The sequence below is a fragment of the Corvus cornix genome, chromosome 2 (genome assembly GCF_000738735.6).
Source record: "Corvus cornix cornix isolate S_Up_H32 chromosome 2, ASM73873v5, whole genome shotgun sequence".
In the NCBI taxonomy this organism is placed as follows: Eukaryota; Metazoa; Chordata; class Aves; order Passeriformes; family Corvidae; genus Corvus; species Corvus cornix.
The window spans coordinates 116,563,275-116,634,911 of NC_046333.1; the positions used below are offsets into that span (position 1 = coordinate 116,563,275).

The following is a 71,637-nucleotide window of genomic DNA, read 5'->3' on the forward strand; positions in this document are numbered from 1 at the left end:
TCATTACCTCAAAGAATAAACATTTGGCTTAGAAAGATATCTTATAATATAGCTAGAATTTCCTTTAAAATATTATTACAAGAATTAATATTATGATTATAGACAATATTGTTTCCTTTAACTAAAGCTCACTAGAGGTAAGGTAATCAATATTGATGCTATTTTCTTCAATGCAGTTGAATATGTAGCTAAGCTGGTTCTTGTACCAAATATTGCTATGCTGTCAATTCTAAAAATTATATCTGGAGATCTGATTGCCCTTGATGATAGATACACTAACAACTCCACAGCATAACAGTGACCATCACAATCTACCTTGCCAAAACCAATGCAGATTACCCCCTTTAGTCCTTCTGTTGAGTACCTTCTGAGTATTAAGTGAGGACTGTAAAGTAAGGCAAAAAATCCATGGATTTTAATTTTCCAAAGAAATTGCCCTTGTCTTAAACAAAGAGTTTATCATAAAAGTTTGTTATAAAAGTTTCACGTGGACCTTAAACACAGTTATGTAGGGTATTGTTTTTATGTTGTCTTAAAGGTCTTAGTAGCAATCAAAAAATTAGCTTGACCAAGATAAATGTGAATCTATAGTAATTTTGTAGGCTAACAGACTCCAGTCCTGAGAGCACATAACTTCCATTAGTGCCACTCAAACCAGGACAATATTGCAAACTGGGCTATTCAATAGAGAGATAAATGGATGGGTCTATACAAGAATAAGCAGTTTCTGTCCCTCTAGTTTACAATTTGGGTCATAGCATTCACAAGTAACCATGAAGCTCTTTTTAATTATCTGAGCTTACTGAAAAAATAGAGCTGTGCTTCCCAGCCCTTAACAGCAAACCCTTACCAACTGTGTCTCAGTAAATGAGAAGAATCTTCACTTTCCTCTCATGCTTTGATCATTCATAGTTAGAGAACAGGTGCGTTACTAAGATGAACCCTAAGACTGTCTCATATTCGATACCAGCTATTTTGTAAACCTTGTACAATTGTCCCCCTTGTGCTGTTCCTTGCTTCCAGCCACCTACAGCCGTAAATTCCCTAAAAAGAGATGTGAATACTCTAGTCCCACGGAGTGTTACGCTCTCTAATAGCAGGTGCTGACAAAAGAGGTTCCATTTAAACACTGTAGTGGATTACACCACCCCTCTCTTCATGAAAAACTGTTGGAAAATATGCCACAGACTCTAATAATTGTTCATTAAGCTGTCAGCTACTCCTCCTATGTAGCTATCAATTTTGCCTCTCTAGAAGAATTGAGAATAGAAAAAAGGACACAGTGTTAAAGGTAACAACAACATGAAAAAGTGAAGCTGTATTATTGCTGAGCAAATATTTCACAACAAATTATTTACCTAACCCGCTTAACCTCCAATTCTGTTTGTGCAGTATCTGCAAGCAAACAAAAGGCTTTTTCTCAATCAACTATATTTGTTGCTCAAAATTAACCAACCACATTTTGGGCTACATTTTGTTTAACTGCAGATCAAACACAGAAAGTCATTTGCAATTATTCTCTGTTTAATAACCTCCATTTTGTCAGTGTTAGCTAGTCATCACTTATTAAATAAATCGTGTGTCACTGTCTGCTTCCCTATTACACACAACCAAATTTGGTGCAAATATTTGCATGTGGAAATTTCAGAATTGTTTTAATTGCATTTGTGTCATTGTTTTCTCATTAGCAGGGGGTATAATGGAAAATCACTGCAGAAGAGGTTCAAGCATGGCTGGAGAAAAACCCATTTAAAATGTGAAGGAAAACTTGTGGGGAAAAAGCAGCAGTCTAGTTCCACCTTCTATATTATCCTGGCTAAATTTCAAAAGAATATAATAGCAAAACAGTCATCAGGCACCTGTAATTTGATGCACAATATGTTCTAGACATGCAGCAGGACATGCCAGTCCATACTATATTCATGAGCCTTAATGAAGAAAGAGAAAATAATAAACTTACCCATTCACAGAGGGATACCAAAGAAGTTAAGAAATCTGAGCATGATGGGAAAAACTTATTGAGAGTACACTCTGCCTAAAAAAGAACTTATTACTGGACTACTTTTATGGTACATGAACTCAGCCTTAAAAAAATTTCCCATCTTGAGAGCAACGCGTTGCACATAGCCCAAACCTGTGAAACCAACACACTAAGAACCAGGCTACAGGCTGTAAGCATGAATAAAGAGGGTGCCAAAACCAGAAGAAGGGTGAACCTGCATTGCTTTCTAATGTTGGTTGCTTTGGAAGAGGAAGATACCTGAGTTCACACACCAGATGTACACTCAAAATAACTGCCATCCTGCTAGGGGACTTGTCTACTGCATAGTGTACATTATTTATTAAGAATGATTTCTCTCTCTTGAGTAATTATTAAAACTCCAACATTTGCTACCAGAGGCTATACATTTGTCATATTTATATTTATTCATGCTTTACAAGGAAAATATAATATCTTCCATAGCATTTTAGTTCTTTATTGGCAACCGTTATCATAAAACTATTTATAAATCCAAAGTATCTAAAAAGAACATAATCATCACTAAAGTAAAATTAAACAAAACAAAACAGTTAAAATATGTCACAGATTAATTTCTGTGTAGCAGCAAAAGCAAAATGTGTTTAAGTCTGTCTCACAGGAGATGGAATTTTCCTAGAAATCAAGCTGCTGGCATGAGTATGCCTACATGAAGAGGAGCAACTTGTCTTGTTTTTTGCAGTATTGCACGCAAATCTGAGCCATCCTACTTGAAAGGTTTGCAAAATTTATTACCTAAATATACTCAAAAGGTTGGCAATGCTTGAGGTGCTGAATCCAAGTGTAAGAAAAGACTTTTATGGAAAAATCATTCTGGGTGACAGGGAGTGACCTCATCTCACACAGACTCTTCATTTTCCATTCTGCTGGGAACAGATCATCAAGCCAGGCTAACTGAAATAGTCAAAGTATTAGCAGAGCTGAATATCATACCAGTCCTGCTAATGCCTTCCACAGGTCAGCTCTAAACAAAGATGAGTCATGCAACCACATGCATTTATTCTACAGTTCTGCCAAGCCACAGATGCGTTTCTGTGGATGATCCTATGAAATATCCATTTTTATTTCCTTAGTACTTCATTAAACTTGACACATTCTAGGTGATTGTCTTGCACAGAACTTAAATTAACCTTTCTGCAACATGAGAAGGAAATTCAAGGAAAGGAAATGCATATGAAAATGTGATGTAATTCACCCAACAAAGTGTCTGGAGCAGCTGAAATTTGCATTTTGTGATGTAAAACAGGTATAACTTTTCCCTATAGGCAATGGGGATGTTGTCATCAATTCCTTTCACTGAAGTACTGCTGCCTGTATTTGTTGCCCTCCTTCATCTCTCCTACACAGGGTTTATGCAATGATTGCTCAGCATTACAACTCAACCTGTCTGATGGTTAGTGGGAATATGCATACTGTGCAAGTGCTGTGAAGCTTAGATTTACAGATCCTGGTGAGTCAGCTGGCCCTCAGCTGGAGTTGCTGTTGGTTTAACATTATTTAGATGTATGCTTAGCAGCTTCTCCTAATGTTTCTCATAATGTATGTTTTAGCAGTTTCTCATCTGTTTCTCATAATGTGAAATAACGTGTCTGACTAAACTAATAAGGGAATGTGGAGGATGCTTGAACACAATCTGCCAGCCCTAACTCTCCTCCCAAATATCACCATCCTTTCATTCAGCTTCTTTTTGAATGGGTGAAAAAAAAAATTATGAAAATATTAAAAATCAATTAAAAAAATAAACTAAAACATTTGAATGAATGGTGTGTCCAGTGTTCTTCAGTAATGTTGCATATGTCTGGTAACTGGTTATACATTTAGCTGGACTCACCATCTTATGAAATTGCTACATTTAGTGACATCCATTCATTACATCTTCTATTTACAGTTTGTTTTCTCTCTCATACACTGAAATCAAATGTCTGTGCTCTGTAGGAAGCACAGCTAGCACCAAGAGACTACTGCATGGCTACAGACATTTCCTCAAACAGCTGTAATCACACAAGTGGTCTACAGATTGCAAATCCTTTGGTTCATGTAGTTTCTCTCATGTCTGCCTGTCAAACACCAAAGCTCATCTACATTCTCACATGAGTAAACCACTACAGGGAGAGAAAAGGCTGAACACTGGATGACAATACCATCCTTTTGAGTCTATATTTTCTACTCAATTGTGTTACAGTGGTCAAGGCTTGGAAATGGCACTTCATTATTTTCTTAAAGAGATATGGTGGGAGAACAACTTTTACAACATTGTGCTTAAGCATTTTGGTTTCAGCTGCTTGTGTTGCCTGTTCTTTCAACTGTAAGGTGGTCAAATGTTATGTGATAGCGGGTTGTTCAGTTGTGCAATTTTACTCAGTCTTCAGAGACCTCTTCCCCTGGCTACCCAATGGTACAATACTGCCAAATCTCACTCAGTGCTGAAAAACATTGCTGAAGTCTAAATGTGATTGAACACATGCAGTTTGAAAAAACCTCACAATTTGCAGCATTCACGTTCTACTTAAGATAGAAAAACATTGAAAAGACAGAACAAAAGAAAAGGACAAATGACAGAAGTAATTGGGAATAGGATACAATAATTATTTTTATGCTGCAGAAAGGAAAAGAGCAAAGAAAGGAAAGAAAACACCTAACAGGAATAAACGACAACTCTGAATCTTTTGAAGACTGCCCATCACTAACTCAGGACAGATTCATTTTCAATGACCACAACTTCAAACAATGCCAAAAACTTTAAAGCCAGGCAGAGGTAGTCACATAAACTGATACTAACTTTTATTTTTTTCGCATGTCAGAAATGTTAAAGATACAGTTATAAGTGTTCACATAGGGATATGGTTGTAAGTATTCATACTAAGGTTGCATCTTCCTTGTAGTAGTGTGATTCTAGTGCAGTGGAATCTGCATGTGTCACCTCTATTCCTCCAGGCTTTTGTACATCTTGTATAGAAATCTTCACAGAGGTTTTAAGGGTCGTTTTGTAGGGAAGAACCCTAACTCTGGTATCTACCTCAACTTGCGCAAAAATGCCTGAACTGCTGTGTAATATGTCATTTGCCAAGTTTAAAACCCAATGGGAACCAATGTCCCCTCTCTGAAGTAAGGTGGTAACAGGCAAGGTGGTATACAGGCCAAGGATCTGCCAACTGGAATGTTGGTGACAGTCACCACTGTCATCATCATCACCACATTTAAAGTTCACGAAGTCTGAAGAATGATATGTAAAACCAAATCCTGTTCTATTTCTGTATCATTAGTACTACCTTTAAGGAGAGTTCTTAAATGACCAGCACTTACTGTATGATTAAAAATTATTTCCTAATAGATAAAATACAGGGGTTGAATCTGGAAATACAAAGATGAGTTTTGTCCATTGAAGCAATCAAATTTTAAATATCTATAAATACTGACAAGCACTGTGAACACAAACTTTAAAAACTAGATCAAAGTAACAGAAGTGGTGGGGAAAAAATCAGTTTTTCTCTTCCTGCATTGGTCCAATCCTAGAGTTAACAGCCAAGTTGCCTGAATTTCTGAAATACAAGAAATACACAGCTAATGATGTATGCTGGTAAAAATGTGATCATATTCAAATCAGCCTTCAGAGACTCTGTACTAGTTTGAAAACAAACCAGTGGGAGGCACCAAGTCAGAATAACAATTTAATGGGGAAATTAAAGAAAAGGAAAAACAAAAAGAAAACACTGGTTCAAATTGACAGTCAAGATACAACCTGACACCCTGTTAGGCAGGGTGGTGGTAGCAGTCTGGTAGAATGGTGACTGCAGTCCTCTGAAGTGGTGATCCTGTAGAAAAGGGTCTGCTCTTCCTCAGAAAGTCCAGTAGTGGCTGCATACCTCCTGTCCTCTGGAAATCCAGTGGAAGAGTTCTCTCTGGTGCTCAGAGTCTCAGATTATATCCACGATGGGATGCTTGGTTCCTCCCCCTGGGTGGAGCATCTCACAATGGGGTAATGAGTCATGAGGCAAAGTGTTGATTAGGCTCATTAACAGAAGATAGTCCAGAGGGAGTTATCTCTGAGTCAGGCGGCAGGACAATGATGGGCCATTAACAGCAAGACAGTCTGGGGGGAGGAGGCAAGGAAACACTGCCCCACCTGATTTCAACAGCTCATGAGGATGGTAATAGAATACACTGCAACCCAGGACAGACTCTTCTAAGAGTTTGTACCTCTGTTCTTGTAGAGTTGTCCTTACTTCAATGTTTGTGGGGCAAAGTTGTAGCTCACAAAGATTACTGGGCCTATGAGACAGGAAAAGTACAGGGAAGAAAGTCTCTGCACTCATTCTTTGAGATGTGCGTGCTGAAAAACATTTTGTCTTCTTAAATTACATACAGCCAACAGCCAAATCCTTGTTGCGTAAGATAAGGCACTAGGGTTTGTGTTGGGTTTTTTTCTGTTCTGTGGCTTTTTTGTTACAATAGGACTAAAAATTTTATTTTTGGAAAGATAAGAATGACTTCCTCACTTTACATAACAAAGATTTTATAGCTAAGTAATTAAATGGTATTTGTCTACAGTGATAGTAATATACTATGGGCCCACAGAATATTATAATTTTGTGGTAATATCGAAACAGATTTCTACCTTGTTAAATGAAACATTTTTACTTTTCAAAACAGAATTTCAGTTTTCAGAATGACTTTCTACTGAAACATTTCAAATTTCCACAGTCCATCAAAATTTGAATTAAAACCAAGTTCTGAAATTATGATCTTCTGGTGGAAGAAAATTTGTTTGGGTTTTTTTTTCTGTGAAAGGGAAAATCCTTAATCACCACAAGCCACTAAGCAGCTGCTTAGTTTATTTTAGGTTGGCAGCTCAAAAAAACATCTGCAGTCCCACTTCTTTCTTACACCAAAGAGGGAGCTGTAAAAGCTCATCATCATGATAAATTTTCTGACCTGATTCTTATCCTGCCTCTGTCACTGACCCTCATGTGATAACCCAGCACTAAAACATGCAATAAACAGGCTGTAGTCCTACAGCAAGAAGTCTGCCAAGGACTGTAGTAAGTGACAATTTGGTGCATAATTTGTATTACAGATTGAGGTACCCTTGTTGTCAGATAGATCTTGTGTGTGCAATTATGTTTGCAGTCTTGCATAATACAGTTTTCCTTGTAATTGTCAGGTTATTAGCACAGTGTTTTAATTTTGCTTTCTCCCAATTATTTGCATGTTTCTTAATTGGAAGTCATTAGCATATGTAAATACTCAATTTCCATGGTGGTTTGCAGCATGAGCTCATTGTGTTAAATTAATTTGCTAGCTAAATAATCCTAAATGTTAAAAGAAAATCAATGTGTACATACAGCGTATGAATATATATCTAAATATACAGGAAAATTGTACACAATATCTTTTGTACATTGTTTAAAATGAGTTAAATAGAACCTGTCTACCTTCAATACTTTCTAAACATATTTACTTTATTACATAATTGACTATTGGAATCCCATTCATACACACAAAGAATAATATCTAAATTGCTTCCTTTTCAACAGAATTAAATTACTTTCATATTGTAACATATATTATTGTTTGGCAGCTGAAGAAGGTACTTAACAAGTCAGCATTTACCAAAGGTTAACACAGATGCCTCCCCTTCAGAATTGAGTGAAAAACTACTGTAAAAACATGAAATCTTGATTGAAATAGGACTTTCTAAAGGAAACCACAACAGAAGGGTTTAGCCTTCTGTTTCTTAGAGCTGATAGATAAGTTTTATGTTCTTTTAATAGAATGTGTGCTTCATTTTGGCCATTCAAAGTAAGAAAAAAACAGCTATATTAGCCAGGTTTTTTTCGTTAAACTTTTTCCTCATCATTGGCACTATATGCAGTAGACTTTCTGCTTACAGGGAGCTTTACATTGACAGGATGTTTTTTAGGGTTCAAGAAAAGTTAGGACTCAAAATGCTCTGTAGGTGCACGACCTTGGAATGTGACACAAGAATGCAGCTGATCTGCAGAATGGGCATGAATATATTAACGGAGATGCTTGAGAAATTCATTGGTTGATTTTGCATAAGGAAATGCTATAAGAGCTGTAGTTTATGAGTCTTCAGATAATGCAAAGGATTAAGACTGTTAACAGAAAAGCGTCACTCACAGGTGTCTACATAGACAAACACTCCAGCATATCAAGGGACATGTGACAGCATTCTTACTAAAGTAAAATAGTTTCCCATGAGGTAGGGAAGTTTTTGAGGAGAGGAGAGGAGAGGAGAGGAATTAAGATATTTACTCTGTTGTTATTAATCCATTTGGCTTTGTGAAAGAAACTTCTTTCTGAAGTGACTTTCCTCTAATCCTACCCTCAGAAATTGCTTAGCTCTATTGGTGATTTAGAGGTAGTCTATCTGTAATTTGTATACTCTGATGAATCTCAACCGCTTTTGGCTGAGGTTTTCATCCATCAAAATTTGTTTAGCTGGAATGGAAACTGACCACATCATTTTTTTTCCGTATAAAACAGTGGTAGTATGATTGCATTTACAGCTCGTTCAGATTCCCACATGCTCTTTGAGGAGAGCAAGACAGGCTATTGTATCCTGTCATACACCTCTCTAACATGCTGGGGAATGGTACCCACTGGTTTAATACATGAGGTTTATTTCATGTTACACTTTCTGTAGGAAGTACACCTATGCCATAACTATTTAAAGAGCCATGGTATTTAAAGGTCTACCTCATAAAACTTCCCCATATATTTTGCATTAACCTTTAAAGATCTCCCCCTACCCACCTCAGATATTCATCCTTGTTGCAGCCTAGTTATCTGCCAGATCTAGTCAGACAAAAGTTTTTTTACAATTCTCCTAATAGACTCGAAGAAAAATAAAACAATCCAAAAAGTAAAAGAAGATAATTTTCAATTATTTCCTTAAAAAGCTATCCAGCATCAGGATGGTGCTGGCATGCAAAAAACAAAATTCAAAGCAACTGTTTTATAATAAATAGCATGGGAAATTTGCCACATTGTGATATTTCAAGGTATAGAACCTCTAGTCCCTATTTGCCATCATTCCAGAAATAAGGCCCTGGAAAGATTTTTTTTATCTATTTATTTATTTTTAGACAGATAAATGGGACATTGTTCTATTTATTCTTCAGAAAGTGAATTAAGCATTTCCACAGCTTTTTCTTTCATTTGTTTCTTTGCTGTTTCACTGGGTTACATTTATTAACTTATGCGTTTCCCTCTTGTACATTCAACTACCTCAATCTGAGAAGATAAGGTTTTAAAGATTCTTCAAAGCTTTTTATTCTTGGCCTTCTCTCCACTGTAGCACGCCTTTCTAACCTAACTAGTAACAGTACTCAACTACCAGTTCTGTAGTCCTCTGATGTCAAATTACTGTTTTATTTCTCTTTGCCAAATCCTGTCTCTAGTCATTCACTGGAGAGCCTCCTTGGCTGTCTCCCCAGGCTTTCAAACTGAATATCCCAACACTATCTAAAACAGACTATATTAAAATGAAATTACTTCCCTCGCTTCACCAAAACTTAGCCTGCCCTTTCCCTTTTCTCCTATTTCAAATGCATTTATGATCTTGCTGCTCATTCAGCTTCACAAATAATTTTGTGCTTGATACTTCTTTCATGCTTAGTTTCAAGCCTCAGTTTTCTTCTCTCCAGTATCTCAAAAATCTGTTTTATCTTGTTGCTTGAATGTAGAGTTGGAGTCTTTGTCCAGAATTCGCATTGATCAAGATAAGAAACCACTGATCTCTCTTTCTTTATCTTGTAGCCTACATTCCGCTTAAGAAAGGATTTTCTCAGCTTTATTAAGGTAAGGAAAGGCTTCTTAAGGCATCCTTACCAACAGGACAGATTCTACCACTTCCGTCTCTGGATTTCTGGACCTTTTAATCAACCTTTCTCCTCTATCCCATCAACATTTCTCCTCTTCATTTTACCACTGAAACCCACTATATCACTCCTTCATATTACTTTCTTGCCTTTTCATTTCCCCATGTCCTAATAACATCCATTTCTGCATAGATTGAGTAGTCACACTTCGATCTTTGCACAACTCTCTTAAAGGTGTTCCAAAGTAGGGATACATGAATTATCCTCTATCTTAGCTTTCAGGGTGGGCCTGATTTGCTATTTTTTATTTATATTGAAAATTTTTTGAAATAATCAACATAATCAACATACTCTATGTGTTTAAAAGCATTTAAGATACTGTTATTGCTTGACAAACAGTTAATTATTATTTGCATTTTATTTCAGAAGCATCGTAATAGCTTAGTATAGTTTAAAATGATGGGTGAAGAATTGAATATGTAGCAACAAAATTTTAAAATTAGAAGATAAATAAGACTGTCCATTATCATCTAGATAAGCCATAAAACAGTAATCACACAATGACATAGACATTCTATAGGAATGAAAAAAGTTAATTTTCAGTTGCTATCAACATTGTCTCACACTTACACAATGCACTTCAAAATCTGTAGAACTATTTTCATTTTTAAGGGGAGTTTTCCTTTTATTCCTCGATATAGTTGCATTTTGAAGATGATTTTTCTTGCATCTGCTATCCATCTTTCTTTTGATCATTACAAAAGTGTGACCTTGATCGAAATGTAGAGATTGGGCAATTGTTCCAGGAATGCATAGCTTAAACAGTTAACATTATATTCATCTCTGTAAAAAATCCCAACTCTTTCATGCAAGTGAGGTTGCATAAGCCAAGAAATACATATCCTTACTACTTTCACTTTTATGATTTTGGAAACCATTAAATAGGAAAAAAAAAAATTGAAATGCAGCCAAGTAGTCAAGAAAAGAGGACTCTGTGTCTTTAAGCTGGGGAGAAAAATAAAACCCAATCATTCCAAATGTATTGCTTTAGTCATCTGGTTTCATTCTATTAATGACCTTTAACATCTGCAAAAATATTGTGAGAAGCTAATTTTGTTTGTACTGAGGTGGTGCAGAACAGTTTCTGGCTGTCAGTCTAGGATGTGTTATAAAATAAAATTGTCTTTCTGGGAGTCTGACAAAAACCTACTGTACAGATTCAGTTTATTTACAACAGTATGAAATGAAAAGAAAACAGAATTTTACAACAAGCCAATATTCAGAAAATGAATACTACTTATACATTTATATATATTTTAGCAATAAGTTTTCAAGATATCCACTGAGATTAAGGGATCTATTTTGCATTTTGTGGTATTCCACAAAAATTTTAACCAGGGCAAAATATTTCTCTGCAAATGCTCTTCTCTAGAATTGTAATAAACTATTACCCTGATTTTAAACAGAGCCCTCCTTAAAACCCAGAGTTAGCTCAGCACAATAGGCCTTTAATTAAACAGAAGGCCTTGCGGAGAAAAAACATCTGTCTCATGTCTTTGTATCATAGTCATAAAAAAAGGTGCAGCGTGGTAGAAGGGAAGTAGTGTGAGACTGTTCCGGCAGACAGGGAGCATTTATCTCCTCTCTCTCCTTCTAGTCCAGATAAGACTCAGGGAGGAGACAGGGGAGGGGTTGAAGAAAAATCAAAAATATCTTTGTATTGTTCTCTACCCTAAAAGGGCAAATTGCAACAGGTATCACTGCAGAGAAAGGGCTGGAGATTTGTTGGTGCCTACTCACTCCCCCACAAACACACCCCCCCACTGCCTTATCCCACCAGTGAGGTTGGGGTCTCCCAGGCAGGCTCAGGTCCTGTCCCCATTCAGTCTGCTGAAAGAGAAACATAAGTACTTGGTTGAGTGCAGTAAACTACATTTTTGCTGGCCTGGAAGCGAAACACAAACTCACCCATAGGAAAACTCCTTTTATCCACTGGAAAAAAAGAGTTAAATCTAGTGACTTCAGGGTGAAAAGAGTGGTATCCCAGCAACAGTCTTTAAGTCTACCCCTCATCAAATATTTTATCTGAGTTAATACGGTAAAAACACAATTTTTATTTGTTAAGGGATGGATATTCATTAAGAAAGACATTCAGATGACTACAACACTCTTTTTTTCTTACTGTTTAAAGATGACCATAAAGTGACAGGTTGGGGACAATCCCAGGCATGAACGAAATCATTGAGAGCCACCTTGTAGGGAAGGTTTTGGGCGTTCTTGTGGATGAAAAGCTGGACATGAGCCAACAGTGGGTGTTCACAGCTGAGAAAGTCAATTGTATCTTGGGCTGCATCAAAAGAAGTGTGGCCAGCATGTCAAAGGGAAGGGATTCTGCCCCTCTACACTGTCCTTGTGAGACCCCACATGGAGTGCTGCATCTAGCTCTGGGGTTCTCAGAACATTAAAGACGTGGATCTGCTGGAGCAGGTCCAGAGCAGGGCCGCAAATATGATCGGGGGCTGTAGAACCTCTCCTACAAAGACAGTCTGAGAGAACTGGGATTGTTCAGCATGGAGAAAAGATGGCTCTGGGGAGACCTCACCGGACCTTCCAGCACCTTAAGGGGGCTTATAAAAAGGAAGGAGATGTACTTTTTAAACAGTCCAATAGTGAAAAGACAAGGGGCGGTGGCTTTAAACGGAAAGAGGGAATGTTTAGAATAGATGTTAGAAAAAATTCTTTAGTCAGACACCCTTCCCAGGAAGTGTTGGAGGCCAGGTTGGATGTGGCCCTGGGCAACTTTATCTAGTGAGTGACAATGCTGCCCATGGCAGGGGGATTGGTATAAGATGATCTTTAAGCTTTCTTCCAACACAAACTATTTAATGACATCTTGATGCATTATTTTCTGTAGGGCTGACTACAGTCTGAGGACATCTATGAAAAATATATAACACCTTTGCCTTCAGATCAGCCCAGTTCTGCTCATATTTCCTTAAATTATCCAGAACTAAACAACAAATTTTCTTCTCAATTCATAGTTTCACCAGAATACTAAATATCAATAAAGGCAAAGAGGCATAGTAAATTGCATGACTTGGTAAATAGCAATGGCATAGCAAAGTAATGCCATGATGATTTTTTGCCTTTTTTTTAATACCCTTTTTATACCTTTTTATAACTTTTGTATTCTTAGTATTTTTTAGCCTACATTCTTGGACTTTTGTTAAGCTAAGAGACTAAACATCTTAGAAGCTTCGTAGTTAGGGACCAGAATGCCCCAGACACCAGGGTCCTCTCCAGAACACATTTTATAAACTAAGATAGAACCATCCAGGGGAAGGCTCCTTGGGGAGGGGGGCTCACTCGAGCCTCTCATTGGGGAATCTTTGATAGATATGCTGATTAGTAAGACCTATAATGTTATACCCATACTATCGTGGGCGTGTACTGCGGTGTGCATTGGGGTGCATTCGACCTGGACATAGTGCACCTAAGGATCCTTACAATAAATATATAGGTAAAATCGTTTTTTCCCTTCCAATTGTGTTTGATTCTTAAGACGAGGAAAAGGCATCACAGCATAAAACCAAAACCAGCACTCTGCAAGGTCTGTTTTTCACCTGAATTTTATTCATCATCTGAATTTCATGTTAAATATTAAGTCAAAAATAAATTATGCATTTCTCAGTGCCTAATCTGGGGATTCATGCCTAAAACTATGTTGATGCTTTCCTTACACATGACTTTGGTGAAACCTTCACTAGAATCCTGTGTTGTCCACAAGTTTTGGAGAACACTGAAAAGCTTGGTGAGAAAGCAGAAAATAACTGCAAAAAATATTTGATGCCTAGATAAATTGTGTTGTAGCCAATGTTTTTAAAAGTCTGATTTTAAAAAAATAGTAATAATGTGTTGCGGTGTTCAGTTTCCTGTGTTGGTTTAGCAAGCCGCAACCTTCCCAGAGAGCCCTGCAGGACTGCCTCAAGGAGACCGACTGTTCCGCTCTCCTGTAGCCTTTTCGGGCAGCCTCGCGTTCCTGCTCCAGCTAGCTGGGCTCTACAACACAGTGACAATAAAGGAGGCAGAAAGGTCCCTGCATAGCGACCTCAAAGGAACTTCTCTTTTACATGATGACACGCCAGTTCCCAGAGGCAGAGAGACCACATGGTCAGGGAGCCTGGAATTTTCTCAGGGCGCAGGGGCGGTACATGGGCGGAGTTGGGGTACTGGAACCAATAGGGAGAACCCAAGGGTGTGGCCAGGACTAAGGGCAGGGAAGCAGGGACCATGTGGGAAAGGCAGACAATTTAGTAAGAAAAGCAGTGGGGAAGTACAGCACTACAATGATGTGACCAAAATTTCCTGACAAAGAAATTAATGTTGGTCATTTTTCCAAAATGTACTGTATATAGATGCTTGGACCAAGAGAAATGGTAAAGTCACTATTTATTATGTCATCTACCCATCATCACAGAATTCTGAACAGGCTATTTTTAAACTATAGCTTCACCAAAAACATTCATATATGGCTTATTTCTTTATGACTATATCTGCAGCTTTATATGGCCTCTACATTATTTTTTGAAGAGGAATTAAGTATGGTGTTTTGTTTACTTTGTAAAAGATTGCTTTCTGTGCAGTACTAGTTGAGGTATCTTATTTTTCACCTTCCTAGATCAAAATGTCACTAATCTTTGGTATAGCAAAACCCTTTGACACAGTAACACTTCGAATAAATGGAAGATAAGGCTCATGTCTACTAACTAGAGAAGCAGATGCTTTCAATATCCTTGTGTTACCCTGGCATGGTTTTTCTAGGATATTGAATATAGCGGCTTTTCTAATTAGTACACTGAGTTGATTATGTAAATTACATGCATCTCATCTTGTTTAAAACAAGTTGAACAGACACACATAATCAAGAACTTCAGGGAAAATCATGCTGATCCAAAAGGATAAGGTGGCTAGCATATAGAACCTAACACATAGTTTTGCTGTCTAAAGCAACAAAAGCACAAAACACTGTAGGACATAATGTTTACAAAACCCACTAGAGGTTAAAGATGGAAACCTGGAGTTAAGAAAATCAAACATAAATGTTTCTGATGCAGTTCTCAAAATATATATGGTAAACAAAAGAGACTAAAATTGGAAATACGTGGACCAAAATTATTATATCAGAAATAAATCATAATTAATTGGGAAAATAAAGACAAAGTAGTCTATTTTATTCATTGCATTTTGTTTTGTCAATAATGCCTAGGGAAAGTGTGAAGTAAGTGAATTCTAGCATCCTTCCCATAGATGTTAAACTGCACCATGGAACTTCATTCCTGTGTCATACTGTTTTACACAGTAACTCTGTCCATCCTGAGCTACAGAGAACCATCCAGATAGCAGCAACACCTCTCTTGGTGACTTTAGTCCCGAAGAAACTACAACACAGAACTGGTTCTCAGTTGTGGGGTTTTTTGTCTGCTGTTTAGCGCAAGTCTGACTTAGTGATCTAATATGCCAGTAGCATGCAGAATATGACTATGAATATGAATAAAATGACACAGTAACAATGAGGTGTGGATTTTGCTAGGTATAAGAGCAGTTAGCAAGAACCTATGCTATTCTGATTATATTTTCAGGAGGTTAAGATTGAAAGGTTAAACTGAGAACCAGAAGCCAATATTCTCTTTACAGTATTGGTTATTCTCTTATACACATTTTGCATGTTATTCTCACACTGCTTTCAGGATTCTAACATCAATAAAGTAGACAAAGCCTAAATGCATTTCTCTTTGCCATGAACCATCTGAAATTCTGTCAGTCAAAGGATTTTTCCTTCAAATATTCTCTGGTTTTGAAGGAAATGTGAATAAGGAATTATTAAAAGGCTTAATTACTATGTTAAGTTACAAATACTTTGTCTTCTGTTCCTTCATTTGTATAATATTTAACTTTGCTTAAAATGCTTGTAATGGTAATATTATGTCATGGAACTAAAGAGTTCCTTCAAGTCCTCTGTAAGTAAAATTTCAACCTTATTCGATTATTTAGTATTCATTCTGTAAACATCTTTGAAGCCTCTTTATTCTATCAAAATAAATACAACAAAACATTGTAAGAACGATACAGAAATCTCATGTACTTCTTGTATGTTTCAGCCTTGATATTTGCTCCTTCCACCTTGCTTTAGCATAGACATAAACATGTTCTGTTTATGAAAAAGTTGTGGCTGCCAAAATTACTTTTTTTCCCCCAGAAATTATTTTCCAGTTGAAAAACATGCTTTTTATTTTATAGTATTCTAGTCCGGTATCATTTCCTGAATAACTTTATGTTATCTGAGCAATTAGCAAGAAACTGTTCTATAGCATCTATCAGTCTGCCAAATATGTACTTGCTTTGCACATTCTCTCAGTGATTATCTCTAGTAGCTTCCTTTTTGAAGATTCCTTCACAGACTTCTTGACAGAGCTCCCAGGACTTCAAAAAACATATTAATGAGTCAGTGTGTAGGCTGAGAAAGACAGTACAACTACTCTTTCTTCATGTAACCTTGCTGGTGGTTTTGGCAGCTCAGATCCATCCAGTTGCAGACAATCATACTGAAACACTAAATGATGGGAGAGAAAAGACTACAAAAGATAACCCACGGACAAAGGTCAGTGGGGTTGCCTTTTTAGTCATTTCCTTTACTTTGGAAGCAACACACCTACAGAAGCCGGGTTAATACACAGATGCTGCTTGCAAGGCCTATCAAAAAGCAAAGCTTTGTGGTGATTGCTTGTAACTTGCTTCTCTAAGTGTTAAACAAAGATCATTCTTTACATAAATTATGCATCACCTGCTTCAATAATATTAGTTTAAAATCAAAGATAAACATATAAAAAAACGAGTGAATGCATTCTAAATATAACAAAAATATAGGATCAAATATCACACTATCTGAATGCTCAAGGAAGAAAACCTTTTCAAATGCATACAGTTAGTCTGTGATCTATATCTATGCTCGTAGCCATTAATGTGACTTTATGGACTTAGTCAATTATTTAATCCCTGGTATTTTGTATACTTGTGCTGAATAAGATCACATTCTTAATAAAGAGCTAGGCTGAATGATGAGGCAGGAATCAAAATTTCTATTCCATTGTGACCTGTCATCTCATCTTTCTAGGCATGTCTCCAGGGAGGCAGCATGAAATGTATAAACACCTATAATCAATCAAAAATGACTGCCATATGGCCCTTAATGTCCTTAACCCCATCACTTAGAACCACACCAAGATTTGTCCTTGTTCAACCTGGCTGCTCTGTAGCCTGTAGGCAGAGATGTCTCATCCTTTGTACCAGTCATCTCCCCCCAGTGACCCAGGAAGGCCCCACAGCAGCAGCAGTCCTGCAGCTCTGGCTGCCAGCCTGGTGCAGTTTATGATCCCTGCACAGAGCTTCACTCCCTCTTGGGTCTTGGTTGTGGAGAACATTCCCATGTCTGAGGGTCCACTGTCACCATGAACCATCTCAAAATGTACTGATCCACTGCATGGGAGGCATGGGAAATTCTCCAGAATATCCAGAGGATCTTCTGCCCCAGATTTTTTTTCACTTCCATTGGAGAAAAAGGTTTCTCAGCAAAAATGAGGAATAGTTAGAGGAACCGACAAGGAAAAGTAGACCAATTTTTTTTAAAAATAAATAAAACAGAAAGCTTACTCTTGTCTTCTGTGAAAAGGAAGGCATGAAGCTTTTCACAGAGCTGAAAACAGAAAAAGAGAACACATATTGATATTAAATAAATTCACTTGTGATCTGTGTTGGCCCTTCAGCCCTGTTTTTCAGAGACACCTTTTTATCAAAGTTGCAGCTTGAGTAAAGCCTTAGCACCTGGTGTATATGGAGAGGGAAATATGGAGGGTGACAGGTCCACTGCACCAGGGGGGGTTTACACCTTTCTCAGAGTCACTGGGGGTGGGCCCCTGACAGACATAGAATACAGAATGGAGGGTACCTGTCTAGTTAGGCTTTGCAAATGTCAACTGAATCAACTCTCACCCACTCATGACTAAACCAGTTGCCAACTTTAAGATGAGGAGAGAGTTTTCCCACAGACTCAGATGGAAGTGACCATAGGGTTTATCTACAAGGGGTGCTCCTAGGATTCTTACGGAAATTTAGCTAAAGAAAATTCTCCTTGTGGGGACATGTAGCACATATTCCCTTCTGCTTTCTTCTGGAGACGGAGCAATAGTTCCAACTTTAAGTTTTCAGTTGTTTTTAAAGTTGTTATAGTGTAGTTATAAAATGGTTTGCAAATGTTCCTATGGATTCTTTTTGACTATGTGTTTGCCACCCATCCAGGATCTCCCAAAGGTTCTCTGAAGCTAACAGATCAATCCTAATTTCTTGAGGGAGTACAAAAGTTCAATCCATGCGGTATGACCTTTTGGGAGGGAAAAAGCAACACTTAGATGTGCAGATATGCAGTCCATATAGGTAGTAACATTTTTTGGTATATTAATATTTTTAGGAAGAAAGGCTTTTCTTTCAGTCTGGTACAGTAACTAACATTTTCAGGAAGATCCAGTAGGAGTTGGAGACTTTTTCTTTTTGGGCAGTCATCCAATCTTCAGGCCAAAAGAATAGAATTTGTTATACTCACAGGCAAATCTCTCAGGAAACCTGATGTTTAGATGTCAGTTGCCGTGGGTTTTCTTCCAGTGCACCTTGTATGGGATGGAGACATTCAAGATAAGTGGAAAGATGAAATGGACCAACTCCACAATGCCAATGACTTTTTATAATAAAAACTAGGAAATGAGTGGAAAAAATCTATTAGAACCTGACACAAAACTCAAATTTTATGCTCTTTGTCAACTTCCAAGGGGGAGAGGTGGGAAAGAGATGAAACTTTTACTCAGTAGTCTGAGAACAGCTGAGTCTGCCCACACGACCTCTGTAACCCCATGTAACCTTTCACAGAGGAGCTCTTTCTTCCAGTCCCATCTCCACCTTGTAGAGAATATCACTGTAAATCCACTTAGCTCAATACAAGCCTCATACATTTTTCAGCTACAATTCCAAAGAAGCATATGAGATTTCATGACTTGCTGTTGTCTGTCATAGGAATAGGATGCTGCAGGTCATAGACCATGATGCAAGAGGACAATTCTGCCCATCTAGGCCAAGAAATCCTGGCCACTGTTAAAATGCCCAAATAATCTACTGTCATAATTTATTTACTATTCTATTCCTTACTATAAGGAATAGAAACTTACAAGGGAAAATTTGTAACAAATGTTGAGATTTATCGCGGATCCCCTTCACTGATAAATCATCCAAAATTTAAAAAAATAATTAGCTGAGGCCTGTAATTAGTCAGAACATCTCTCATGGCAGCTGGAGTAGCATGCAAAATGGGTAAGTGAAAGTATCCTCCTGCTGAACAGTATTTGGAAAGGTAAAACTTATGGGTTTTAACTACAGAGATGTGTGAAGAGCAGGACAGGATAGGCAGGAAGATTGTCCATGTTCTATTGATAATGTATGCCATAAGAAGGATTTTTCTGCAGGGTCATTTAAAACTATATCTAGTTTGCCTATGAGGATGTTTCCTAGAGAGCCAATGAAAAATGTTTATAAATCAATGGAAGAACTGTCATGAGCTTCATAAATAAGAGGTCCAACTCGGAGGGCCATAATGCAATCTATAGCAATACTTGGAATGTAAAAAAGGGAAGACACTTGGGTACACTGCCAGTTGATGGTACTCAGTTCAAACAGAAATGTAGACCCTGAGCTGAGCAAAACTTTGATCACTGATCTTAAGGACCAAACTCTTGTAAGGGTAGTCAGAGCTGTTTCCCAGGAGCTGAGCTCTCTTCTGTTTGAACAGTGTGACATCATGATAACCTTTTATAAATTCTATTCCCAGTCTCCTATCAATATTTTTTCTAAAGAAAGCTACTTCTACTTTTCCCACACCAAATGAAAAATAAAAATATAATTTATTGTAATTTTCACTTTATCACATGTGCTTTATTTCCAACAGGCAACTGAGTGTTCAACATTTTAACATTGATAATTTCTGACATTTTAATTATCCATGTTATTAGTTCTAATTGTAATGCTTTGATGATGAGTATTTATTATATACAAAGTCATGCTGCTTCATTAGGGACAGGAAAGGAAGAGCCATCTTAGAAAAATCTAGTTGTTAACACACTTTCTGAGAAATTTTGTTCAATTCCCAGTAGCAAAACAGTGAAATAAGGGATTTGAGGGATGTATATTGGACATTTCCTCCTTCTGTGTGTTCTTCAAAGGTAAAGACACCTTTCCTGTCATCAGCATGATGAGCATAGCTCTGAGTGGCAGGAATGTAGTGGATTTTATAGCCAGAAATATTGGTGCCTGTGGACTTCTGATGAGAATAGATTAGACTTACTGGTAGTGAGATGTCTAAGCACCTTGATGGATTTAGTCCTTGATCATGGAGATAATGTTTTCCTGGCCCAATGCGGCGTCATGCAAGGATATCCAAATGAACTCTGAGGCAGATTAGGAACAAGGAGCAGAACCGCACCCTTAATATGGTACTCCTTTTTCTCCTCCAGGTATGAATCTGCACATAGTAGTGTTAGTCTAATAACTGTAATAAGCTGCTCAACAAGATCCTAAATCTACAGCAGATTCATCGTAAAGCTGTGAAATTTGGGGCGTATGGAAAAAGTACAAATGGTTTACAATCAATTCTCCATGAACAAGAATAAATTCTGTACCAGTGTAGGCAGATGCACCCCTGAGGAAGGATGTGGGAAATACCCTTCTGTAGTATGAAGAAACACTTTTCTTTCCAAATGTCAGTTGTTTATTTTGCGTGTGCAAAGTCAAAAAAAGCTGGGCACGTAAGTCACTGGGTAAAGTGCAAGCAAGGTACTGAAATAATCGTGGGAGTGTTTAGGTGTCTTCAAAATTCGACTCCACACTACGAATACAATACATGAAAATACATGGCTCTAATTTATTAAAATCATGTGCCCATAAAGTGGAAGCTGCTTCCATGTTCAGTAGAGTCCTTGGGACTGCACCCAAGGTGGACTCTAGCAGGACATGGGCTCAGACTGAGACAGATAGTATTTCTTTACAGCAACCCATTTCTTAAGCCATCTTGCTTTTCTCAAATGTTGTTACATCTTTGTTGTTATATTTTTCTACAGTATGTGCCAGTGTAAGGCCAACAGTGCTTTTCCAAATGCTACAAGTAGTGGATTTCTCCCTTTATTTCAGGAATATGTTTCATCAGCTCTAGTTCCACTATCCAGTTTGTAACTAATATGATTTTTCAAACCACAGGATTTTTCCAGATAAGAACCAGATGAAGGTGGACATCCTGTAAATTTTAGTTATTATACAGGTTTTTCCTATGTTCTCTAATATTTCATATTCTGAAAATAGTCTGATAGTCTAGCACTAAAGAAATTAATAACTTGCACTTCTATTATGCTGCCTCTGAGGCTATCTCAAAATCAATATCAAATCAACACATACAACTTAATATTAGAAACAAAATACTGCTTTTCTATGAGTTTGGAAACTCAACAGCAGGAAAACAAGGTAGGTAAGTTTGCTCCTAATTTAGGTATTGCAAATATACAAAACATATTGATTAACTAGTTAATCTAATTTATGCACTTCAAAGCAAAGATGAAACCTACATAGAAAAGAATCGAGTAACTTTCTGTTGAAGACCTACGTCAGGACAAAAAGGTCCTGGAATAAACCCCAGTCAACCCAACTGCCAGTTGGGTAGTTTAAATTAGAAGACATTTCCCTTGGATGTGCAGTGAGCACAAACAGACTTGGGTATTTTGATGTGTGAGGCGATAGTTTAACCTGGATTTGAGTTTCCAGTAAATGTAATAGGCCAAGAGGTTTCACATCCAGCACTCCATTTGACCTATCTTTGATGGCAGCCAAAAGTGATGGTTGTAAAAGGACCTGTATGATAGAAATTCACAGTGCTATTCAAATCTCCCGTGGACGAATATCTTCTTCACAGCTATGACAGGTGGTGTCGGTAGTCTTTACAGATGCATCAAAGACTTAATGATATGGAAGTTACACCATTGTGGTGTTCTGATGCGCTGGCTAATGAGAAATCTCTGTTGGAGCTTGAAACTAAGTGAGTCTTTAACAGGCAAAGCAACAAAAACAGAGCTTGAAAGGCAGAGTGAAAGAAACATGTCTGCTCTCCTTTTTTTGCTAATGAAAGCTCTGACGCACTAGCAAGACTGTGCCAGTAAAGCACTGCATAGAGTGTCACCTCAGACAGCACTGAAAACTGGATCTCTTTACAGTTAATCTTTTCTCTAGGGTGGAGACATAATAAATTTTGAGTAGTCCTTGGATAGTTTGTACTCTGAAGCTCACTCCAAACCATTTTCAGATGCCGATTTGGATCATCACAATGGAACATCTCTGTTAGAAATTACGTAATGAAAATGCCATGAAAATGAAGGCTTCTTACATATAAGAAAATGAAAAGTTAAAATATAAGGATTTCCAAAATATGATTAATTTTTAAAATCATTTATATTTGTCTAGATAAGAATTTTAGGAGCAAATATTTAAATCAATATTTTTTCAAAATGCTTGATGTTTCACTTTTTTCTTTAAAAATTAATTGCAGTGTAGTATTAAGCTAGTAACAGCATAAGTGCACAACTGTGAATTTGTTTTTTGAATTTCTGCGTGTTTGGTTTATAAGTATTCTGTTTTGGAATAAAACCAGAAAAAGTTGTTCTTGGAAATGCTAAAGCAGTCTATTCCATCAACACAGAAAGCTGAACTAAGACTTAAAATCTTTGGTTTCTGTTCATTTAACAAATGAACTCTTAAATTTAGGAGGCGTAGAGTTATGTCTCATCTCAAGGAGCAATGTTTCACACATTTTTCCTTATTTTTAACATCTTCTTCTTTGTATCTATAAAATATTGCTACTTATAGTTCTCTAATTAGTCCAGTGAAGTTTAATAGCATATAGAATCATAGAATCATGGAATCGATAAGGTTGGAAAAGATTTCTAAGATCATCCAGTTCAACCACCATGTTCACCACTAAAGCATGTCCCCCCATACACGTTTTCTGAACACCTAACCTTTGTGTGGATATTTCTTATAAATATATATAGATATATACATCTTTGAGAAACCTTATGTTCTGCAAGTACTGAAGGATTTTAAAGAATTGGCTGCAGAACCTTTTATGTAAAAGACTACTGATACCAGTCTGTATCCAGTAAAGAATGCCTCAGCTCAAAATTATGATCTGAAAAAAACCTCTGTAAGCTACCACCTGATATCAGGGGTGCCTGATCTTTCTCTTCAGCTTAAATTTCCCTTGAAACCAGGCCATCAGGCCTGCCTTACACTGAATAGTTCTACATCTAGCATGCTCTTGTTTTAGAAACTGGAGATTTCTCTAAGTCTCCTGAAAGTCTTCACTCAAGAAGTACTTTGAGATAAGGACAGATAAGCCCAAAACATGATTTCCTGGTCAGTTTTGCTTTTGGTACTTCCCATAGCACAGGACCCACTTAAATTTCAGCCTTTCAGCCTTGTTTAGTGTGGCTTACATCTGAATTCTCCACTTGGAGCACACTCTAAGTCTACCCCACCACTCACCCAGGGTAAAACTATGCCCTTCTACCATGATTCAATATTCCAACAGATCTCTCAGCTATGAACAGATACTTTTTTCAGTGTGTATGTGTGCACTACAAGATATAGAAGAGAGCATTTCTTCTAAGGTCGACCCTTACAGAAAAAGCCCTGCTCATACTGCAACAAGTTTGTGATTTAACATATTATAGATCCATCTTCCTCAGGAGCAGGGTTCCCTTGAAATTATAGATCCAGAGCTATTCGGACACTATGAATGACACCAGCTAAAAACACAGTCATGATGTGTCAAAAGCCAACTCACAGTGCTGCTGTAGCTAAAAAAGGGCTTCAAATGAAATAGAACTTGTGTTATTGTGAATGGGATTCCTTGGAGCTTATTCTTGCACAGTATTAACTCTTAAATGCTTGTTTTTCCTGATAGCTGCAACACTGAGGAATCTTTCTGCTGATATGGAGCATTGTTGGGTCCTATTACTATTAAAATAGTATTGAAATGAAACTGTTGATAACATAAAGCCTTAAATATGAAACCAATACAGGGTGACCTAAAACCAGGATGACTCCATTGTGTTGCTGAAAACCATATTCCAGCAAGGCCCATCACATGTTTGTCATGGGCATGAAGAAGATAATAACAATTTAATATCTAGAATTGTGGTACTGATCATAGAATGGTAGAAAGGCCTGGGCTGAAAGGTACCTTAATGGTTGTACAGTTCCAACCCCCAGCCATGGACAGGGACACCTTTCACTGGACCAGGTTGCTCAGAGTCCATCCAACCTGGTCTTGAGCACTGCTGGAGATGGGTCACCCACAATTTCTCTGGAAAACTTGTGCCAGTGCCTCCCCACCTTCACAGTAAAGATTTTCTTCCTAGTAACTAATCCAAACCCACTCTCTTTCAGTTTCCATTCCAGCTTGTCTTGTAAATACCCTTGTAAACAGTCTCTCTTCATCTTTCTTGGAGACTCCCTTCAGGAACTGGAAGGTCCCCATTAAGTCACCCTGCAGCCTTCTATTCTCCAGCCTGAACAATCCCAGCTTTCTCAGCCTTTCCTTGTAGAAGAGGTGCTCCATCCCTCCAATCAAATTTGTGGCCTCCTCTGGCCTTGCTCCAACAGATCAATGTCCTTCCTGTGCTGGAGCCCCGAAAGCTGAATGTTATAAAAAATTATTGCACTGCTTTAAGGAAAGAAAATAATTAGTTCATCATGATCCTGTCTCTTCCACTGAAGAGAACAACACCCCGGAAGATCCTGAAGTCTGGCTACCCAAAATATAAAATTACATATCTCTGAGATGACGACATTAGAAGAGGACATGCTGATATTAAACCAATGGGTCACAGGTCTGTAAGCACTTTGCTACTTTCCAGAGGGTGATTTACCACCGAGTTCAGTAACAAATAGATGGCTGGAAAATGGCCTGTGCTTGGTTACATATACATAAAAGCTCATTGCCTACCAGGAGCTTCATCATAACGTCAAATGGCATTATAGCTCTGATGATTATGCTTCTTGCCCTACCTTGCCTTTTGTATCAACAAAACCAATTGATATATCAAGGCCACCTTATGCAACCTGTCTTTAAAAAAGTCAAAGATTAAAAAACAAAGGCTAATCCTGGACCAAAGAGCAACAAATAAAATTTAAAATAAAAAAAGCTAGAGCAAAAACTTAATGGATGTGTGGAGAAGTTTTAGTTAATACTTTTAGAATACTTTATAAACAATATTGTAAAGTTTCTAATTTTGGGGAAAGAAAATGCAAAATCTAGTCATTGACAAGCACAGAAGCTATAAAGAGTATTTCATTCTGCTAGACAAGTCTGAGCACAATTTTAGGTGAGGGTTAGTGTAAGAAAAAAAAGGTTTAAGTTTAGATCTAATTGTTACAGAGGTTGATTGGAAAATCAAGTTTCCATGGTGGGAGTCTTTGTACTAAATCTGATTCACACTAAGAATTAGATAATGGAAGAAGGCTTCTGCACTGAAGATGTATTTACTGCCCATATTTTCAGGTGTATTAGGACTTCTTCGCAACTTTCTATCTGAGGCTTGTGTTAGAATTTTCCGTAGCAGGTTAATGTAAAATTAACTTGTTTCCTGTATTATCACCATCTTCTGATAATTTTTCTTGAATTTGACTTTGCTGTTAATTTTGATAATAATAAAAATGCAAGATTTCCCCTCTACCACAAAATTTGTCTTATAGTCTTTTTCCCACGTCCACCTGTGCTCTGACCCCAAGTTACACCTTTGTCCAGGAAACAAATCTTTATCCTGGCTGGATTTAACAAAATGTTTTCAACACGATGACTCAACAGAAACTGCCTTATTCATACATATTTTATACTCTGGATAGAAGGATAACACAACAAAGCAGCTCAGCTTCTATAAAAAGAGTTTGAGGACCTAATTTTCCTGTTTGATAGTCCAGTTTTATGCCAGTAGAATTTCAGTAGCGAACAACATGAGTGACACCATGATGAATCAGTCTCTGAGATTATACATTCTGTGTGCAGATGCACTGCCTAGGAGCTCTTCTATTTTCAAAACTTTTTATAATCAGGTTACCTAAGACTGTAAGACACAACATTTGTAATATTTCCAGTAGCCTACACATGCACAAATAGAGACAAAAAAAAGCTATAAAGCACCAATAGCACTGATGCACTGCCTCAACCTTTTGAATATGTCATGTTTTGCTTAGTGGCTCTATTTTCCACAGGGTCTTAAACTATATAAAACAAGTAAGCATCCAGTATAATCAGAGAACTAGATCTTAAATTAATGGGAATTATCTGTAAGAAGCAATGTAGATATTTTTTCCTCCTTGTTCAGCTGAAGGATAGCTTAAGCATTTAGCAAAAAAAAAAAAAAATTATAAGCTATCTTTCATCCCAATCCTGATGATAATGGGGCAGAAGAGGGTAGATAACATGCTTAGCTTTGCAAGAAGAAGAAACAGTCCCCTTTTTTTTAAAGATATTAATTTCACTCTTCCATTTACAAATATTTCATAGTAGAAACACTCACCATTATGCAAGGATTAGGAGTATTATATGTATACTATGATAAAAAATTAATTATTAAGGAAAGCCTCTCTGCCTGCAGGCAAGAACTGATAGGAATCAGTGGCTGGCTCCTACCTATACCTTTCAGCTGACATTGATATGCTAAGAGCTGGCCTAAATGTTAAATATTTGTCTCTTCGCTCTGTTTTACCTCATTCAACTTGGGTTTTTTTCTTTATTACATGGAAGTCAATGTTTACAGAAGTGGGATTTATTTTTTGTTTGCTTTAATTTGTGGTATTTTCACTTTTTTAAATGGCTGTCAAACACAAGTGACTTACAGAGCAAAGATTGAGGAACAGTGAGCTAGACAAGACTTGGAAGCTAAAGGGAATGAGGCTTTGTTCTCTTTTGAAATGCATAACGAGTGCTGAAATTCTGATATCTCATTCTTGTGAAAAATTGCAATAGTCAACAGAAATGGTACATATATGGTAGACCAATCAAGTGAAGCCAAAAAGTGACAACTTTCTTCCCTGGAGTGAATCAAGGATAACAACTAGAAATTATAACAAGTGTTTGATGCCAGTTGTAGAATTCCAGACATCATCTAGAAAGAAAACCTGACACAGAAAAGCAGGCAGGAGGACAGAAGGAAGGCAAGCATAGCCTAAGCTCTTGTAAAACTGAATTAGCTTGTAGGGGCTTGCAGTCTATCCATCAGCCAAACACTCAATCGTGTATCTGAATAAGGCAAAAATCTGTAGCCAAACATTTCACTGAAATGCCAAAAACCAGCACTTACCTGAAATGTATATGCAGAGGTTTTTGTTTTACTAGTTGCATTCCAGAGCTGCAGTTCAGCTGTTCTTAAGTTTAGTGACTGTATTGCCACAGAGAAGTGGTTATAGGGTAGTAGTTTTGAGGCAATCAGAAGAATGGTACCTCTATGAAGTCTCAAATGTGAAATTTAAGATACAGTGATTTTTACCTGGCCTGAAAGTGACAAGAAATTAAAAATATTTCCAATCAGGATTAAATACATTTAAAAATTATCATATGCTTGCCAACAGATAAATTATCCTGTGGTGAAACACAGAGTTTGTTTAAGAGGTAAACCTTGCTATAGCATCAGAGTGGAAATATGTTACAGACAGCATCTGGTCTTTGAATTGATTCAATCATGGGAGAAAGCCAACTGGTTTTGCAAAAGCAATGACTTATCTGATCTGTGATAGAAAAAATACTGCCACAATATTTAACATGATCTTGCATGAGAAGCCTTTAATTGTAACGTGGTGAAATAATTGCCATTAAACAGAGGCGTTTATGTCACTAGCTAAGGAATTCTGCTATAACTTGTACAAACACAAGCATTTGGGAAACATAGGGTCAAAAACCCCTCTCTGCCTCAATTCTCATTGCAGCCCATTTCTCCCCCTTACTGCTATTAGCCTTTCATAATGTAAAACATTTCATTTCCAACAGATAATACTTTCAGTCGAAAGGTAATTTTTGAAGTCTATTACTTGCATTCTTAGTGAAGAGCACAATGTAGCATTTTGTTCTAATATGCCATTGAAATTGTTTGAGTAGACACACCATGGAATCAAATACAAAATGTCAAAATGGTTTCCATTAACTATGCACATTTGCACTGCTTCAGTTAATGGGCATGTTTTTGTTCTTCTCCTTCATCTTTGCATCTATAAGATGAAATGATTCAGTTAATGTAACTGAAAAGTACATTGAAAAGGTAGAGCAAATTACAAAAGCATCAAACCACAATTCCACCCACGTACTTTATTTTATAATGAAGTTTAATAATGACTAAAATTGCCTTCAGATTTAAACATCAGTCATTTCTGCAATTGTGGTTAATGTGAAAAATCTCACCCACAGTAATGTTTTAGGAAAACATCGTAGAAATGTACATTATATTTTATTCTGAAATGTCATAATGAAATCTTAACTAGATATCACTGAAATATATAGTACATTAAAAGTAATTTGCCACTATGGGCAGGACTGAAACAGGGACTGTGTCCCCATCAGCATGATAACAGGTAGGGAAAGTTCTTTTATATTATAAAAGCTCTATTGTGCTTCAGCATCATTACGGTGAGAGAGTCTTTGATACTATCTTTGATAGTAGGTATCATCTAAAATACTGCTATAATACCTAAATTACTTGTTTTGTACTGATAGTGTCATAAAATAGTGTTTTATGAGAGTGAGCATCGATGAGAATATTATTTCCTCAGAAGTACACAAAATGGATTAATCTTCATTTTGAAACAGAAATAAGATAATTTTGAATGGTTGCCTTTCTTAGCCCTGCCTTGTGAGGCTGCAATATTGCACCAAATCCTTATGCCCTGAGTGGGCCACATGTAGGAACAGGATCCTTGGGAAGCTCACTGGGCTGCTTCCACCACCCAGGAAAGTGTTTCAGCAGCACCAACTGGCTTTGCAATTATAGAGGTTCCTGCTGCAAAGAGCAAAACAGGGGAGGAGAAATGTTCTTACACAGCTCTGTGCCTTGTTCAGATAGGGCTAAGCATTGTCCTTCTCTGGCTGAATGAATTTTTAGACGTTGAAATTTAATTTGGGTCAAAGTTGGATTAACTGCCATGGAAACTGTATTTAAGCCTCTCTTAAAAGGGGGGGGGGGGGAAGAAAGAAAGAAAAAAAGAAACCTTATGCTCTGAATATTCAGGTTCTCTTAGTGAGTGAATGAATGCGCTCTCCCGATAATTAAATTTAAAGCCAGCCCTGCACAGCACCACTCTAAGGAGCTGTGGGTGAGGAGAGGCACCCCGGGCTCGGGGCTGGGAGGGAGAGGTGGCTGTCGGTGTGCCCCTGCCCTGGCAGCTGCCTGCCTCTGTTCTCTCGCCCCTTCCTCACCCACTTACAAGTTAAATCCTACACTTGTTGGGATTTGGGGTTTCCTTCTCGAGGTTAAATTTTCTGGCGGTGGTCACCAGATGGCAGTATGGTATCATCAACCCCTCTCCCCCACGGACCCCTCAAATCACGGAGGAGAAAAAAAGGGTTCAAATGGTCCATGGCATCCTCCATATAAATTTAGATACAGTTAGGCTCACAGCTGAGCAAGAGAAGAGTCAGGCTTTTTCCAAGATTGAGAAAGTGCTGCTTCCACTAAATTTGATGGTCAATGTGCTCCTAAATATCAGAAAGAAACTAAATAATTCATTCTACCTTGATTTATTTAGAGTATATATTACTTCTGCAGAACATAACTTCCTATAGAGCCCTAAACACCTGAATTTTGGATTACCTAAGGAACCAAACACTCGATTATCTTGCCAGCTGTCTGCTCAGACTCAGTCCCAATGCTCTTCAAGTCCGAGTTTCTTATAATGGCCTTTTTTCTTTTCCAGTAAGCTGTATGGTTAACTTCCTCAATAAATTAAAACATACCTAGTTCAGATGCACGTAAACACTGTGTGAGTCATACACAGAGTCTGAGATGATGATGCAGTATCCTCTGGGGCCATGTTGCATTGCAAAATATGTGCTCTTCCCTGTTAGACACATGGACACGACCTGCAGCTAGTTTGTAAACCCTTCCTTCCTGCCTCTGCCTCAGTGCAGTTGCAAAAATCTGTAAGAAAAAAAGCCACCAAGGTTCTTTCTATATGTGACAAACATCAGATTTAAAGCCCTGTGTTTATTCAATTGAGTGTCAGTTTTAATGGAAATGTCTGGGGCTGCAAAAGCAAAGTAAAAAGACAAGCAGTCAGATGGCCTGCAATCCTCCTTATGTGATTCCTCCAACACCATCACTATGGAGATATAAGTAGATCATCTGCTGCCAGCGATATTGGACCATCAATACTGATGTTGATGCTTCTGTTTTGCAGGTCTATGTTTTTTTCCTGGCCAGGCAATGATCGAAAAATTACAAGACCATCATTTCCAACACATCATGCGTTGTATGCTTCCTTAAACCCTGTGGACATAAGTTGTAAAGATGGGTAGGCATTACCTAAATTATCTGCAATACTTTGGTTTGTGAATCCTATCCTTTAAAATATTGTTTTTCCCTCTGCACAGAAGAATGTGACACCATGCTCTCTAATTATCTGGATTAATTCTCCAAGCTATGGCCTAGTTCTATTAAGTCACACCCACAAGGTTTTGTCTGTACACAGGCACAGAAAATAAGACACTGCTAGTTACTCAGTTCTCACTGTATCCTGGAAAAATTCCTTGACACTGCAATATATGGGTCACAGCTATTGTACTCAGGTCACTGGTTTTGTATACTGCTAAATAACTAAAGATACTCTATTCAGGGCTCAGCACCACATGATGAAAACTGGTCTGGGCTGCTATCAGCTCGTCCTGCTCCCCCCCGGGAGTTTGTGTCAGTTAGAAAGGTGTTATCCCATAAAAGAAAAGGAAGTAATTTGTTTTTCTAAGAAGTTAAAAGGTCAAGAGGGAAAATTCAAATGTAAAACCTCTTATCACCATCCCCTTACTAGATGCAAACTACTGCTAGGTACAGGTGAGAGAAGAAATAACAATGAGTGAAAGTAACCCCTTTCGCAGTGGGTGGTACCTCAGGTTCCAGTTATTGAGCTACAGGACAGATCAAAATTCAGATATGCCATATACTCTACACAAAAAAACCTCCAAAACTACATCTCTCTTTCCATAAATATGTTTTGAGTAATGTCTAATCTATCAGATATTACTAATAAGAGACTGACATTTGCCCATATCTAACTCAGTATCACAACATAGCTGACATCATCACATTAAAAATAGGGTAAAATTGATTGCCGTTAATGCCCCTGAGTCAAACCATTTATTATTTACTTATTGAGCAGATCTATACAGAACAAGAAACTTGTCTTTGCCCCGAGGAGCTTGGTATATGTTCAGCTGGAAAAGCAAGTAGTAGATCTAGGCGTTATTAAAACCTATTCCCTGCTACTACATGAAACAATTAAGGAAAGCTGGATTCAAGCTAAAGGTACTGCTGACTTACTCTTTTAATGCAGTGATGCTTAGGAATCTTTGTGGGTTTGTTTGGGCTCTTTTTCTCTGGTGTACTTACTGGAGCTTTACCTCCTTGTCTTCAAAGTAGAGTAAAAAAGACAGAAAAAGAGAGACAAGTGTAGTAGGATTTCTCTCTTTGATCCTGACCAACAGCTGAAATGTGACTGCACATTTCCATTGGAACTGTCTGATTTGTTTTTTTTAGTGGATGAATAACAGCTCTGCTAGATAGGGCTGGAGATGGGTGTTTTAATAGGGACATGAGCAAAGAAAAGGTAATATTTTCATGCATAAATCTGAGGAACCCCTTTATTAGTGATCAGTATAAATAAAAATGCACAAAAGGGAGAAGAATAAAAATGTGTATATACACCTAAATGTGAAGATGGAGATGGAGAGAAGCAGAGAACTGATGACGCAGGGACACAGCACTACAGCAGTAATAAAGAGACCTATGCCTTCTGCAATGAACAGGAGCAGTGGGAAGTTGTGGAGAGGAGCATGGCTTCATGATGCAGAGTTGATGAATCAGAAGAAAATTCCCCTCTTGCTGTTCATTAAATCTATTTGGCTGTGTTAGGTTTTTGTGCAAATAGTTGTGCTATCAGAGAGTCTGTTAAACCTCTGTCCCCCCCATATGTTTATAGAAGATCCACACAGCATTTTTATGGTTTTGAAAGATATTTGCCAACAAATATTTTTGCAGTGGTTTGTAAGCACATCTCAGTATAAGGAGCAAGAATCCTTCTGTATCTAAGGGCAGTCCCTTGCAAAGGTGTGTAGAAAGTTCTTATCTAACACACTACACATGCAGGCACAATCCTCCTTTTGGAGCCCAGGCAGACTTTACACTCCTGGGTGCTTCTTAGTCTTCAAAGATTGGGCATGGAAATCAGTTAAAGTGCAGAAAGGGATCTATTTTAACACACGTCAATCAATCCCATTTGCTGTTTGGAGTCTGTACATGGATTTTTCATGTTATTTCTTGGCTGTTAAAGTTGATGCCAGAGTGAAGGCATTTGTTTTTCTAACACAATGTTCTATATGCGTGAAAGAGGACTTCAAAAGTGGCACAAAGCTCCTGCTGTCAGAACAAAATCATAACTTTGCTGAGGACATAGAAGAGAACGACAGACATCAGTTGCTAAAAGATACCATTGTTACTCCTCTATATCAAAGCCTTCAAAACATCCCATTATTCTATTTTTTAATGGAAATTAGATGACATCTACAAAGGTAAGTGGTTTTGTGTTTTTTCTGGGTTTTTCCCTGATTCATTCACAGCAAATGAAGCACATGCACACATAGGAACAATTAAAAAACCCTAAAACAGAGAAAAAAACAAAAAGCCTATAACATGGAAAGAGACTCTTCATTTTAGCTTAGATAGTTAGGTAACATACTCAAAATCTAGTGACATTGAACACACCAAACAAACATTTTTCTTCTGGGTTTTGGTGCTGGTGATTGTAAAAATAATATCTGAAATATTAGAATAGTGAAAAAACTGACAGGATTTATAATGTGCTACATGAACATTAAAAAAAAGATTAATAAGCCAGGAAATATGCTCCAGTTTTTTTTAATGCAACCTAATTACATTGACTTAACATCCCATATGAAATTTAAAAGAACTGTAAATTTAGAGGATGCTGATACTTTGGTTTTTTCTTTCTCTTTTTTTTTATGCTTTTCCAGAACTCTTGAATACATCTATATGATTCTCTACAATTTGCCTTTGATTCTCATCTCTCTGGAGCAATTCTTCTATCAGATGAGGTTTCTTTACGATTGGCAAAATAAGTTTAGCTCTCAAGTTACTTTAAAATGCCACTAATGATATATTAAAGATTCTCCTTGACAGGAGATTGTAGGAGATGTCATTGTCATATGGCTACAGTGGCATTCATATCCACTCCTGGGCAGCTGTGGTAGGTGTTTTAAGAAGAGCATCTGCTAAGTGTACCTCTACATCAACTTCTAAAGACCATAAAAAAAAAAAATATATATATATGAAACAGGAGGGCTGATTCAGAGTCTGCAAGCCTGCCTGGTTAAAGAGCAAATTTTACAAGCGTTATTTTTTATATATAAATGACTATTGAAATAGTAGTTATGTTCCTTGCTCTACTAATGTTGACCATCCGGTGCAGGAATCTGGTTGAACGTAATCATAAAGTAGAGAATAAGCCTTGAAATAATGGGGGAGGGATAAAAAACAAATTACACCTGTGTAGTGCACTCAAAAAAAATCACTAATGGACATCCTTCTTACAGCACAGATTTTGTGAAATGGTGGCAATACTCCTACCATTTATGATTTCCTGAAGAATGGACACCTCTTTATAAATGAATGGCTCTGTAATAACTCAGTGACACCTTCATAAATCTCACCAATGTAGAGCAGTGTGTGACACATCTGATGAGAAATGTGTTTACTCCTTTTGGATTAAAAATAGAAAAACACAATAGAACAAGTTCATTGGCAGGTTCAGGTGGCCACTTAGTGTATAATAGAATCAGGAAATGAAAGTGCCCTGTGGCAAGAGAAAAGCACCACTGGCACCCCTTTTTAGAGAACATGAGCAACCATGTCACTGTGGCTTGAGTTGGGTTTTTTTTATTTTCAGCATTTAAATACCAGCAAATGTAACTCTTTACCATCAGCTAAATATTTATTCACTTCTTCTGCTTGTTATTTCTTCATTAACAAGGTTTTCCCTGCTGTGCAGTGGAATATGCGAGTAACTTTGCAAATGTCAGAAGCACTCAATTTGGATCAACTGGAGGAAGTGATAACAAGACTCATAATCAAGTGGAAGTACAATAGTGGCACATTTCAAGCTGCGAAATAATAGATCGATTCAGAAGGCTCTTTCTCATGGGATAATACCTCCATTTGTTCTTATTTTGAGATTTGTTTTTATTCACTATCTCAAATGAACAATATATTTTTCTTTTAGCATCTTATTTGGAGCCATCAATTTAAATTACATTAGACCACTAATTGTTGTTTTATAAAACAAATGTTGTATTTTAATAAAGATAAACATAAACTAATGCAGGGTTTAAAAGCTTTGGATTCAGTTCTAACTTACACTTCTTACATGTCTGTGTTGTAGTGGCAGGGAGTTTTCTCAGCACAGTGGAAATTATTGTGTATCCTGCTTGATAAGAGCACTGCTGAAATTTATTCTTGCAGCAAGGCAGGATCACAGAACCAAGCTAAACAGCGCTCTTATGAAAACTGAGCCTTTAAATTTGAAAATGCACATTTTTTTACCTTATAATATAATCTATAAAATTGTTGCAACTGCATAATTTAGTAAGAAATTCTAAAATATTTTCCTTTTGGCAGACTAATCTCTGGATTTCTAGTCTGTGGCAACAATAAAATGTCATTAGATTAATGCATTGATACTGCTTACTGCTCTCTCTAGACCCTTTTACAGTGCAATGACAGGTTAATATTAAAATCTGTTTCCATTATTTTTCAAAGAGATTAACAGTAGAATATTGTCTCAAAGTTACAACTCAGAGGTCTTTCTCCATTTCCTGTTTGCTAATCAGTCTGTGGCTTCTGAGTCATTCTTTTATTTAGAAGTGAAATGAATTAGATGTATTCTATTGTTCTTTTTCAATGGGAAAAAAACCCTTGTATAAATTTTATTAAACATAATACTCTTTATCCAGTAGGCCATTTTACAGAACTCTGCAGGTTTCAGCATGATTATTTGTATGATTAGAGGCTATGAGATTGGGACTCTCTTTGGCTGATGTATATTTTTATGTTTGCTGACCAAAGAGATGATTTAACATAAGTTCCACTCAAAAACCTTCCGTATGGGATAAATCAATGCCCTTGGCTTTAGGTGCCTGTTACATCCCATGCAGATGAGTAGGTCCCCTGACACCTGACAAAGGGACAGGAACAGGATCCATTGGGCAGAAGTTCGGCACATCAAGGTCAGGTTTAGATTCAGAGTCACCCTTTAAGAGGAAGACTTTCCTTTTTCCTGGTTTTCTAGCTGACTTAGACACCTGAGTTGTGGGGGGAAAAATTCCCTTCATTTCAATATAGCACTAGATATCAAACCCTTAGCTACTGCAAATTGGTGTTGTTTTCTTGAAGTCGTTGATGCCATGCTGACTTAAACAGATGAACAGCTGGCCTTACGAAGTTCCCCTGTGCACATGCATTTCTATAGGGCTGAGTCTTCCAACTTTCACTTCCCTTTAGAGTAAAAGATATTCATGGATGTCCTGTCATATGGGGTTATCAAGTTGAAGGAAAAAATTTTTATTTCTCTGGAATTGGGCCACAGAGAGCAAAATATCTGTCTACAGACATCTCAACAGATAAGTCTTAGATACCTAACTCTCAGTCTCTTCCCCTGTGCCATCCTGGATTGGAAACATTCCCAAACCAGACAGAAAGAGGACCTGGACCTTTTCATTCACTCCTGTCTCCACTGCCTGGTCCATGAGACCATTCTTTCACAGGCAGGACCCACATCCTAATCTGCACCGTGCTTCTGCTGGCTTTTTCCTTGCCAGAGAAATCACTGAGACCAGTGATTTAGTAGGATTTGAAAAGGATCATGCATTTATACTGGCAGTAAGTGTGCTTTAAATTCAGTTAAACAGGATTTGTTTTAAGTTAGAAAGGGATATAAACCTTACTGCTTCTGAGATCAGCAAATTTGTAGCTTCTGGAGCTAGAAAAGGCTAGAGATGCTGCTCGCCTGCCATGTAGGAAGCTCTGTGCCTTCCTACTGGTGCTGGTACCTGCTGAAAACAATACCAACAGCTCAGTGAAGGGACTTGGTTTAGATGTCTCCTCAGAGGACAGCTAACAGGCAAACAGCACAGCACATCAGATTTGGGCAGTACTCAGTGCAATTCAGAAGAGGCAAGAATACAAGGACCAAACCTCTGTGCACAGCCTGCACAGCTGAAGCCCTTCACCATACACAAGTTCAAGGAAAATTGCACATATCTGTTCCTGACCTGAAAGCAGTTCCTTCTGATTGCTTCCCTGACACTACATACAGAGTATTATGTTAACATTAACCTGATTGTATGATCTTCAGCATGGGTAGAGGATGAAAGTAATGTTTCATGCTCTGAACATTTATATTCCAGATGTTTGTGATACAAAGTAACTAGCTACCACATAAAAGATGACTAGAGAAAGGAAGAATAGATTGCTGCTATTAATTTAAGGGGAAAAATATACATAATACATAAAAATTCACGTTCGTTGCTCCATCAAGCTAATTAACAGTCTCGTACAGGGATAAACCACTTTCCTCTAGGACTGCCATCTGAAGGATAGAAGAATATGGACTTTATTTTTTTTATGCTGCCTAAAAAACTGAAGAAGTGTTGACCAACAACATATGAAAGCAGTAAAAGCAGCAGATGACCATTCTTCTCATCACATCTTGGAGCTGGAGCTGTCCTAATCTCTTCTTCTTGAAATATAGAATCCTCTATGATGTCATAGAAGAAAACCAATTTCTTGTGGAGAATGGTGAATTATAAGCAGATTTTGTAGATCTACTCTGGGCTATTCTGATTGTTTTAGTACCCGTCTTTTTTTTTAAATTACAAATAACATTATTCAGACTCTGCCTGTTGAAACAGAGTATATGCTCCTGCTGCCCATGACACCAGCAATGGAAATATAGCCTAGAAATATTAAAAATTCCAAGACAACATTATTCTCACCACTTTGGTATAATAGAAAGTGAATTATTTTCAAGAAAAGTAGTCTGGTTGTACAGCCTTGCTTTTATCACTTTTTCTGTATGGTGTGATGGCATGGTCACACTCTGCTAAATATAGCTCTTATATGAAGGGGAAAACCAATCTTTCAGTTTTCACTGATCTGCAATAACCCATCCACCATTGAACTCTCTATTTCCTCTGAATGTGATGACATTATTATGCAGAAATCTAGCACTACTCTGGACAGGCTAAACCATAAAATGTGAATGTTGCTAAAATTGCCTTAGAATACATTTATTTTCAATTTATATAAAAATGTTACACTGAAAGTGTCGGGTGGATATATATAAAAAATTTCTAACAATCAGTGCTGATATAAAGCTCATGGGTTTTATTACACACAAATCACACATTCAAAAAGCAGGCTTTCAATGAAAGCTCTCAGTAGCTAGGAAATGTCAAAATTAGGATTGCCATTGTATGGTTTTGTGCACATATTTTTATTATTGTCCTTTATTATTGTCTTCAAATACAAAATAATTCCTTACATACTACCTACTTCATTCAACATGCAAAACGGTCTTAAGAAAAATGTAGTCAATATTCTGGGTTTGTTTTTCCCTTTTATTCTACAACATCAGGCCATCTTTGTTGCTAAAATGTAGATTTAAAGACAGAAGAACACATTTTTCTTTTCAGTCACACTCATTATATCCACAACTGAGTGACATATACATATTAATTAATTATTTCCAATATCCATTTATGAATATGTCAAATGGCACACTTTAGGAGCTGAAGAGTGGCATGACTATTATGCAAGAGCCAGAGTGGTTAACACATATGTGAAAACAAATGTTTCCAGTGATTAGCCAGCAGAATTTGAGACACAGAAAGATCAGACGTCCCACAGCACTAAACACCACATAACAGCCTATGTAATCTTACTGCCTTTAGCTGAAATTGCAAGTTCCTAATACTTTCCTTAATCAGATTCCCTGGTACTGTAGTAAAAATTAGGGATGAGCTGTAAAAACTCCAATTTGATGTGACTTTCTGATGTTTTATGGCTGTATGTCCTCTTGGTTGTGATCCTGAATTCCATCAAACTGACTGGGGTTAAGTCCTTCTTTAAGAAAGGAGTCTGAGATCCCAAGGAGGGAGCAGAGTATGGAAAACATGCTACCAGCTAACACTCATAATTTGGCTACAATTACAATGCTGATGCTATGCAGTTCAAAGGCAGGAGGTTTGTGGATGTCTGCCTGCAAGACATCCTTGGCACACAAGCTAAGATACAGTAGGAGAGGGTTCTCCAGGCTGTATTCAAGGGGTTTTGACTTCATTTGATCTGTTATTTTCTTGCAGTTCCCCATGGCAGTCACCAGACAACTACAACTGGTGAAAATATATTCCGCCAGGGCCGCCTTCATATGCAGCATTGCTCTGTTCCCAAACTGTTCCTGGACTTATACAAGGAAAGGGAGAACATTGCAGGAGATGAAAAGAGCAAAACCATAATAATAAATAGTAATAAATATTTATGTCACAATACTTATTGGAAAAGGAATTTTTAATAAAAGTTGCACAGAGAACCTTAATTTTCCAGTTTTCTCATGTCTGACTGTTGAATGTAAATGTAGGTAGAAGGCGTGAGCCCAGACTCACATCTCCTTTGAGCAATGAGTAGAGTGAGCCAGCCTCCAGCAAGAAATGGCTGACTTATTCTGGAGGTTACAGCTCATCATGAGCGGTGGCCAGCAGTCGATCTAGCCTGCCTGAATTTCTCAGGTCCCCTTCTAAACTTGTTTTAAGAACCATACCTTTTTGCATGAAAAGTATACCTTTTGTGTCTTTCAAAGTCCACTCTGACAATTTCATTTGGTGTTACTACTTGCACTGTCAGTTGTTTGTTATTGATCATCTCCATTCCACAAGTCTCACTTGTGCTGTAACCTATTTTTCCAAATTCTTTTTATTTTTATTTGCTTTCTAGCTATGCAAAAGACAATCCACATCTCTGCTTATTTTTGTTGTCTTCGTCTGGATCCTTGATAATTCTGTTATACCTTTTTCTTTTGCTTGGGCATTCATAGGACCCCGGAGTCCTTAAATTTAGAATAATGTAATCTTGAAATATTAATAGATGATTAATATACACTGGGACATAATTATGTATTCTGTTATGCTCCTAAATATTTTCCTAATTATTCTTCAGATTCTAGTTATATTTATAGACACTGCTGAATGCTAAGCTGTTGTTTTGAAGAACAGTTTACAGCTACAGAATCTCTTTCCAGAATGGTAGTAATTAAACTGATGGCCATCCTATACTAATACTTGTAGGTTATTTCTTTTCCTAGACTTCACATTCCACTTCTTAACATATCATTTCATCTAACTGTTTATAATCTACTTGTAAGTTTGAGTTCCTTGACAACTTCTCACAATCAGCTTTAGATTATCCCAAATAATTCTGGATCATTTTCAGATTTTTGTCTCCTTATCATTCAAGGAATATCCATTTATGAATATGTCAAATGGCACATTTTTCACATGTAGAATATGTTTGAGCTCCTTTCTTTCTGAAAACCAGCTACCCACTCCTACCATCTGTTTCTTATACTTTCACCTGAACCATATGCTCAGTGGCTCCTCTGTAGATGACTGATATATGAGTCATGACTTCTCCTTGCAAAGGCTAGGTTGGCTTTTTCCTAGTATATCATGTTTTTCTCTTTCATTACTCATTCTGTGAAATGGAATATTCCTACAGATTTGCTCTTACATAAATATAATTTATTGGTTTGGAATTGTCTGAGTTAATCTAGAAAATCTTAAAATTTTGGTGTCATATTTGCCACTTTCCATTCTTCAGGTAACTCAAGTCATTTAAATGACAGACTATTATTCACAGATAATAATTTATTAGTTGTTTATTTCAGTTGCTTAGGAATTCCTGATGGAAGCAGCCCTGTGGGCTTATGCTCTGGTAAAGTGTAGCTGTGGAGTAGGAATCTCTCTGGCCTCTTTCGCAATAAATGTTGACACAAGGAATTAATTTGGAGTGTATTTTTCTCCAATAGCATCACCTTAGTGAATGCTCCTTTCATAATTTGATTAACTGTTGAACCCACATATTTTATTGAAGACATTTCCTTCACAATTTAGAGAAAAAATTGTTCTAATATTTTTACCCTATTAGCTTTTCTCATGCTTGTTTTCACATGTGACCTCTTGAGCGTTTTTAAAAGAAGAGAATAGAGGAGAATCTTTCCTGTGGCAACAAGCAACAGAGGTGGAGAAAAACTTTGGAGATTTTAGCAGGGAGCAGATAGCAGCAAAGTTGTTCTTGCAGGTCCGCTGTGGAACTCTGAGATAACAGTTTGCCATTACTTTGCCATTTTTACCAGCAGCAGAACAGTAGTGAGACTCAGGACACTTGTGTTCACCCAGCCACGTGCAAATTGGGCAGTCTTTTCTTTCCCATTCCTCCCTCCTTTGACCTCTTCTTTGCCTTGACCTTGATCCTTATGTCAACTCATTTGAAATGTGTTGGTTGGCTTTTCCTAAGTTGCAACCTGAAGTCAACATTGAATCTATAAAATATCAGCCCAAAAGAGTTGGAAAATTTACAGTCAGTGAAAACAGATCTTTATAATTGAAAGCATGAAAGTGGCATAATAAGAGACAACATCACCTGTTCTGCCTAAAATAGCTACTGCTAAAGAAACTCACTTTCAGCTATGTGCTTTCAGGAGCATGGATAAGGGAGAACCACAGGGTGTCGATGGTACTATGGGGTTACGGCCTCCAAACTGTAAATGAAAGAAAATATTAATTATGTCATGCAAACAAAAACACATTACAAAATTCAACATTCTCATACCATTACTCCACAAGCATCTTCTGGAAAAGTTTTTCTCTTACAAAAGGCTTGCATAACTTACTTTCACTCACACTCTCTCTGCCTCCCTCTTGCAGAGCTTTACAGGAGCTTCACACTGGAAATCACTCCCCAACAACTTATTCATATGAATGCTATACTGTGTGCTACAAATGCTTGCCATGGGTCTTTTGGAAAGGACTGGTGCTTTCAGAGACCCAGCTTTCAGGGAGGTCTTCTGCAAAACCATGAAACTAATCTGAACCTTACACTTAGTTCAGGTTTCATTCTCTGACCTTGCATCACAGATCCTATGAATAAAACATTGTCCTTTCAGTGCAGTCTCAATAACTGGACATTTTCTGGGTCTGTGGATTTGTACAATGAGATATCTACTCCAATCTGTGTACATAATGCTCCAATGCCTGCCAGGAATGGCTGCAATATTGACGCCTTTCAATGTAGATCACATCATTCACGGAGCAGAGTTCAATAAAATGATACTGTAGTTAACAAGTTTTATAACACAAAGTTACTTTAAAACATGGAACTAATCAGGAGGAAGCCTGTTTATGCATGTCACAGTTACATGGAATTGTCAATAAATAAACAAAGATTTGCTTCACCTATTGTCATGTAGATCAAGTAAGTCATTAATCTAAACTAATGAAGCTTAAGATATTTGACAGGCAGTTTTTATGGAGCTCTTTCTTAATGATATGTTTGCTTTTCTTTATAACACCAAGAGAGACCATTATCTAGAAAGCAGTACATTATAGCCCAAAAGCCTTGAATCCACTGCTTCTCTCCTTATCCCTGGCTCACATTGTGTAGCATTTACACTTACATTTTCATAGAGCTCTCCTGGATGAATAGCTTTACTCAGAAATGAATAAAAAATCCAGGTAAGAAATGCAACAGGAAAATAATGTGCTCATTGCTTGATCTTTAATCAGTTATGTCATTAGATAGTTAGTTAGTTAAGGATTTTTGAACTGTCATGGAACACAAAAATGAAGTCTAAACTCAAACAATTTAACAATGCATATTCTTTTTAAATTTACCTTTGCTATGAGGAAGCACAGAATAAACCCACTAAGAATGTTTCAGAGAAAGCAAGTTCACACACCTTGTTGCAAATTTCCAGGAATAAGGTTACTGGATTCTCTTCATGGATTCACAAGTTTGATACTACAGAACAGAAAAATGAAAGGCAATCTGGTTTCATTTCTGTTTGAAAATGGTGAGAAATAATGCAAGAAGGCCAGCTATTAGCAGATCATCTCCATTTCCTCTTGTACAAGTTGCTCACACGTAAACACCTAGTGCCACTTCAGATGCAACAGGCTACGAGACACACATCCAGGAGAAGCAGCTGTGACACTGCTCTAAAGACAGACCTGTACTTGCACAGCATCTGGAAACCAGACCACATCTCCTACAGCATCTCAGATGGCACTAGATACTCCTGGTTTTGCTCCCAAATCAAGCACAGGATGCTTTCTGCATTCCTGTGCTTGAGTGAGGTTCTTCCAGAAGTCGATACTAAATCTTGCTTGGAAAGGAACAAAATCTTCCTTAAAAATTTTCATATTTCTCTTGGTAATCTATATCATAAATTGCCTTATTGTTAAAAAGTAATGCTGTATTTCTACTTTTACTTAAGTTATTTTAACTCCTAGTCATTATATTTTTCAGGGCTTTGCCAGAGTAAAGACCCTGATTGTCTTTCTCTTCCCCTGAAAATACTGAAATGTACTGAATATTTAGTACTTGCATGACTCTGAGACCACTTAATGTAATTTCATTCAAAAGAAAATATTGTCTCATTTTAGAGAAAATTTGACAAAATTTGTTTGGATTGATGTTATGACTTCCATTGATCCAGGTTGAACAAAAGCGATGTGACCATTTTGGAATAAGTATGTGTTAATATATATATATCCCATTTATTCTGGTAAGTTCTTGTCTAGTTTTAACCTTTAATTCAGTTTTGAGTGTTCATTTTGTAGCAAGAACTTGACACCTTCTGAGTCACTGTTCCTGGTGAGCTCTGAAGTAACTATGCTCAGCTGATGGTTGCTAACTTTGAAGAGTTCTGTACTCAGCTGACACCAGAAAACTGAAGTTTGAAATTTCTTGGTGAAATTTTTTCAGAACATTATAAAAATTTTTAAAAACACAGACACCAAAAACAAAACAAAAAAAAGTACAGTGTAAAACTCTCAAATGTAAACTTTCCAAATCAGTGGAAACCAATAAACTGTTGCATGGAATCTGAGAAGGCTAAAAAAGACTGAGACCTGAAATGCCCAGATCAAAACCAAAACTTCTGTGGGTGACAAAAACCTGCATTAATGACAGTGTTCAGAAGTTTGATGACTTTCTATGTGTGTAACTTTCCTGCTCTTCTTCTGCTGTATACTCTGTGTGTGTAAATATCTGTATAAGTTACCTAGTTGAGATTAACTCTTTACTTTGTTGATATAATCAAGGTTACCAGAAAAAATTTATTTCTGCAGTTGACTGAGTGGGAGACATAAAGGCAGGAGAGAGGCTCAGCATCTGGTTTATTAGCTAGGGCAATTCTTTTCTATATCTGGACAGGTGGACTTTGGTCTTCTGAAATGACTCCAAACAGTATCAGGCACAGCATTAAAAGACACAGATTTTAAAAGAGCTATTCCGCAGGCCAAGGAGAATTAGATGATCATGGACCCAATGTTTTGAGGAAATCATAGGAGACTCTTGTTCCCATAGAGGCCAGGAGGAAACAGGCTAAATGAAACACAACCAGAGCTAACTGAAGTGAAAGAAAAAAAAGAAAAAAAGGTGTTTGACTCCTAGCTTTCAAATGAAGAATACCTAATGAACTCATGTGGTTTTGCAACTTCCAGAAGAGCCCAACTAAAGAGAAATCATCACCTGCCTCTTTAATGACTGTGTAACTATGTCTCTGAACAGTTGCTGATGGTACCAAACTATTGCCCTGATACCAGTGGCATTCTGATTTAAGACATCAATATGTGGCTTCTTAAGAGGCCAAAAGCTGGAAGGAAATATCTTGTATATTACCTGAAGTAAAGTCTCAAAGGGACCCACACAGATTTTTTTCCATCAGAACAATTTTCTGATGGATCCTGCAGTTTTTGTAAATTAATATGTTTCAGGGGGCTGTTTCAATTAGATTTTATGTCTTCCAACCCCATTGAGAATTGTTTCAGGTTGCTTTGCCCAGATTAAAATATTTCACTGAACTAAGGAACCTAAAATATTTTATTTGAAAAGCTTCTTGAAATTGGCCTGATTTCTTTGTAACATTAAAAGTTTCTTGTGCCTGAGAATTGGCCTCTGCAGAACTACTTTTTTCCAGAAGCCAATACAACAAAGCTGGACAACAACGGGCAAAACCTCAGTGATATAATGCTGAGTGCATCGTGAAAAACCTAGTACCTCTGCAAACTTGAGACTTTATGGTTGGCTTGAGATTTTGACCATGGATGACTTTCAAGGACTTAGGCCACTGTCTGACAAAGAGTGAAGTACTCAGTTAACATCATGTGCGGGTGAATCCCAACATGTTCAGTTGCACGTGCATTACATCAGAATGGATACATGTGCTGGGGTGTTAAGGTTTTAGCACCATAAGTAACAGTACTCTTTCAGCAACCTCTTTCAGTCTGATGTAAACATGATGGTAGCCAAACACAGAATATCACAGATTTTCAGGCCTGAAGCAAGAACTCAGAAGAAGCTATTCTATACACTGAATCTACGTTATTACAGGAATTAGATTATATCCAGGGATCGTTGTTCAGTACTTATTATTCAAGAAATATCACCCAGATGCTAAGCCTGTACATTTACCTTTGTTAGGGAACCCCACATTATGAAAACTCCCTGCCCTTCAAACTATCCTCTAAAATATTTTAAAATTTGTCTTCCTGTTTTGTACCACAGAGAATTCTTTACTCTGGATACTTAGCTCCTAAAAAAAGAAGTAAAATATTATTATCAAGTCTCTTTTGCTAAGTATACAATCTGCTTCAGAACTGCTATAGGACTAATTCAAAGTAACTGAGATTTTCATTGCGTGTAAGCCATCTGAACACACCATCCTAACTCAAAATGGTTTTGTGAATCACTATAGCCAATCTGGCTGAGGTTTGTTCTCATTTGTAAATACTTGCTGCTGATGTCATTTAAACTGTTGTCAAATTCCCTTATGTATAAAGTATAAATATTGGTAGTTGTTCAGTATACATGTTATCTAATAGGTACTAAAGAAAACAAGCTCTGGATAGAAAGCGTTGGGTTGTTTCAAAACTTCCATAACTTTACAATAAGAGTGTTACTTTATTTTCTGGGATTAAAAAAATCTGTTCTGTTTACTACATAGCCATTTACATTCTGGCTTTGGATTTTCAAGAAGAATAAAAGTCTGTTTCCATTAGCACTAAAACCATAGAGAGACTTTCACCCTAGAAATGTCAGGCACCATTACTTTCTGTAGAGTCTGAAAGCACTGCATCTGTTGTTGTCAGAAATGGGCAACATGTCTATCCAGAGGAGAGCAATGAAGCCTGTGAAGAGAATTTGTTTAAAGCCAGGCAACGTTGTTTTTATAGATGGCAAGTATCAGCAGTAGTAAGAAAAATACCAAATTTCCCTTCCTTAAGAAAGAAACACATGATTAAAGAAACGACTTGAGTTATTTGTTTTGCAGGAAGAAAGAGTAAATGCTTTGTATGGTTGAGGCAGTGTGATTTCCAAAGTTTGCAGCACACTTCAGATACAATAGGTGAACGCAATATTGGTATGTGGTACTGCACTTCAAGGAGTATTTCAAACAACCAGTGTTGACTTAATTCTTTTTGTTATTGTTGTATACTCCAAAAAGCAATTTTTTCAGAAAGGTATTATGCTTAAGAAGCAGATGCTAAACTTAAATGTTCATGAGAAAGTACCAAATTAGTAAAACTCCAGAATTAGTAGAATGTGAACTTAACAATACATGTTTTCTTACTATTTACACAATTCTCATTCATGTAACAGACTCACCTTAACTTGGATAGAGATATTAACTTATCTAAGGCTTTGTAAAAGCAGTCTACATGCATTTTCTCAATAGACAGATGCTGCACATGAATGAAGTTTTATAGACCCTGTCTCAAAATAAGCTAATATGAAAGTATCATGTAAAAAATTATGTGGTCCAGCAACATACACCCTAAGTTCTGCCCTGATATTTAAACAGGTTTTAAAACACAGTATGTAACAATATAATACCATTTTCATTCTCATTTTTTGGGGTCAAAAACCCCACTGGTGTACATGGGACAGTTTTTATTTTTCACAGCTATTATTCCTATTATTATTATTATTACTATTAGATTATTTTATTTGCAGATTTTAGGTATAAAACCACATCTGTTGCAAGTACATCTGATGACAGTAATTGCCTTCAGGGTCATGATTTATATCAAAAATGATTTTTTTTCAAAACCGTTAAATTCATTCTCTTTAACTGAATTACAGATACTTCATTTTAAATATGGACTTTGCTTGAAAAATTCTTGTAACACAGCTCTGACTATCCACTCAATAGTTTTTATTAGTTTTGAGTTTAAAATAAACATAGTGAAATGAAATTCAGAAATTCGTAAAATGAAAGGGTAATGCCGAAAGACAAGACTCCCCTGAGAGTTCAAATAAAGATTTAACTTAATCTTTTCTCTTAGTCATTAAAGAGAGTATGATACAGTTCACAAGACCACGGCACTGGTAATCCAGTGTGAAAGACTCTCTGGATTGTGTCAGGAACATTCCTTGACAATCCCATGAACTCTTAATGTCTCTCTTTATGGTCTGTTGGGGAAAGAGAATGAGAATATAGAATCATAGAATTATATAGGTTGGAAAAATCCTTCCAGATCATCAAGTGGACACGCTCCAGCACCTCAGTGTCTTTTTTGAGGAGACCAAAACTGAACACGGCTTCAGCACCTCAGTCCTCTATTTCTGGTACAGGCCAGGATGCCAGTGACCTTCTTGGTCCCCTGGGCACACACTGGCTCATGTTCAGCCAGCTGTTGATGAGCACCCCCAGGTCCTTTTCCACTGGGCAGCTTTCCAGCCACTCTGCCCCCAGACTGTAGCACTTGGCCTTGCTGAACCTCATACACTTGGCCCATCTATCCAGCCTGTCCAGATCCATCTGCAGAGCCTTCCTGCACTCCAGCAGATCAGCACTCCCACCCAAGTTGGTGTTGCCTGCAAGCTGACTGAGGGTACACTCAATCCCCTTGTCCAGGTCATTAGTAAAGACATTAAACAGGACTGGCCCCAGTACTGAGCCCTAGGGAGCACCACTTGTGATTAGTTCCCAGCTGGATTCAACTCGTTCACCACCACTCTCTGGGCCTGATTTTTACCATCCAGCCAGATTTTTACCTAGCAGAGGTAACACCCATCCAAGCCATGGGCAGCCAGTTTCTCCAGTAAAATGCTATGGGAGGCAGTGCCAAAAGCTTTACAAAAGTCCAGGTAGACAACATCCATTCTTTCCCTCATCCACTAGATGGGTCACACTGTCATAGAAGGTTGGTCAAAAATAGGACCTGACTTTCCCAAACCTTGTTTTCTGGGTCTGATCCCCTTGTTGCTCTGCACATGCTGTGGGATGGCCCTCAAGATGGTCTGTTCCACCTTTCCTGACCTTCTCAAGCAATGAGGTCAGGCCGACAGGCCTGTAGTTTCCACCAGCTCCTTCAGTATCCTTGGATGAATCCCATCCATTCTGATGCAGACTTGTGGGTGTCAAATGTTGCAGCAGGTCACTGACCACTTCCCCTTGGATTATGAGGGCCTTATTCTGCTCCCCATCCCTGTCTTCCAGCTCAGGGGGCTGGGCAACCAGCAAAAAACTGGTCATATTAACAGGTCTTATTGCTGGTATTATTAAAGACTGAGGCAAAGAAACCATTAAGTATCTCAGCCTTTTCCTTATTCTTTGTCATGATATTTCCCCCCACAACCAAAAAAGAATGGAAATTCTCCTTAACCCATCTTTTGTTGTGGATGTATTTATAGAAACATTTTTCTTTTGCAGCACTATACACATTAATTCTAGCTGGGCTTTGGACCTTCTAGTATACTCCCTGCATAACTTCACAACCTGAGTTGTCTGCCCCTGCTTCCAAATATCATAAACTCTCCTTTTTACTCTGAATTCTAGGCAAATCTGTTCAGCCAGGATTTCTTCTTCCCTGCCATCTTGTCTTTTGGCACATGGGGACAGCGGGCTCCTTCACCTTTAGGATTTCCTTCTTGGAAAATGTCCAGCTTTCCTAGACTTCTTTGCCCTTCATGACTGCCTCCCAAGAACTCTCCTAATCAGTCTCCTAAACAGTCTAAACTCTGGAAGTCCAAGGTGACAGTTCTGCTGACCCCTCTCCTTACTTCTCCAAGAAGCAAAAACTCCATAATTTCATGATCACTGTGCAGCTGATGTCCTCCAACAATCACATCACCTAACAGTCCTTCTCCATTCACAAAAAGTGGGTCCAGTGAGCACCTTTCCTAGTTGGCTGCCTCAACAGCTGTGTCAGAAAGTTTTCTTCCACTCACTCCAGGCACCTCCTGGACTGTTTCCTGTCTTCTGTATTGTATTCTCAGCAGACATCCAGTAAGTTGAATATGCAGAGATTGGACCCACTACCTATATAGTAAAAGTTACATTTATTTCACAAGGCCTGGATTTTACTCACTGTGTCTAAAACCACTAGTAAAAGCTATTCAGGGCCTTGGGTAAGCATTGCTAAAAATTATGGAACTTCTCAGTAGGGTCATTTAACATAAAAACATGTCACAAATTCACAAGTGCATTCTGTGTTGAATGTATTATGGTAATTGAACTGTCATCATAGTGTTGTCAGTATGCATCTGTGTCTAATTGAAATACATTTCATTGCAGTTTAGCCATAAACAGTATGTGAAAAGTCTTTCTTGAAGGACTGGAGGGACTGGGGGATGGTTTCTGCAACTTTTTTGGGGGGAAGGGGGGGTGTTTGTTTATTAGTTTTTTTGGTTTGGTGTGATCTGTAAACAGGAACACCAGAAATGAGAAAATAGAATATTTAAATTAATAAAATTAGCCATATAGTCATGAATTTCAAGGAACTTTGGGGTTTAGCTGATTCTTAAATTGATTTTCCCAGCACTAATACTAGAATTGATCCAAGTAGGAAAAATTTACTTACAATTTTCCATTGTAGATCATTTAAAAAGAGTTGTGTAGTTTAGGCCTGAATACCACATGCAATAATTCATTGAACAGCAATCCATATGCTACACATCTCTGTTAATCTGTCAAGTGAAAATGCTAAACCAGGAACAGATGAGAATGCTAGATTTATTGTGACAATGTATTTTGGATTCCTTCTTTGCTTTTCTCACTTAAAAACTTCTACATTCTAGATATTATTCCTAGGTAAATACTTACTGATGACTTCCTGTTCTTTCCTGGTGAAAACTGGTCTGCTTTCACCCAGACTCTCAGCAGAGACTGTCCAAATTACCAGTTTAGTATTCACTATAGGACATTTTTTAAGTAATGCAATACCTAGTACTATCTCTAAAGAAACATAAATTAATTGAGTAGATGGTATATGTAAAGGTAAGTCTGCAGGGGAATAGATGAGAAAGTATCATATTGTTTTAAACTCTTGTTACAAGTTTAAGCTACAGAAAGGTGACATACCACCAGAAGAAATTTTTGGCTCATTCATGCAGCCAAAATTACTTAACTTTTAAATCTGAGTAAAAGCATGAGTATTGGTGGATTCACAACAGTGGTTGTATCTGGAAGAAGTTAGAAGGGCACACATGCATGTGTGTCTCTAGCGTGGGGCCCTAACCAGAGCGTTGGTTGTTGGCAGTCTGTGTGCGCTTTCTTTGCTGAGTTGGTTGAATTTAGGACACAGTCTAGGCTCGCACACTTGCCCACGAGCCTGAAAAGAGTCCTGGTGTTCCCAGTTTAGGTACAGACTGTGTGAATGCTATACCCCCAGTCATGATCACAAGCCAGTGTGGTCAAAATTTCTATTTTGTGAAGCTTATTTCTGGTTGTAATATGAAGGAAAAAAAACCAAACCAACACTAGTATTTTATCATCAAGCAGCTTCCTGTTCTTATATAAAGTTAATCTTGCTCTATGTGTGAAACAAAAAGGGTACGTGTCTGTCCTTGCAGCAGTTATCCAAGAAGTCTTCTCTTGCCTATCAGAAATCTGTAGGATCCTGCACGTCTTCCTCTCATGTGGCCAATGTTTGGCTTATACATTTTTGTTTAAAATGTAGTTCTTATTATTTTCAGCTTAGTCTCTGTTTAAGGAGACAGCAACATTCTAACTGAAGAGATAAACAGGATCTTCAGTGCTGGTCTTTCTGAACTGCTTGTCACCATGCAGTGAAATTCACAAGGCACATGTCGACGGCTTAGATTCCTCACTCAGCATTTCACTAAGCCATTCACTTATCAGGTACTGATATGCCTGATTAAGACCCACTGCAGTTCCTGTGATGACTTTTAGCCATACCTCCTCTTTTCCATCCATCAAGAGAGTGAAGCTGTACTTTCACAATCACCAGTTAGTTCCTTATCAGTCAGTCATGGCCGTGGGCCTTATTAATGCAAAATAATTCTCTCATCCTCTTGTCTCCTGACATCACTTTCTCCTCCAGTTTAATGGTGGGAAGCAATGAAGTAGCAGTACAGACATAGTGTGTGTCAGATAATCGTGGTAGCTACCAGGCAGCCAGATCATCAGACCTTTCACAGAAGGAAACAGAATTACTGATAAGAGAAGGCTTATATCAGATGAAGATGCTTTGTCTAGAAGAATCAAAATGAGCTTTTACAGGTTAGGAAGAAAGATAGCTGATGAAAGTACACAATAGAGAACATCTATAAGCCTGATGAGGAATATAAATAAAAAACAAACAAATAATGACACCAAATGTCAAGATTTATACACAAATTGTTAGCAGCTTTATGAAGCCTACCTATGTGGTGATATTGGAATATTGCTGTATATCCATTCCACAGCCATTTTTCTTGACTTTTTTTTCAAATAGATAAATCTCTTTTCCTGACTCTTAGCAGTACAGGCATACTTAAATATTGGCTGTTACTAGAAATAGATATTTCTGGATAAAAAAACAAGACAACAGAATATTAAATTCCATTTCAAACACTCATAAATTAGAAAATGCTGAAATTAAGTCTACTAGGTAGTGGTTCTGAGTCCATTCACTAAAATTAATCACATAAGCACATAATACTCAATTTTAAAACAGTGTTTTTAATGTGCATGATGTACACACACACAATAAAAAAAAATCTTTTCTGCTGTTCATATTTTAGGATACTGAATGAATTTGGTATAGAGAATGTCCATATTTTTATGAGTATTACAACTTTGATATTTTCATGGATATTTTAGCATCCAGGTCTTCTAGTAATGTCATGGTTTAATATAGTTTGGGTTTTTAGTAAAGGGGCCTTCAGCCACAGAAGTGATTCTCTTGCAAAGAGGTGCTTACAGCTTCCTCTATGACCTGACAGAACCAATCAATTGGCTAGTTTGAATACTTTGGCAACTTTTTAAGCCACTTAAGAAGCTTGACATGCCTCTGTGATCCACATTTAAGAACGAACAGAGCCCGGGAAAGCTCTCTTGTCTTCTGGCTTTCGAACAGGTAGTGGGGGGCCCTGCAGGCGGCCCAGCGGGGCCGGGCCGAGGCACGGCCCTGTTCCACCTGCGGCCCCCCACGGCCCTGCTCCCTGCGGGCAGCTCCTGCTCCGTGCGGGCAGCCCCTGCTCCGTGCGGGCAGCCCCTGCTCCCTGCGGGCAGCCCCTGCTCCGTGAAGGCAGCCCCTGCTCCGTGCGGGCAGCCCCTGCTCCGTGCGGGCAGCTCCTGCTCCGTGCGGGCAGCCCCGGCTCCCTGCGGGCAGCTCCTGCTCCGTGCGGGCAGCCCCTGCTCCGTGCGGGCAGCCCCTGCTCCGTGCGGGCAGCTCCTGCTCCGTGCGGGCAGCCCCTGCTCCGTGCGGGCAGCCCCTGCTCCGTGCGGGCAGCCCCTGCTCCCTGCGGGCAGCCCCTGCTCCCTGCGGGCAGCCTCTGGTGCAGTCGGGGCTCATCCGGGGCTGCTGCCCCCTGCCCGGCAAAGATGATGTGACCAACAGCGATAAGCGAATTCCAGCTGTGGGGCCGGGTGAGAGTAAACCTTTAGTGCTGTAAGTTTCCTCCAGAACAGATGAAGCCGCAGACATCAATCCTCTCCTGAGTCAGAGGAAGAGGAAAGGTGGAGGCAAGTGAAGAAAACACCACAGAGACACCAAAGTCAGTAAAGAAAGAAGAGCTGAAACCCTGAGGGAGGAGAAAGAGGAGATGCTTCAAGCTTAGAAGCTGAAATTCTGTTGTAAAACTATGGTGGTGATGGACTATGATACATCAGAGTACCCATTGTAATTTCATGAAAGCATGGGGGGGGTGAAGAATTCAAACTGCAATTGTGAGGAGAAGTATCTGTGCTGAAATAAGCAAATAACTGTAATTGTGAGCAAAAGTACTTGTGCTGAAATAAGCAAATGACTGTAGCTGTAATTTGATGAGGACCCTTGCTCCCAGGGAAGGAGAAGACCTCTGTTCCTAGAGATGAAAGTGATGAGGACCCTTACTCCCAGGGGAGGAGGAGGGCCTCTATTCTTAGAGATGAAGATGCTCCCAGAGATGAGTGAAGAGAACCTTTGCTTCTGAACAGCTCATCTTTAAAATGGTACCCCAGTAGGTCAAGATTGGACCCTCGAAAGCAGTTGTGGGAAAAGTAAGTTAGGGGAAGAGACTCTCACATGGGAGCAGAGAACCAACCCGGGCGGCTGTCTTGCTGTGATATTGAAGCCAAGAGATAACTGTTTCTTGTGGAGATGTCTCCATAGCATGAGCAAGAGAGACTCCTCTCCCTAAGTGAACTGAAAAAAGGGTTATTATAGAAGTGGTAAACTGACTGGACATCTCAAGGGTTGTCTTTTTACATTGTCAGTGGGAGAAGGGAGAAAGGTGGGGGGAGGAGAAGTGTTCTAAAGGTTTTGTCTGACTTTTTTTCTTTCTTTTAGGTCTGTTAATAAACTTCTTTATAGTCTTTTAAGTTTTGTGCCTGCTTTGCTTTCTCCTAATTCTTATCTCACAGAAGGAAAATAAGTAAGTAATGGATATTTTGAACCAAACCACTACATTCTAATTGTGTTTCTGCCCGGTTAACGAACTGAATCCGCTACAAGTAATCACATTATATCTTGCACTACTTTATTCATACCCTATTTTCAGGACATGACACACTAGAGCAGTCCATTACCGAAAGATCCTACCCAGTAGGAAGGACTCACTCTGGAGCAGTTCTTGAAGGACAGCAGCCCATAGGATGGATGCATATTGGAGAAGCTGGTGGAAGAGTGTATCCTGTTGGTGATTAGACTATAGCTCATGGAAGGGCCCCCATGCTGGAGGAGGGGAAGAGTATGAGAAAGAAGGAGCAGCAAAGAAGAAAATGATTTTTGAACTGATGGCAACCCCCATTCTCAACCCTCCAGTGCCACTTAAGGGCAGAAAGAGGCAGCAGTATTGTGTGTGAAGTTGAGACTGGGAAGATGGTAGGTGAAGAAGGGTGGCACAGGTGAAAAGTGGGTTTAGTTTTGGTTTTATCCAGCTCTGGTTTTAGTTGTTAATAAATCAAATCATTTTGCAAAGTCAAGTATGTTTTGCCCAAGACAGTAAATGGGGAGTGATGTCCCTCTCCTTATCTCAGTCCATGGACTATTTCTGCCCCTGCTGAGGAGGTAGAAGTGATCAAGCAGTCTGGTTGGCACCTGGTGGCAACAAACCAAGAGAACAGCAGATTGCTGCTCAAAATGAAAGGGCAACAGATTGTCACTAAAAGTAAATAGGTCAATAGATCTAGCTAAGCCTGATAATCCTCCATCTAATTCGGTGAGTTTCACTAATTGATTTCCTTTAACTTTTTTTTTCTGGTCATGATTTAACACATTGAACAAAACATTTATGTTTGTACACTTTAACTACTAGATCACCTAATGGCATGACCCCCAGTGCCAGCTTGGAGGAATCAGCAGAAGACATCTGCATCAGCTCACAGGGTCTTGGGCTACAGGATTAGACAAATGATAGCAGGCTGCATAAACTTCCCTTAGGAAAGATTTAGGACAGCTGATCCCTTTGAGGAGGTGCGAAGATGATCTCAGGAGCTTATTTTCCACTGTTTCCTAAGATTTTGGGAAATCTAGTGATAACATCCATTTCCATGAAACAATGGATATGTGGTTTTAGAAGGTCAGTGAAAGCCTAGAAGTGAAGATATCATCACTGGTGAATGATATGTCTACTGAAAATCTAATCTGTAGCCAGCCTGCAACTCTCCAGCTCTTCTAAGTGAATATTTTTATTTAATTTTAGCTACATTTTACTTTCAAAACTCAATTCGCTCACAGTTAAGTAGCTCACATTCTAGGTTTGTAAATAGCTTGTCTGGTAAATGCAGGAGAGATGCTGGCAGCAAGCATCCACCTTCAATGTTTTGATTAGTTCTGCTTGGCTTGTATCATCAGTTGACTGAATGTGTGATTGTGCACATTAGATGGAGTAATGTCTTTATGGTGACTTGGCAATAATTTAACCACTACATTGTACCCCAAACTCCATCTTTCTCAGACAAATAGAACGAATCTGTCATTAACCATCCGGAGTAGGAGGGAATGATTACTGCGTACATATAATTCATAGAAAGACATAATAACACACTTTTAATATGCTTCAAGTTGAACTTGCAAATGAACATCCTGCTGTGGAAAAAACTTATGCAGATGTGTTGGTTTTCCGGAAGCATTGCTGTTCAAAAGTGTTCAAAGTCTGTTGGATCTTGTAGATACTCAGAGTCTCTAAATCAGGCCCCACTTACTGTGATATCAGTAGAGGGAAGGAGAGGATGAATTCTGTGTGTTTGCCTGCAAAGCATGCAGAGCTATTTGGTCACTTGTAAAATACTGGGATTTTTTTCAAGAGATAGACTAGTTCCTCAAAAACTGCTGTGCAGAGCAAGACAGACCATGACTTCTGGTATGTCACAGCAATCAGAACATGACTTTTAGTATTGCTCTGTGCTGAAATGCTGTACAAAAAAGAAATTGTGGGTAAAGTATGATATTTTTATGATATTTATGTGTTGGCCTAGTGAAACATTAAAGGTCCCTTCCAACCAAGCCATTCTGTGATTCTATGATTTCAGAAGGGTATTCACAGTTTTTCGGACCTCCTCTGCAGACAAACCCTCAGCTTGAGTCTGGAAGGTATGCTGGTTCCAGGAAATCAGGCAAGCAGGTATAGTGACTCTATGTCACTGAGCCACCTGTTTTGTATCTGAGCTGCAGTGCTCACCTCTGAGCTATCTGATCACCAAATGAGGAGAGGAAGGAAGCCTCTCCAAAACCAGGAGATTAATTTGCTGTATGGGGAGACTGACATCTCAAATTTGATATGTAAGTAGGGTAGTGAGTTTGGTCCTGCCTCTTTCTTGCTTTCCCTCATGATTACTTGCATTCTCAGGCCATAATTAAAACACTGGTTGCAATAACTTGGGGTCCATAGAGTACTGGTCCAAATGCAGAAATTATTTTCTTTGAGATATATCAAGTGTTCATTCTAAAGACTTAGTACTGAAAGGACTATTCATTCTCTATATCAGGTTAAACTTACCTGGCCCATCTTTCATCTGCCTGCTGAGTTTATTAACATTTCATAATAACTGAAAAAGAGCTTATTTAATCAATTTGGTTAGAATTCGCCACAAAAGATTTAAACTTTTCTTACCCTTCCTTTTTGAGCCATTATGACAAAACAAGACAGATGAGTACGAGAAAAATGCATCAATATTTTTATTAATCTTTTAAAAGACAATGGTCTTCAAAAATCTTTGGAGTCTCTATAGCATCTATAGCTATTCAGTCACTGTGTGTAGGTGGGCTCCCAGGCTGTGCACAGGCTTGTTGAAGACATACAGACAGTACCTGTGCTTCACAATTCTCCTGTGTGTATTTGCCTGCAGGATTGGCACTGTGTCTCATATCTTTGAGAAATGCAAATGTTTTGGGGGGGGGGGGGGGGGGGGGAAGGAAAAAAAAAAAGGAAGGGTAAGTTGTTGCTTTAAAACTTTCGAATCTGGCAGCAGTATAATAAAATATTTCCATCTTTGTCAGTGTTCATTTTAATGCATTTTTGGAGATGTGGCAGCAAATTGCAGTCAGAGAGATCAGTAGAGTTGGAAATATTTAATTTTCAGAAAGTGGAAGTACTGGGCTCCCATGGAGTCCTAAAGCCTGAAGCTGATATATAGGCCCCAAATTTGCTTTCATTTAAGTCATTGGCAAAATTCCCATTGACTTCAAGTGAAGTAGCATTGGCCCAGTTTCAAAAAGGGAGTATTATTAGGTTTAACATTTTAAACCCACAAACATAAAGAGCAGTCTTAACATTATCGCGATTGAGCATTTTATTTTCAAATGCATTTGACAGTATAGTCAAACAAAGAAATGTAGCTTATCTTTTAAACTTTCAAATTGCTAGGTTGAGCAAAATGGGAACTGCTTTCAATTAAATAATGCATTGAAAAGTATTGGAACAGAATTGTCTTTGACAGAAGAGAAATACTGTATTTATCTCATTGTAGTCCATTCACTGGTTTATGGCTCCAGAATCCTCAAGCAAATATCATAAATCCACATGATGTCCTTGCTTGTTCTAGCAGATGTTGCATTTGGGTCTCAGAGTTAGCTGAAAGATGTGTTAAAACTCATGTAACCAGGCAGCTTCCTGTCAGCCCCCCATCTGAGAAGTCTCAGAACTTCTAGAGACTACAGTGGGATTTTGGATAAAGTTACACATCAGAAATTGGCTCCAGATTTGTCCACTAAAGAGGAGAAGACCATATGAAGTACAGCTGAAATCTCCCACAACAAGCAAATAAAAAATTCTTTTGAAATTTCTGACATTACAGTCGTGAGAAAAATTCAGTTTTGGGGGCATGTGTGCAAACACCAGAGCTAAGAGTGTTGCCAGAATGAAAGGCTGCTCTAACCAGCTCTGTCTGGCACTATTCACTGAGTGATGGAGTTTCTCAGGCATTGTCCTACCTGTTGCATCTTGGGGGGTTGTCTACTCAGTTGCACAAGTGACAACACCTTGTGGCAGACACCGTGCTAAAAACAAAAGGGCAAAAGAGTGCATGTGCCAGGTGCCCCTGAGGACAGGGAATTGGATCCTCTTTTGGGTGTAGGGACAGTTCAGCAGGAGAGAGGAGGGGGCTGCAGGAATCCTGAGCCCTGCTTGAAGGCTGCTCTGGAGGCTGTGCTTCTTTGAGGCTCAGACTCCATAGGTGTGGGACTGCACAGCTGCATCAGTGGTAGCAGCAAGCAGCAATGACTTCATCACAAGGAAAGGCTTGACTAGACCAGGTGTGCCTGTATCTCCAGGCTCTTCATAGATAGGACTCTCAGAAGCAACTTCTTCCCCGGTCTGCCCTGTGGAGCCTCTGATGTCTATTTATCTAGTGTCTCCAGCTGCAATGACTTGCTTGGGGTACAGCTGGGTTCAGAGGTTCCTGTATCCAGAGGATGCCTTCCCCCCTACACGAGCATGCTGGAATCTGTGAGTGAATGGGCTTCTGAGGAGTCAGTCAGTCAGGCTCCAACCAAAAATATACTAATATTTGAACTGTTCTCCTCCTCTATGCCTCAGATGTTGATTGGGTTTTGTTTGCTCAGGTGTGTATAAGATTTCTATGATGTGTTTGATTTCCTTTTCTGCTATTGAAATAGAGGAAACAGAAAATTCAAAGACAGTTAAGAGTAGGAATGTTATATCCTAACTGTTTAGAGCTAAGGGATTTCAGAGAAAGTACTGTGAGAAGCTTTAGATGGTGGCTTGCATACTGCATGGGCCAAAGTGCGAGCGCCACTTGGGCTGCCAAAGGCTAACATTTTCCTCTCTTTATGCTTTCACAGAGATGGGGGAGGAATGACCTTCCACTTTCAGAAAAAGTGATCAGGCATTTGATGTCTTACAGGTCTGCCAGGGGCTGCAGCAGTCATGGACAGATACTTAACACTGGCCATGAGAATACAAGAGTATGAAAAAGTCCTCAGAATTTTCTTGTTTGCCATTAGGAAGAAGTAAAGTAAGTAAAAAGTTGTCTTATCTTATAATTGGATGATCAATAAACAAATTTACTGCAACATTCAAGCTTCCCAGCTCTTGCAAGGGGAGTTCAAATGGACAGGATTAAGTGGATAGTGATAGTAACAATAACTGAAAAAGTGTATGATTGGTTAAAAAATGAACCATAGTACACTGACAGCTGAAAGAAGATGATTGTATTTACAATATGGAAGATGAATCTGTTCATCCACTGCTCTCTACTACAGCAATTGCAGATGTTGCAAACACTGTAACTGAAGGGAAATTATTCTGCTATTTTTTATACTGACAAGCCCATTCAAATAAACAATAACTGCAATTTACTGTGTATCCAGAATAATTCTTCTCAGAAGACTTCAACAGAGACCAGTGAATCTTTCCTTAATCCATCTGTTTTCATGTTTGTTTATCATAATACCGAGGGGTCATGTACTGAGTAAACAGGTTGTTTTAGAAAGTTAATAACTCCTGAGTTATTAGATGAGACTTGGTGCCTAAACAAACACAGAGACATAAATGAGTTGGTTCCGGGATGGGACCATGACTATATAACTCAGTTTATCCATGAAAGATAAAACTCCTGCAAAGAGTTATCTTTATTACAGAGTGTGATGACAAATAATTTTAAAATACATTTGTCAAGGCTTGGTTCTCTTCCACCAAATGGGATGTTTTTCCACTTAACCAGACACTGAATTGTCAGAGTCAGACCATTAATGAAGTCTGAAAATAATTAATGCAGAATGAGTATTCTTGAATGTTTCACAACATTATACACTTTTAGAACATACATTTTGAAGTATACCTGTGGCTTCCTAGAAGTATTCAGTGCCTGTAGTAAGGGGGATAATGCCAGGGTGAGATCAACTTCTTTTTTTTCAGTTAAAATTATATACTTTCTTGTTGACACAGAGTGTAACCACTAAGAAATCTTTGACAACTGTCTTTGAGAAGATTACAGATGTTTCCCTAAAACACCAGTTTTAAATGCTGTCTCATTATCTACCATTCTTTTTTATAGCAACCATTTTTCAAACAGCTTTTGAGTCATGCCTCACTCCAGTAGCCATTGTCTCTTTGAACACTCTATTCTGCCTGGTGTCTAAATTGCCAACTACCCCAGATCTAGAAGATGAATTACAGCAATGAAAAATATTCAAACATCAAAATGGCTGCTGTCTTTGATAGAAACTGCTTTAAATACTGGAAGTGGCCTAGGTTAGACATTCCCACTATTAGCAATGCATTAGAGAAATCAGAAATGCATTTATCATTTAATATGTTAGATATTACAGAGCTGGGATAAATGCATCAGAAAATACAGTGCATAACTTCCTTACCTCTCTCTCTCCATTCTCTTTTTCAAGAACTGTTGTTTACACTGATATTTCCCGTGTTGATACAGAAGTTATGCTACCTCTGCTGGTAAATCTAGCTATTTTAATCTGTTTGTGTGTTTATGTGTTGATACAGCAAAAAATGTGCTTGGTACATCCTCTGGTGGCAACACTTGGAAACATCAGTCGGGTGTGCAAAAAACTGACTCCAGTTTCTGCCTTTGTGAATTAGAGCTGCTTTTTCCCTGTTCAGGCAGAGGAAACTTAGTGGGCAAGAGTGTCCAAGAGGTGATTCTGGAGGGCAGAACACCTTCACTCCAGGCTGGGCTGCCCCAGGACAGGGTCACAGAGCTGTTCAACACAAGAGTTCAGAGGGCTTATGGCACGATAATCTTTTTCACCCCTCCATGCCATCCTGCCACCTCAAACTGTTCTTTTAATGGAAGAGAAACAAAATTGATGAAGAGGTAGGTTGTGGGGTTTTTCTCATGCCCAAGGGAACTGCAGCAGCCCTTTCGAAGCACTGGCATTCAGACCAGGTGGTAAAACCCCATGCCAAGGAGGATGGTACAGGTTACTCTCTGTATTTAATGCAGCACTATTGAAGCAGTTTCCACTGGGATGGATGAGGCTGGCTGAGCAGAATGGGAGATCTTGGCCCTTGAGAACCATTACCATGAGGTCCTCTCTCTCTGCTTCTTCTTCCCACATCACTCAGGCAAAACTCCTCACCATTAGAAGTCAGTGAACTGCCTGATGTCACTTATGGATTAATAATGTACACAAGAAAAGAAGAAAAAGCTATGAAATAGGTGTGAAATTTTATTAATTTAAAATTGGCTAGCACATGATCCTTTGAGGAGCATGTGTAAATAGCTCCTTTTCTGATCATGAGGTTTTATCCAAAGCACAGTTATTTGCTTTTCTTCCTTTTTACCCTTTCAACTTCAGGAGATGGACAACATACAAGAGGTTTCACTGTTCTACTTTTCCCTCCAACAACAAAAGGGGATTAGTTACTGTTTAATCAGCTGCTGTAGTACCAAGACTTATTGATGAGGCCCATGAAATTAAGGCGTGGAGATTTTGTGATTCAGCAGAGTTCACAGTGCCAATGTCAAATTTCTGTCTGCCGAGGTAAACCCCATGAGGGAAGCATAGAGGTCAAGATAGAGGGACATCAGGAACCACCAGGAGGTGATACCATCTGGGATCAGTAGCATCTGACGGTCACCTGCATCGCAGTCCTCAGGTGGGATGGTAGCTTCTCTGCACTACAGAAATGACAGACCCAAAAAAACTAAGAAAAATTTCTGGTGCAGAAAAGAGTGGAGATGGGCACCAGGCTTTTTTCAGAGAACAGGACTGCCAACAGATGCAAACACAGCTTTAAGGCAGGTAAAAGGCTGTTAGGCACAGAACAAATTTCTGTGTCACTGCCTGAGGGCACTTACAGGGCTGTCCCTGTCCCCAGGGAGATGCCTGATACGGGACAGTGTGCCCCAGTGCCCCTGGATGTTCCTGGATGAGGTGGTGGAACAGGTCCAGCTGCCAGGCCCAGCCCTGCAACCCCAGGTAGTCCCCAGCCCGCAGGGTGCCCTGCTGCACTGCCATACCCTGAAGAAGCCAAGAGGGATGGGGACAAGGCAGGGGGACATAATTTGCTGAAGCTGAGTGTGGTTAGCAAAGAGGAAAAGCTTTCTAAGGAGATGGGGAAGGCTCACATGGGAAGGTCTCTAAAGCAAGTTATACACATACCCATCAGCCGCTCTTGCCTCAGTGCTGGGGTAGGACAAGACACTGCAGCTCAGCATCCCTGTGTTTTTACAGCAGCAACAGGCTCATGTACAGCAAGGGGAGACCTCCTCTGGGAGCATATGCTCCTGCTGAGCCTGCTTCGAGGTGCCTTGTTGAACTTCATCCGAGTAGGGCACATAGCAGGGAAGATAAGACTTTATTTTGGCTACTCCTTTACATCTCTCCTACAGTGGCAGAGGAAGGACCAAGCAGTTTCATTAAATCTTTCCAGCTCAAGACCTGAGCACCTGGATCCAGCAGTGAAACTTCAGACCTCTGTCAGGGCCACTGGGGTGGTTCTGCCTTTGTCTCCCAAAGCAGATGTGATCTCACTGCAGGTACCCTTGAGGCCCATCCATTTCCAGCCATATCATCAGTCCCTTTTTCAAGAGACTGACTACACAGCTAGGCAAAAGCAATGCCATTTTGTAGTAACTTTCTGTGACTAATCAATATTTAGTGCCTGCAACTGTAATACTGAATTATTTATCTGAGAATTTAAGTATTTGAACAAATACCAAAGCCAGTTGCGTCCTGGGCTGCATCCAAATCAGCATGGCCAGGGGGTCAAGTGAGGTGGTTCTACCTCTATACTGCATCTTTGTGAGACCCCACCTTGAGTACTGCTTCCAGGTCTGGGGTCCCCAGCACAGGAAGGACAATGACCTGTTGGAGCGAGTCCAGAGGAGATGTCAGAGACTGAAAATAGTTCATGCCTTAAACATTGATATAAAGTTTTGCTCATTATAAGGAAGCTACAACTGAAGAAGCTTCCCTGAAGAGTGGGACTTTGAACTGAAAGTCAAACTGTTGATTAGATAAAGGGAAACACATTGTTCAGTCACCTCAGGCTGAGGGAAAGGTATGCATCCACAAAAGGCCAAAGCCACCAGCTGCAACTATCCCTAGATGAGTTTGGGGTGGGGGGAGAGCACAGCTCACAGAAGCCAGGTTTACACAGACTCCCCCCAGCCGAGGGGGGAGGAGAAGGTTTTGGGTGCATGGCACAACCTCTGGTGAGAGGCACTAAACACCCATCCTCTGATTACACAAACTGGCCCAGCTGTGGAACCCCCAACCCCACAGGGCACATCCACGGGACTTTCACATGAGAGGCTCGGCCCTACAGGGCTGCACGTGATGCAACAGACCCAGAGTCTGCTGTGAGAGACTGACCCCACCCCAGGGGGACATGGCTGGACATGCCCACCCAGCCTGAGCATGTACACCCATGGGACTCTGTGTCTTCTGGGGGACCTTCACCACCAAGAGACCAGCTGGAGAGGATCAGTGGACATCGTTGGGATCCACAGAGTGGTGATATTTTCCTTATTCTGTCCCTGTCACTCTTTCTGTCCCCCCCACATATTTTCTACTTTCTTTCTTTCTTTCTTTCTTTCTCTTTCTTTCTTTCTTTCTTTCTTTCTTTCTTTCTTTCTTTCTTTCTTTCTTTCTTTCTTTCTTTCTTTCTTTCTTTCTTTCTTTCTTTCTTTCTTTCTTTCTTTTCTCTCTTTCTTTTCTTTCTTTCTCTCTCTCTCTCATATTTACCATCAAATAAAACCTTTACTATTGTCACTTGCATATGGTCTCTTTTGCACCTTAATACAGGAAGAGGCATTTCTAAGAACCTTAAAACTGGATCATAACAGGAAGCCATCAAAATGATTAGAGGGATGGAACGCTTCTCTTTGTGTGGAAAGCCTGAGAGTTAGAATTATTTAGCCTGAAGAGAAGACTTCAGGATGACCTAATTGCATCTTCCATTACCTGAAGAAAGCCTACAAGAAAGATGGAGAGGGACTATTTACAAGAGCATGTAGTGATAGGTCAAGGCATAATGGCTTACACTGAGTGTAGGTTTAGGTAAGATATTAAGCAGAAGTTCTTTAGTGTGGGGGTGGTGAGGCAGTGGAACAGGTTGCCCAGGGAAGTTGTAGATGTCCCATCCTTGTAAATGTTCAAAGCCAGGCTGGATGGGCCCCTGAGCCACCTGTCTAATGAAAGGTGTTTCTGCTTATGGCAGGGGAGTTGGAACAAGATGACCTTTAAGGTCCCTTCCAACCCAAGCCATTCTATGATTCTGTACTTATTCAAACTGCATTATTAGAAGGGTAAAATATTAGGTACTCTGAGTGCTAGAATATCTTACTACAGCCCTGGCTAGAGGGAAATTTGTGCAAGTATACAACAAACATGATAAGCAGGCAATAAATATTTTCCAGGCCATCTCCTACTGCTCAGAAATGACTTGGCTGAAGTGGTATGTAGGGGATAGGTCCTTAACAGAGCTTTGAAGACATGAAGTATTTGGACCATCCCTACTGATTGTCCAGTACCTGAAAAACATCAAAGAAAGATATTTTTTGTACAAAAAGCACACATTCTGGAGATCTGTGAGACAGGAAAAGAGAACAGAAACATTTGTCCTGCAGCTGGAGCTGAAGGACTAACACGAGTGAAAAAACAAGGAAACTTATTTCTGGGAGGTGATGTCTGAACATGCACAAAGATAGGTTGTTTACTAGATCAAAAATGTGACTTTGTCATTTTTGGAGAAAAGCTTTACACTTTGGCCAAATCCAATCTTTCTACCATCAGATGCAATGAATCTTATGCAATGAAGTGGGTAGAAAGTGATAAATATTTTTCACAAGAAGTGCATATGCTCTTTTATATGCCTTTAGTCCCCCATTTTATCAATTATTAAAAACTTTTTAAAGTAAAAAGACCTTTGTCACTCTCAGTTCATCCACAAAGAGATTCCTGTGTCCCTGTTTGAAGTGGTCTTGTTTGGCTCTTCACATAAGACCTGTCATCTGATTTCAGTGTCAGGAAAGATTCTGGATTTATTTCCATCGATTTGTGCATCTGTCTTCCTTCTTATCTTCTCATTCAACTTCCCCCCTAATTGCATACCTGATCTGCAGGTACACAAATGAACAGGAAAAACTTTCATCTCGTAAAGTTCAGAGTTCAGTACTGGATTTCCCCTGGTAGGGATGGAGGAGCTTTTCCTTAGATTGCTCTCTTTTGCAGCCGTAGGAGCCAGTGGTACTCTCTTAGACTGCATCTCCATCCTGTGTCTGTCTGAGGCACAAGCCCTGGATGTGCCAAGCCTGCAAACCCCTCTCAAGCATGTTCTGACTCCAGTGGCCTAATGCTGATTTCAGCTGGCAAGCAGCAGGCAATGGAGTTACCTGGTGTGGCAACCACCAGCCACAGCTGTCTCTTATCCATGGCTGGTGCCTTACTCCTCAGGGAGTGCCAAGATCCAGGCTAAGGATGGCTGTTTCTAAGCTGTTTGCCAGGGTTCTGTGTGAAAATGTGACTCTAGGTACAAATCCCAGACAGGTTCTTCTCAGATGATGTGTTGACTGTATTGTCCAAACAACATTGTATTACTGGATGCTTCACATATTTTCTGTCAGGGGGCTTGGTATTAAAGGATGACAGAAAGATATTGAACACATTGTGGACTAATGAATGAAATTTTACTGTCTGGGTCACTCAAGGATCAGGTGAAATTACCCTAAGGACTCTTTCTGGTCTTAATAGCAGGAAGTTCATTACTTTGCTGACATTAGTGTTACTGAGGCTGTAAATAGACAAGATGGGAAACCTGTTTTAAGATGCCTGTTACAAGATCAAAAACCCTGTGGCCATATGACACAAAGCACTAAAACAACTTCAGTCTGTCAGTTCAAATTTGTTCCAAATATTTTGAATTCTTAGTACAACTTCAATCTGTCTTGACAGATCAGTTTTTAGCTCATCCTGCCCACTCTAATTTTATGCCGAATACACATCATCTGTTTACCCATAGTTGGGATAAAGCCTGGCATATATCCACATACCGTACTCTGGCTAATTCATCACAAATATGCCCGTGCCTCATTCAGATTGGATTTGTACCACAGGCTGATCCAGGAGCACACAGATCTTATATCATGGAAGCACAGCCCGTGTGCGGCCTGTTGACAGAAATGGTATGTGACAGAAAGAATCTAGGAGAAAAGTAAAAAGTATAAAAGCTGGAGGAAAGCTGATGAACAAAAAAAATTGAGACGTGACTTAAAAGGGAAAAAAAGAAATTTAGAAAAGGAAAAGTAGCATGTGAAACAAAAGATTTGAAAACCACGCACAACACTGCGGGTAGTGCAAATACGGTTACACACAGTGCCAGACGTAAAGCACTGAGAGTACAAAGATTAAAGGCAACTCAAGATGAGGCAGAAGGTCAATGCAAGCTTCTCAGCTTGATGAAGGAATTATTGGGTGAATTTCTGTGGTCTCTTTTATAAAGATGAAGCCTAATATAGTGAACCTTTCCACTTTAATGCTGGTTGATCATAAGTAATTGCCAGTCACTGTGGTGGTGCAGTCTGGATTGCACACACAGATTTGAGTGTATTTTTGCCGCAGCTTTGAAGCCAAGGCTGTGCTGCTGGGTACAAACAGGAAGACTGTGACAAGAAAATGGGAGAACTCTGTCTGGACAAGAGGAAAAATATCTCATTAAAATCTAATGAAAGATAAGGAGATCTAAAACCCCACGTGATCTCAGTAAATTAGCAGTTGAAAAGCTCTTGAGAGAAGATTTAGACTTGAATCTAACTCCTTCCTTGCTCTTCCTTGCCAAATGTTCCCCTCTTACAGGTGCAACTGCTTTGATTTGGGTGACAACAGTCCTACCCCTCCATGTAGATGTCTACTACAGCTAAAATGTGAGCTGGGACTTTTTGCTGGGAAGGACACTGTGTTTTGAGTCTTTTCTCTCATTCTTCTGGCTGCTAGGGAAAGGGACAGGCATAAGGAAAGTGAAGGGAAGAGGGATGTCTCACCACTTGGTCTCTTGTTGCCCAAAACTGAATATATTTTGCTTCTTCCTTCTTAGAAATTGGTAGAAATGAAACATTATTAAAAAAACATAAAATCAATCTATTCCCATCTTAATTTCTTTCTATATGAAGATATTCCCAAAGTAATACCAGATTACTCTTTTTTAACTGGCTAATTAGCAAGAGGAGGTGTGTATTCGAGATCACAGTGTCTCTCCTATTAAGAGCTGGTAATGTGACCTCATATTATCACTCTCTTCATTTACAGGACAACTGACAGATACTTTCTTTAAAAGCATTCCTTTTTCTTTTCTCTCTCTTTGACAAATAAAAAAAATTACACAACAGAACAAATGTAGAATGCAGGAGCTGCAGGCTCAATGAAAAGAGAAATTTAGCTAATATTACAGAAGTCCTAAAAAACATTGCTAAAAATGATTGAAATTTAAAATCTCAGTAATTTAGGGTATTCTAACTTAATTAAAGCTTCCCTGCAATTCAGAAAAGATCTAAAAATGTCAAGAAAGGCACTTCCTTTTCTTGCAGGTGGAACAAAGACCCATCTTCCAAGGGCTTCATTGAATCCATACTTTTGAGACCCTAAGATTGAGCACACATTTTTCTCAAGACAAATAATCTTCACAAAATAATTTAAGGGGCTTTGTGAATAAAAAAAAAATTATGGTGAAGAACTGCATAGTTTAGCATTCTCATGTACAGCAACAGGATTCTGCCCTAATTCAAAAAAGAAGTAGAAATGACATTTTATTAAGTGCTCCTCCACTTCTTAGAAAAAGAAAAATTTCCTCATTAATCTGTCCCTAAGCTTCACAAATTTGACACTCACTATTAAGGACAGTGAAAGAAACTTTCTGCAGTTTGTAAATGCAGGACACCTATCAGACCTTCTTTTTTGCATTTATGAGTCCAAATGGAAGTGATGGCAACTGAGCTTGTTAGCCTTTTAGTGATTAAAAACAAAGTTAATTGTGATGTAACACTAACCACAATTATGGTAATCAACTCTAAAATGAGAATGAATCCTTAATATTAGATTCAATTTTGTTCATGAGAAACTGAATTTAGGAACTGTTACTTGATTAACTAGCCAAGAGATGTAAAGAAGCATGGAAAGTCTTGAACACCACTCAAAACTTTTTGGGAAAGGGTGAATACTGTAATATCAAGTAGCACACAAAAAATGTCTGTGCTCTGCAGCTACCCACTACTAAATGTGTTTGGGAAGGAATTCACAACAGCAAGGGAAGGCGGCAGATCAAGAGAAGCAAGGGGAAGTTGTATTTTGGAGCAACAAATAAAAGCAACATGATACAGATGTGAAGAGGCCTTTGGAGAGAGGAGGAAGAGTTCACATTCAAGGGTTATAGGACACAGTTAATCTGCCTCTGTAGTGGTGCTCACTTGAGACACTGCAGGTACTGCCTTGTGTAAACCAGTAATTTTCACAGAAGTTCGCAGTCTTCGCTTATTCCCATGAACTCAGATAACAGGGACCTCTGAAGCTGGGGATCTAAACCCAAGCAATATATGCTTTCCTGGCAGCAGCAAAAGTCCTGAAAGCACAGGATTTTCTTTTTTTTCCCCATCCCATTCTTGGCATTTCAGCAGAGCAAGCACCTAGGAAGGGCTGCTGATCACTGTGCCTTGGGGAAACTCTGTGAGAAAAGTGTTTATGCCAAAAAGGTATGTAAACAACTGCCCATGCAGAGCACACTTAGTCTGGGCTGTCCTACAGTTCAGCCAAAATGTGTCCTTGTTTTAACACTGTTACTTCAAAGAAAGCACTTGAGGGACTACCTGTGGGCTCACAGTGCTCACAGCTCACCTTAGGCTTCCCAATAGCTCTGATTCCACTGAAAACACCCAGATGGGCTCCATTTTCCAAATAATAAGCAATAAAAACCTGTGGGACTCTCTGAAGAACTGAAGTCAAACCAGCACTGGGATTTACAGTGATCCTAAAATCACTGGTGGCCCTGCTGTATTTAATTTCTTGTATTTGTGAATTTTATCTGAATAGATGTGACCTTGACACATGGCCTAATCTACAGCTTACTTTCCAGTTTTAACAGAAACCAGTCATTTTCATACATATAATTTTTCTTGCAGACTATCTCTTTGCCCACAGATCCCTCCTTAGACAAGGGATATAGGTCAGAAAAAAACAGATGCCAAATTATGATACATCTGCAGATACATGTTTTCTTTGTTTGTGTTTTCTGTTGGAGAACAAACCCTGCCTGAAGCTCTACAGTATGCAGACATCTAGTGGTTGGATAATATAATGCAATTACACATCTTTACAGGACACCTGGAAAAATTTTGTGCCATCATATCATCATCTGAAGGCCAGACGCCTCGGGCCCTGTTGAAAACAGATTCTTTGGCTCTTCAAGAACTTTTTAAATTCCTTACAGCCCTAGTCACAGTTATTTTGAGATGCTCTGACCCCATGTGTTTTTAGGATCCCATTTTAAATTGTGTGGAACTGGGGTGGTCAAAACATAAAATCAGGAAGGTTCAAAATACTGCAGCACATCTACTTAATCACAGCCTGTAATTTCACACTGAGGCTCATGCATTTGGTAGTCATTAGAGGCTTCCCTGCCAAGAGCACACAGCTCTCAGGCTTTTTTGTGTTTGTTTTTTATTTTTCTCTTGAGTAAACATCTCCTTATCTGTGTGAACTACTACATTTTTCTAAGCCATGAATCAATCTTTCAGCTACCTTTGGTTTGCATTTTTTTTTCTTTTTGCTTGGCCGCACATATGATTACCCAGCTAAAGAGACCAAGCCATTTTCAACTTACAATCCAAGATAATGAAACCCATTTCCTACAGACCTATGGTGCATCAAAAAGAAAAACCCAGGTATCTTCACAACATGAGGCTAAACACACATTTTCTAGAACTGCTTTATACCTGCTATTTAAAATATTGCTGACATGGTGTATCATAGTCAGCTCTCTGTGTTCACTTATCAGAGCTTTCATCTGTTTCATGCTCACCACTGTCAGATGTTCACATGGGAGGCACTTCAGAAAGCACTGTTTGTAGTGTATATTTATATTAAAGCCTAAGGGAGGAAAAGAGTTTATGTCTATGTAAGATCAAGTTGGTTTTGTCTCCGTCACAAACATCACCTTTAATAATAAGCACGGGAGTTGCTTTTGTGCTTGAAACTTCTGCCTTCTTGAGTGCTTTACTTCATTAAAAAATGGAGTTTGTGTTGAGACCTTATTTCTTTACTGTCTTCCATCTCAGGAGATGTTGTGGGCATGGGAAGGTAACTCAGCACAGGGAATGTGGTGAACAGCCAGGGTTTGGGGTAAGGATTGCTGTCCAAGGACAAGCAGCCAATTCCCTGTCACTGATGGGAAAGGTGCAGGAGAGAAGCAGTCTCAGGCTGGATGTGGTTTCTGATCACTGATTTGGGAGTTGGCTGTGAGTTAGTCAGCTGGTGTTACACAACCCAGAATGGATCACTTCCAACACAAGCAAGTTGAGAGGGAAATAGAGAAGAAATATTTCCAACCACATCTCTGCTAGTGCAAAGGGCACTTAAGGAACTTTCTTTATGCTGTTTTTGCTTTATCTTGATACTTTTTTAGGTTATTCAAGGCTTAAACAGCTCAATGTGTACTTTATAGGGCAAATTCTTTCCAGGTATATCTAATATTTCCCTTCTTTTATCCCATCTTCAGTTGTTTCCCTCATATTTGGGGAGAAGAGGGCCTCTTTGTATGAAGATGAGGTCAGGCTGTGGGGAAGGCCAAGCAGAAGTAAAAAGCTGCCACTGTCTCTGTAAACAGCATGGGAAGAATGCTGGTGAGAAGCATTTGAAGGTACTGAACAGAAGAATCACAAAAAATAACCCAGCACTGAAAAGCAAAAATTGCATTAGAAGTAGTTATCGGAGCACATCAGGGAGAAGGCTTAAGAGATCTGACTGCTGAGTCAATGCTGGGTTTTTAATTTGCAAATAAGGCAAAGTTAAGGTATAACAAGTTCTCCTGGACAAGGACTACATGCTCTGCAGGTCCATATGAAGAATCTCTCTCTGACATGGGGTCTTTTTCCGATACCTAGCATCATACAGATAATCTGTGATCAGAGAGGAATCCTCACATGATAGAGGGGAGAAGGCATATGCAAAGTGATTGTAAAGATAAGTTCTTTAATACATCTGAAGCATTCAAACAAGTACTGTAAAAGAGAAAGGCTCACGAGAAAGTGAATAACATCTTCAGAGCAAGTCTCAAACAGCATTCAATATAAAAGACCTGGGGCAGTAAAATGAATAATGGGGAAAAAGGAAAAGGAACAGGACTAACAAAAATTCATTAAGCAAAGGGAGAAACCCAATCACACAAATACCAACAGGGCTGGTGAGCTGATGGTAGGCATATAGTCTTCATACTGAAATATATTAGCTTTAATTAGATGTTCTATAATTAATTTAAAAATGGTTTTGTTTTTAAAATATTTTTTTATGTGTAGCATTCTAAAGACGTAAACACACACACAGAGGTGTGCTTACAATGGCAGCTACAGTTTCATAAATAAATGTGCATATAAACACTTCCAAACACGTCCTGCATGGTCCAGCCTCAGGAGGTGTAGTGGGTGGTTCTCCAGCTACCTGACATTTCAGCCGGCAGCACATAAAGGGAGAACACATCTCAAAGCAAACTCCATGGCTGATGATACCACCATGAAACCCAGCCAAGGAGGAAAAAGCAGGCCAAAATTTGTACTCCTTCCACAGTTCTCAACCCCTAGAGGGTTTTCCCCTTTTTCTCTACAGCCATCATTCCCTCTGAGGCTCCCTCCATTTCTACAAGAATGGAAGCTTCCCTTCATTCTCTCTGGAGTGGATGTGACAACCATGAAAGGAATAGTTCGCCCAAGACCATTACTGGGGCAGTGGTGTGCCCACCAGTCAAACTCAATGAAGGTGAGTCTGTGCTTATGGCAGCTGCATCCTGGCAGGGTCTGGAAAACACTGATGGGTGTGACTTCTCATGAAGCTGCATGTGAATGGATCTCCCCTCCTCGTTCCTTCTCAGCAAAATTCTGCTACAATTTATCAGTAAAATT

General features: G+C 38.8%; 1 long non-coding RNA gene across 1 annotated transcript; it reads right to left on the bottom strand.

The window, feature by feature from the left end:
* Positions 1–37,710: 37,710 nt before the first annotated feature.
* Positions 37,711–59,968, bottom strand: LOC104690363. The gene is made up of 4 exons (XR_751966.4): positions 59,885–59,968; positions 42,355–42,416; positions 41,078–41,157; positions 37,711–40,938 (listed from the first exon to the last, which is right to left on the bottom strand). It is a non-coding gene; the product is annotated as an uncharacterized LOC104690363 (long non-coding RNA).
* Positions 59,969–71,637: the final 11,669 nt, after the last annotated feature.